Source organism: Phodopus roborovskii, unplaced genomic scaffold (assembly GCF_943737965.1).
Source record: "Phodopus roborovskii unplaced genomic scaffold, PHOROB, whole genome shotgun sequence".
Taxonomy (NCBI): Eukaryota; Metazoa; Chordata; class Mammalia; order Rodentia; family Cricetidae; genus Phodopus; species Phodopus roborovskii.
The window spans coordinates 1,455,405-1,518,420 of NW_026126639.1; the positions used below are offsets into that span (position 1 = coordinate 1,455,405).

The 63,016-nt window shown below is 45.2% G+C and overlaps 3 protein-coding genes across 4 annotated transcripts; 2 read left to right on the top strand and 1 right to left on the bottom strand.

Moving 5' to 3' along the window:
• The first annotated feature begins 1,268 nt into the window (after positions 1-1,268).
• Positions 1,269-20,296, top strand: Pyroxd1 (pyridine nucleotide-disulphide oxidoreductase domain 1). Its single transcript, XM_051173354.1, has 12 exons — positions 1,269-1,345; positions 2,767-2,847; positions 4,057-4,176; positions 7,163-7,291; positions 9,852-9,925; positions 13,288-13,448; positions 14,491-14,591; positions 15,360-15,492; positions 16,526-16,638; positions 17,133-17,255; positions 18,938-19,075; positions 19,836-20,296. The coding sequence occupies exons 1-12, from the start codon at positions 1,271-1,273 to the stop codon at positions 20,082-20,084; spliced, it is 1,497 nt and encodes a 498-aa protein (XP_051029311.1). The 5' UTR covers positions 1,269-1,270; the 3' UTR covers positions 20,085-20,296.
• Positions 20,297-20,671: 375 nt separating this feature from the next.
• Positions 20,672-41,835, bottom strand: Recql (RecQ like helicase). Its single transcript, XM_051173341.1, has 14 exons — positions 41,805-41,835; positions 35,391-35,588; positions 34,017-34,196; positions 32,389-32,495; positions 30,489-30,687; positions 26,967-27,133; positions 26,197-26,278; positions 25,227-25,375; positions 25,021-25,138; positions 24,430-24,568; positions 23,247-23,338; positions 22,136-22,355; positions 21,673-21,802; positions 20,672-20,989 (listed from the first exon to the last, which is right to left on the bottom strand). The coding sequence occupies exons 1-14, from the start codon at positions 41,818-41,820 to the stop codon at positions 20,840-20,842; spliced, it is 1,947 nt and encodes a 648-aa protein (XP_051029298.1). The 5' UTR covers positions 41,821-41,835; the 3' UTR covers positions 20,672-20,839.
• A 2,068-nt stretch (positions 41,836-43,903) lies between these two features.
• On the top strand, positions 43,904-56,163 carry Golt1b (golgi transport 1B). 2 transcript variants are annotated; one of them, XM_051173343.1, is made up of 6 exons: positions 43,904-44,053; positions 48,583-48,674; positions 50,120-50,298; positions 52,687-52,768; positions 54,351-54,383; positions 54,747-56,163. In XM_051173343.1, exons 1-5 carry the CDS (start codon positions 44,029-44,031, stop codon positions 54,357-54,359), a joined length of 387 nt encoding a protein of 128 aa, XP_051029300.1. In that variant the 5' UTR covers positions 43,904-44,028; the 3' UTR covers positions 54,360-54,383; positions 54,747-56,163. The 2 variants fall into 2 exon arrangements, with proteins under 2 accessions (XP_051029300.1, XP_051029299.1); XM_051173342.1 differs by lacking the exon at positions 54,351-54,383.
• The last annotated feature ends 6,853 nt before the right edge of the window (positions 56,164-63,016 follow it).

Sequence of the window (63,016 nt, forward strand, 5' to 3'; positions counted from 1 at the left end):
TACATGCCTAAGAGTGGAATTGCTGAATCTCGTGGTAGACTGATTCCCACTTTCCCAAGGAACCACCATACTGGTTCTAAAGTGGCTGTACAAGTTTGCACTCCCACCAGCAGTGGAAGAGTGTTCCCCTTTCTCCACATCCTCTCCAGCACAAACTGTCTTTGGTGTTTTTGATTTTAGCCATCTGACAGGAGTAAGATGGTATGTCAGAGTTGTTTTGATTTGCATTCCCCTGGTGGCTAAGGATGTTCAGCACTTTCTTAAGTGTCTTGCAGCCATTTTAAATTCCTCTATTGAGAATTCTCTATTCAGTTATGTACCCCACTTTTTAATTGGATTATTTGGTATTTTGGTAACTAGCTTCTTGAGTTCTTTGCATATTTTTAAAATCAGCCCTCTTTCAGATGTGGGGTTGAAGATCTTTTTCCATTCTGTGGGCTACTATTTTGTCTTGTCGACTGTGTCCTTTGCCTTACAGAAACTTCTCAGTTTAAGGAAGTCCCATTTAATTGTCGATCTCCGTGTCTGTGCTACTGGAGTTATGTTCAGAAAGCGGTCTCCTGCACTAATTTGTTCAAGGGTACCACCCACTTTCTCTTCTAAGACGTTCAGTGTGGCTGGATTTATGTTGAGGGCTTTGATCCATTTGGACTTGAGCTTTGTGCATGGCAACAGACATGGATCTATCTGCAGTCTTCTATGTGCCAGCATCCAGTTATGGCATCACCATTTGTTGAAGATGCTTCCCTCCTTCCATTGTATGAGTTTAGCAGTTTTGTCAAAAATCAGGTGTTTATAGGATTAATATCAGGGTTTCCAATTCGATTCCATTGGTCTTCCTGCCTATTTGCACCAATACCAAGCTTCTTACAGAACAATTTGATAGTGTTTGATTGTCATAAAGAAGAAATGTTTCCTCAATGAAAATCTCCCATCTCTAGGTGACCTGCGGTAATTGAGAAGCTTCGTGTTTTTCATCTACAGAATGAGAAGAGAGGGCTACTGTAAGGTGCCTGAAGGCAGCGTCTACCACACAGAGTAAGGTGTGGGTGTGGTAACACAGACATAAAACCCGGGAAAGGCCGAGCCACTTCCAAGCTTGTAAATGCAGGATGAGGAAATACTCAAACGGATTAAGTATGAAGCTTCCGGGCACCCGTAGTTCAGAGTCCATGGACCGAGCGCCGGAAGTGGCTATGCAAGCAGCTTCCCTTCCGGGTGGATAGAGGCTTGCAGGTCACCAGTGTCAGTCAGTCTGTCCGGGGAGAGCATGGCGGCCGTGCGATCGGAGGGGACGTTCGTGGTGGTGGGAGGCGGCATCGCGGGCGTCACGTGTGCGGAGCAGGTTCGTGTGCGCGGGCTCCGCCCCTTCCGGACCCCGTGGGCGGGGGTGGCGAGTTTGGGGGATGCAGCGCTCGGGCTGGCGGAGCATTCTCCGTCCGCAGCCCGCAAGAGGGGCCTTAGCGTTTGCACAGAAAATCCACCCGCTCTTCGTGATTCCTTCACACGTGAAACTTAGTTTCTTGGCAGGTCCCGAGCCCTTAATTAGTACAGTACTTCTGACTCCCAAGATGAGATTGCATCTCCAGCCAAAGTTTGGGGCAAAGGAATACAGATGTAGAATTCCCGGCTATGGTGACCAAGAAAGCGAATCTGACGAGTCCCTATAGGGATGTTGCATACCAACCACTTTAATCCCAAGAAATAGAAGACGTTTGAGTACTTTGAGCGTTTAGTCTTTGCAGGCCATCTTCTGTTTGCCCATCAAGAGTTCTTATTCCAGGCAGCGTTGTAGGGTTTACCCGAGAACGAGAAACTCCACAGTGTAACCTCCAGTGGGGAATAGCATGACACTATTAATTAAGAGACCCAAGCAAGGAAGATTGCCAGAGCTCAGAGCAGATAGGGTTGTATGCCATGCCAAGTGTTTAACGAAAATCTACAAATACGTGGTTTTGACCTGCAGAGTAAAGTGTTCAAATGAAAGCTTTTGACGTGTAATTGGCTACGGTGTTAGGGATAGTGGCCGATGATTGATAGGTGTTTGAGCCTGGGGGCTCGCTTGTGGATCGTTTTCAGGAGTATAAGGTTTTGAGAACTTGATCCAGCAATGGAAATAGGGATGGATTTCATATTATGAAAAATAAACAAAGATGGAGCTAGAGATAGTACTGTCAAATAATTTGAGACAAAGAGCCCTTGCATGTACTAAGGGCATGTTACTGGAAGGAGCTCAGGTTTATGGGCCATGAGGAGAGGCCAGCAGAGAAGCAGCCAGCAGAGAAGCAGAATCCAAGATGAGTTAGTGCTCCCCTGCAAAGTGAGGAAGAAAGGAGGAAATAATGTAACCACAGTAAGGTAAGGCTCCCCATTTTTGTTAAGCTGATGTTAACATGGCTTTGTCTCCCCAGAATACATACCAGTCGGAGAGGAAGCGACAGAGCTTTAGTTTTGTCCTTGGTTGAAGACAAAATGAAAACATAATTTTATGAAACCAGGCAGTTTGTAATAGACTGTTGTAACTTTAAATTAGCATGCAAAATAAGTCAACCAGAGACACCCGGACTTTGCTCACCTTTACTATGAGTGTATTGTTTACTTTAGCACTGAAAGAGTTTAACATTACCAACGCTGTACCATTATGAACAGAACTCAGAATAACAGATTTTACATGCAAAACACTGAAGTTTTATTAGTTGACTGACATCATTTTTTCAGTAATACCTGAAGTAATTTACTAGCCCGTTTTTTCTCTCTAAAATTCAGCTGGCTGTTAACTTTCCTGCAGAAGACATTCTCCTGGTAACAGCCTCTCCCGTTATCAAAGCAGTTACAAACTTCAAGCAGGTAAGAAACTGTGCAACAATGAAATGCATTCAAGATGTAAAACACTGCCTTTTTACCGAATTTGTTGTAATTTGGGAAGTCTGAAGCTGTTTTTCATTAAATGTCTATGTGTTCAACGTATATTAAGTACAGTTATTTTTAATTGAATTGGGAAATTCTGGCGTTTTTCTTGACTTTTATCTCTAATAAGGCAAATAGCACTCTGTGTGATTAACATAGGTCTCTGGGATCCCTGGTAATTCAGAATGTAAAAAGCTTGAATATTACAAGTCCTACAGTCAGATTTTTCACAAAATATTTGCAGAGCTGCCAAGTTCCAACACTGAGCTGTGGTCTGTCACACAGACTAGGGAGTTTGAGCTATACGTGTTTGAGGGTTTGTGGTTGAAGATAGGGCCATGGAGAACTAAAGGGTTTGGACCCAAGATTAAATGCTCACAGGAATCTGAGCTGGAAAGGACAGAGCGAAACCGAGGAGATAGTGATGGTTTTAAAGAAGAGGAAAGAAGGCTCTAAAGATGCAAAACAGTTACCTGGTAAAGAGAGTGGAGAAGCTAGAATACTTTAAGAAAATCATTGTCTGTTCAGTTACATGCCAGTAAAGTCAGTTGTGTTAGCTGACATTTTTAGAGGCAAAGAGGGAAAAAAAAGAAAAAGAAAGAAATCCAAAGCACAGCAGTAGCCGGACCGTTGAGCTTAGCGCAGAAGACACATACATCTACTATATAAAGAATGCATGTATCAATCAGCTCTCTGTCACCCTGACAGAATGCCTGTGAGTATCAGCCTCAGTCAGAAGTTCTATGACTAGGCAGTGTGGCACTTCAGGTCCGTTGGTAGTTATGGGGACCACTGTGACCTGGGTACACACTTGCTCCTACCAGTTGTCACTATCATGGACAAAAGAGGGGTCAGTCCATGATTAGCGTGTGGTAGAACAGTTGCAAACTTCATATAGGCCCCACATAGGGAGGGGGCACCCAGGTTGCGATGCCCTGGGCCTGTCTAGGGGCCTGGCTTCCCTGCAGTGGGCCCCACCTAGAATGACCTCCAGGCCTTTAACTTGTGGGTTTTCAAGGGACATAAGCTCGCGAACCACAGCAGCGCAGTAGGCTAACCTTCCTGTCTGTAAGCATGAACAACACTGTGTAAGTCAAAGGAAATACCTTCTTAAAATGTGCACTTATAAGTCTCTCTGGTCTCGTAAAGGTTTCTAAAGTATTGGAAGAATTTGATGTTGAAGAACAGCCAAGTACTGTGCTGGAAAATCGCTTTCCCAACATTAAGGTCATAGAATCTGGAGTAAAACAGCTGAAGAGTGAAGAACATGTAAGACCTTTTCTTGTTAAATGATATTTTTTTTTTTTAATGTTAAATCCCAGGTTTTACCCCTCTTCTTTTAAGCATGCTTCTGTCATCAACACTCCCTAAGCCCTAAATTGTGTAGGCTAGTGGCATGGATCCCATTATTAGAAAGTTTACCCTCTGGGAAGTCGTGTGAGTAGGTCGTGAGGCACCTTGGGCTCTGTTGGTAGTCATGGAGCACCCACTGTGTCCTGGGCACAGCACAAGGTCCTGGCGTACAACAGGGCTACACACTTGCTCCTACAGTTGTCAGTGTCGTGGGGAGAGTAGACACTGACACTGTGTCATCATTTTATAATGGTGTTCAAGGGGTGAAGTCACAGAATTGCTGTCAAAGCTCGGATGCCGAGCTCTGGTAAGACTCACAGAGGGAATGACGTGCTTGAGCATGGATTTTAGAAGATGGTAAGTTAAGTATTTTACAGGTAGAAAAGGATATTCTAAGAACTGTAACCCCAAGGAAGGAAGGGTTGGGGAGTGGGGGATTGACCAGTCAGTGGGATTAGGGTGTGGGAAAGGAGGCTGATAAGCAAGCTAAGTGAGTAATATTGAGTGATGGCAGGTTTATTTTATAGTTGTATGAAATTGTAGACGTATGGACAATACAGTATTTTAAGTAAGATGTGTCTAACAACAGTGTTGAGGATAAACTGAGGTGGAGCAGGTAGCTCTTGGCCAACAACTAATTACAACATAGTTGCATTGTCCAAAATGATGTAGCGTCTGGTTGACAGGTACAATATAGTTGGAAATGTTTCGGGTTTGAGCTACTCCACAAAGTCTTCTGGACATTGTTCCCCTCACATGTGAAAGCAGATGAGGGGTCTCAGGGATGGTGTATCTTCTGTGAGCTTTAGGAAGGATGCAGATAGGGGTGTGCACTTGTTTCCGTAAGCTCTAAGTTACGAGTACAGTGCAATTCACTAAAAACAAAGGAAAAGTGCCTTGTTTGCTGGAAAAGAACCAGAGTTCCAGATCACAGGGTGGATCCCTTGTTATGGGAGATGTCCCTGTAGTTTCCAGATCACAGGGTGGATCCCTTGTTATGGGAGATGTCCCAGTAGTTTCTCTTGCTGTGAAGAGACAGCATGACCACAGCAACTCTTACAGATAAAATCACTTAATTCAGATGGCTAGCTCATGGTTCAGAGGATGAATCCATCAATTGTCATGGCTGGAAGCATGATGGCATACAGGCAGTCTTGGTGCTGGAGAAGGGGCTGAGGGTTCTACGTCTTCATTCACAGGAAACAGAAACAACTGTGCACCACACTGAGCATGGCTTGAGTAAAGGAGGCCTCAAAGCCCGCCCCCCCACAGTGACACACTTCCTCTAGCAAGGCCACGCCTCCCAATAGTGCTACTCCCTATGAGCTTATGGGGCCAATTGTATTCCAGCTACCTCAGTAGAACAGGGTCCAGGCTCAGTTATTTTACAAATGGAAGCAAGCTCTCAAAGGTGTAGTAAACAGGGCACTCACAAGTCGGAATCTCTCCCAGTGACACCCAAGTGTCCCAAGTGTGATTCTGATCTCATGGCTTGTATGTGTAGGGATGCTGGCTCTGGTCCCTTGTAGCTCAAGCTGCCCTTGGACTGATTATCTACCCGGTCCTAAAACAACAGCCGTGTTACCACCGTAGCGCTGGCTCTTTCTTGGCTGTGTCCAAAAAGTCAGCAATAGCTAATAAAAAGGGTTAGTGTTTTTAGCCGTCTAAATGTGAATCAGTTTAAACCTTGGTCGATCCCTCTGCCTTCTGTCTGTCTGTCTGACCAGATTCGGGCCAGATTCTGAACGGAGACTGGTATCAAGTTTCCGTGGACTACACTGTGTTGGATTATTGGGTTTCATATTTGTGAAAAGTACTGTGGACAAAAAAGCCTCTGTGGAGTAAGTGCTGTGACTGCCAGACTTTACAAATCTCACACACACACACACACACACACACACACACTCACACACACACACACACACACCACGCACACACACACACCACACACACACTCACACACACCACACACACACACACACACCACACACACACGCACACACACACACACACACCACACACACACACACACACACCAAGATGAACGAGTTCATTCTCAGCCCGCGTTTTCACAGTGTCGAGTACTTACCGGTTACTCACTCTCTAACGGACACTAGTTAGACGTAGATTTTCATTCCACATAGAGGAACAAAATAAGCAGATATGCTATGTCATTTTAGATCCACTGGTGTTGATGAAATTAGTGGAAATAATTTTAAAGGTAGGATGTGTCAGTTTTTTATTTGACTCTTTGTGTCCAAGCCTGGTGCACAACTGTGATTTGAGCACTTTGGAAGGGAAGCAGGAAAATCAGGACTACAAGGTCATCCTCAAATACTTAAGAAATTTGAGACCATCTTGGTTTGTATGAGACCCTGTCTCAAAAACACAACAAAAGCTTTTTTTAAAGAAATTCACACATGTAAAATCTTCACTAGTAAATCTGATAAATACTAGCAAAGCTATTGTTACATTTAATAATACAAATACTATTTTAATAATCTAATATTTTATTTTTTAAAAAGACAAGTTACAACTTCAACATGTACTGCTCATTTGAACCCATAGCAAATGTTAAGATTATTAAGGTGTGATATGATTAGAATCAAATGGCCTTTTAGGAGTTTCCTTCAAGATTAAAAAAAAATGTATACATCTTCATTGAAGATTCTCATATCATATTAACTGAAGTCAGCATAACCCTGAGAGTGTGTTAATACAAACCTCTGTGTTTTAGAGAAGGAGAGGTAGTTCCCGCTAGTCTCCACGTGGCTTACGAGGGACGCTCACTACACTAGAGAAGGTGGACTCCCCTTGATTACCCTGTATTGGCTGTTACCGAGCCCCTGTGTTTGTGTTTTGCTTGTCAGCCATTTCTTCCTCTCTTGCCCTGTGTTCACAGTGTATCTTCACAGAAGATGGCCATCAGCATGTGTATAAGAAACTCTGTCTGTGTGCTGGAGCTAAGCCAAAGTTGATCTGTGAGGGAAATCCTTATGTATTAGGAATTCGGGATACCGACAGTGCTCAGGTAATGTCTGAAGGGTGAGTCTGGAAAGCAAAAGTGATTGACAGCCTTTCACTGATCACTAACTCCCACAGTGTCCAAAGAGAGGCAGTCTGACCCGTCATTCAGAGGCCACAGAATCTTTTACCTTCTTTTACCATCGCCAGCTTCACTTTGGCTAATGATTACATGGTTCTAGCTAAAACTGACACCCTGTTCTTCTGGCTGAGACACTTAGCCAAAACATGTATAAAGACAGTGCTGGCATTGCACTTTACTTCAACAGTTAGTCATTCTGTACTGGGAATGTGAGATTTGCAACTAAACAGTGTAACAATCATTTTCCCAAAGTAAAACAAACAGATCTCCAGTAACTTCGCAGCAAATAATATTTGCAGGATGTTTGTGGGTGGGGTCCCAGAGCTTGCTTGGCTTGTTGCTCTGCCCTCTCACAAGCAGAGCCTCCCTCTCCCTGTAAGGCTACACTTCCTTCTATGCAGTGTGGCCCACATTTTTTTTAACTGTGTCAGGACTTACCACCCCATGTTACCAAGAAGCTTTCTGGCTTCATCTCCACACCCCGCGGGGATGCGATTACGTTGCATTGATATGATCCGTGTTCTTTCAAGCGGCTAACGATTTTCTCCAGGCTGCTGTTGCCATAATTCCTCGGGAATTTAGAGGAGACTTTAGCAGAGCTCAGTAGCTTCTCATGAACAATGAGGCTTGTTTTAGCAGAGCACGCTTGTGACTGCTTCGGCTCAGCCTTTACTCCAGGGACTCACTGGCCCCTCGGGACATCCCTTGTGACTCCAGGAAACACTGCCACAGAGGCAGCTGCATGGCTGAAGGGAAGGCGTGCAGTATTAATTGGGGTGCATAAGATGGTGTGCGAATCGGGATTTATGGGGATGTTTACTCTAGGGTAACTCCTGAGTGCTCCCCAGAGAGTATGGTTACTCTAGGGTAACTCCTCAGTGCTCCCCAGAGAGTATGGTTACTCTGGGGTAACTCCTCAGTGCTCCCCAGAGAGTATGGTTACTCTGGGATAACTCCTCAATGCTCCCCAGAGAGTATGGTTACTCTGGGGTAACTCCTCCTCAGTGCTCCCCAGAGAGTATGGTTACTCTAGGGTAACTCCAGTGCTCCCCAGAGAGTATGGTTACTCTAGGGTAGCCCCTCAGTGCTCCCCAGAGAGTATGGTTACTCTGGGATAACTCCAGTGCTCCCCAGAGAGTATGGTTACTCTGGGGTAACTCCTCCTCAGTGCTCCCCAGAGAGTATGGTTACTCTGGGGTAACTCCTCCTCAGTGCTCCCCAGAGAGTATGGTTACTCTGGGGTAACTCCTCCTCAGTGCTCCCCAGAGAGTATGGTTACTCTGGGGTAACTCCTCCTCAGTGCTCCCCAGAGAGTATGGTTACTCTTGGGTAACTCCTTAGTGCTCCCCAGAGAGTATGGTTACTCTTGGGTAACTCCTCAGTGCTCCCCAGAGAGTATGGTTACTCTTGGGTAACTCCTCAGTGCTCCCCAGAGTATGGTTACTCTGGGGTAACTCCTCCTCAGTGCTCCCCAGAGAGTATGGTTACTCTGGGGTAACTCCTCCTCAGTGCTCCCCAGAGAGTATGGTTACTCTGGGGTAACTCCAGTGCTCCCCAGAGAGTATGGTTACTCTGGGGTAACTCCTCCTCAGTGCTCCCCAGAGAGTATGGTTACTCTGGGGTAACTCCAGTGCTCCCCAGAGAGTATGGTTACTCTGGGGTAACTCCTCAGTGCTTTCCATGTGTGGCTGAAATGTGTGATCTTCTCCTCTGAACACCTGCTCCTTGTAGAACTTCCTTAAGGTCTGACCCTTGAATGGCAGCAAATGAAAACTCCAGTGCTTAGCTTATAGTCGGTGATTATGCTTTCAAGTGAACTTAATGGTGGTGGTTACTTAGAAGGGAGGAATGAATTACTTTTCTGAAGTCATCCTAAAGAAGGGACATCTGTACCTGTGCAAGTGCCAGGAGGGCCACAGACTACTCTGAGCTCATCTTAATCATGAGGGAAGGTTGTGCAAGAGGCACTAGTCATCATAAAATGGTAACATTTCTTCAATTAAATGTTACAAATTATTGTGTCCTTGCTACTCAACTTTTGCATATGCGATGTTGCGTACAGGTGCCATCATCCTTACACAAACACGGGCACCATGGGACATAGAAGGTTAAGTAGCTCATCCCAGGTTGTCTTGTTAGAAACTGCTAAGGCCAGGGACTCCTAATTTACGTGCCCTGACTCTCAGTCCAGGGAAGCCAGTGATGGGACCTACCTGCTTACAGCAATGGGTCAGTCAAACACGAGGCACGTGGTGATCCAGACAGCATCTCTTCCTGAGGTTCACGGGGCTTTAAAACACGGTGACACAAAGGCAGGAAGCACATGGGGAGGCCATAATGCTAATTGGGAGGAAGTGTCCTGGCATGGGGGAGCACATTTTATTTTGTTGTCCACCTGTAAACTCTGTAAACCGCCCATGCTTAGAATATTATCAGCGATACTTCTACTCTGTCAAAATGCTGTCTCCTTGTTTCTTCCTGACAGGAGTTTCAGAGACAGCTTACAAAAGCCAAGAGAATAATGATCGTCGGGAACGGCGGCATTGCACTTGAGCTGGTGTAAGTCTCTCATACTAAAAGATACTCTGAGATTATATCATTATTGGCAGATGAGAAAACATCTTAAATGTCGAGAGAATATATATGCCTTCCCGTATGCTTTTTAAGAGAACCCACTTTACTATTTAACCCTTATGGAACCCAACTTGCAGAAATACTGCTAAATATACAGGGTCTGGGGTGTGTTTAACCTGGGCTTGTTAGACTTGCGATGTGTTCTGTAAGCATGCACTGCTTAACAGTCTACATATGCATACCGTTAGCCGTCTCTTGGCGCCGCTTCTACCCAGCATGCCTCACTCGCCCAGCATCTTGTCATGCTGATTAGGACGTGTGTTCTTCCCAGCTCTTGATCTGTGGCTTGGAGAAATGAGAGCACCTAATATGGATGTTTTCATCATAAGACACTTCAAATTCAGTGAGCACTGAGGAACGTTCCTCTGTCAGCTGCATGACCCCGACTCACTTTTCCTCAGGAGTTTTGTCCACTAGCCGTGGCTCACAAGGAAGAGTGGGTGGTTTTCATGCTAGGAAGGCTGGTCCAAACCAACTTGGACTTAAAACAAATCTGAATTAAAACGAGGTCTTCTCAAGTGTTTGCTTACAGCACCCATTCCAACTCCCCGCCTGGTTTACCTGTCCTTTAGAGAACAGCCACGCCACAGGGTACCTGGGTACCAGGGTGGCGGTCCTCAGATGACTGTGACAGCTGTGGCACTGTGCAGGGAAATGCAGGGAAACAAGTCCACTGAGCCTCGGTGTTGATTGGAGGGGTGAGGGGACCACACATGCTCCTCTAGCTGCTTCCAAAGTACCCCGTGGGCTATCAGTGCTATAGTTACATTGAAACCTTTTTCCTGTTTGCTATCTGTTAAGTAAACAGACAGCTTTGCATGCGGCAGGCTCTGTTAGCTGGAGGGAAGTCTCTTAACATGCTGCCCCTGATTCTGTGATCTGAGTCAGCACTCATGGTGAAAAGTGACAGTCAACCCTTCTGTTCTGTGACACTCTGTGCCCCAGTGGCCAGTGCTAGCTATGTCCTCTGCGTTCCTTTATGCTGGTTACTGTCCCTGCTATGCCCCTGCCAATCTCTAAAGGCAGTTTGATACTTTCCCTTCCAAAGACACACAACAAATAATTGTTGTAATTTCACACAGTCACAATACCTGTAATACCTTTCTTTAGAGTGGTTTCTAAAGTGGAGGTATCTCCCAGTGTGATACCAAGCTTTGGTATCTTGCTGAGAACACTGTTAGCATTATGAAGAGTTGACTAAAGGGTGCTCTTGAAGGAGAGCTAACACAGTAGTCTCTCATGATTACATATGTAATGCGGCCTGCTAGTCAGTCATGAGGATGTTATGCCACACTGACTGTTATATGCTGTGACATTACGTCTAGAAGTATGGATGACATACAAATTTCCACATTATAAAAAGAAAAGCATTTCATAACCATGCTTAAATGTATGTGAAGTATGAAATGTGTTCAACCCACATGTATGTTCTCTACTTTCTTCTGGTGAGCAATGTTATATATGTAGCCTGAGCAGCACCAAATCCAGTGTCTTTCCAGTGATCAGAAACTCAGTGACTATGAATGTTCATTGGCCGGGATGGGGCAATAGAGTCTACCACATATCAGAAGGTGTGACTTCCCGGTATTGTGGAGCCACGGGCACTAAACCTTTGTTTATCTCTAGCTATGGATTAGTCTAGGAAAGTCATCCCGCCAGCCTATAAATAAAGATGGCGGTATTTTATACCGTAACAGTGAGAAAATGGCAAGCTATCTCAGCAGGTTAGTTAGTGCACGCTTGACCTCAGTCAGCCCCAGGGCCTGTCCATGTCTATCAAGGTGTGAGAGCTAACTCCAGTGTTGACCTCTGACCTCCACATGCATACCGTGGTCGTGGGAGATGCCTACACACAAGACATAACAATCACACAAATTTTACAAAGAATGGACTTCATAAAGTTATCACAACGTTCATATGCATGCCGTGACACATGTACCCACATACAAGATGCACATACAAGGGTAAAGAAAAATGTTAAAGTGTTAAAAAATATATTAATTACACTCTTACTGTTATAAAATCCAAGTGTCCTACGGAAGGAGGTCTGCACATCCAATTTGATATATACACACACACACACACACACACACACACACACACACACGTTTTACCCTAATAGTTTATTAAATAGCAGAAAGTATCTGCGTCATGATGGCCATCGGCAGGGAATGGAATGCACACAGCATGCTTGTGTCCACATCTAGATAAATGACATGCTGGGAGCTTGGTTAGCTGGTGAATGGCAACAGAGGCCAGTTTGTATTACCAAGGACACAGTTTTCCCCTTTAAGGTCCTCATCTCTCTGAACTGCATCTCTTCTGTTAAAGGGTTTGGGAAGAGAAATTAAAGCAGGTGATAGTTCTTTACAACTGCATGAAGGTGTAGGCTACAAACCTTCCTACCTTCTTACATGAGCATCTAGAAAACAGTTACCACATGAAGCAGTGTTTCCAGTGTTCTTAGGTCATATCACCCATCCATTCATTCATCTGAAATACATACATCTATACATATACACATCTGTACATACATACAGACATCTGTACATACATCTGTATATACAGACATTTGTACACACATCTATACATACATATATACATCTATACATACATGCACACATATGAACATACATACAGACATTTGTACATACATACAGACATCTATACATACACATGTACATCTGTACATACATACACACATCTGTATGTACATACATCTGTACATCTATACACACATACACAACCTTACATACATACACACATCTCAACATACATACAGCCATCTGTACATACATACACACATCTATATATACACATATACATCTATACATACATACACACATCTGTATGTACATACATCTGTATATACATACATCTGTACACACATCTATACATACACATATACATCTATACATACATACACCCATCTGAACATACATACAGACATCTGAACATACATAAACACAGCTATACATACATATATGCATGTATACGTATATCTATACATACATGTGACTGCTTCTGTCACAGCCAGATAGTGCCCCTGGAACACACTGATATAGCTGTGTTGTCCACTGAACACTGGAAGGACAGTCATTGTGAGGCATGTTATGTGGTATTCTGTACATGGCATTACTGGGTTCTTTCTGTAAAGCTGACATACTTGCTGTGAACTGCTCTCCTCTGTAGCCCATGTCCTTTGCTTGTGCTGCACAGGACAGGTGTTACTCGCAGAGATTTTTCTCCCTTGACTTTCCTACAGGAAACTGTAACATTCCTCCTAGGTATGAAATTGAAGGCTGTGAAGTGATTTGGGCCATAAAGGATAAAGCCATTGGGAATACTTTCTTTGACGCAGGCGCAGCAGAATTTTTGACTTCCAAGCTCATGTCTGAAAAGTCAGAGGCTAAAATCGCACATAGACGAACCATATATACAATTGAAGGTAAGTACCTGACTTGTTACATTTGCAGATGAACTATTTTTTAACAATAAGAAAATTCAGTAAAAAGTATTCAGGGGGCAGGAATATGGATATTTACTTCTATGTCTTTATATGCAATTTTCAGATTAGAAAGTACATGGGGGCTGGAGAGATGACTCAGTAGTTAAGAACACCCCTGCTCCTTATGAAGACCCAAGTTTGATTCCCAGTACCCACAAATGAACCCACAACATCTGTAACTCTAGTTCCAAGGGAACCAGCCCAGTACCCACAAATGAACCCACAACATCTGTAACTCTAGTTCCAAGGGAACCAGCACCCCCTTCCAGCCTCCAAGGGGGCCAAGAGCATAAGTAGTGGACAGACAGACATGCAGGTGAAACACCCACACACGTGAAATATATCTGTATTAAAGGGTTGATGGTGTGCACCTTTAATCTCAGCACACAAGAGTCAGTGGCAGGCTCTCTCTCTTCACAGAGCCTAGGCCAGCCAGGGCTACGAAGTAAGACCCAATCTCGAAGCAAAAACAAAATCTGAACAACTATTTTTAACAAGTTAATTTAAAGTAGAAAATACATACTTAATACGCATGGGAATTTTAAATTAAGCAGCCCATTTGCATCTTGGCAAAGAATCGCTACAATTGAGCAATGTCCACTACTACTTTCTACAAAGTCCACTGAGAACCATACTCACTGGTTTACATTTAAGAGCCTTGAAAGAATCTTGGCTCATGAAATTCAAAGTGAATTTTCTAAGTTTTGCCGAGGCTACAGAATTTAGACTCGAATAGCTAACTTTCATACCCTTACTAAATTAGCAAGTATGCGACACTGAGGCACACTGGTGCATACGGTGTGTAGGTGAAGAGGTCACCCATTCTGTCACTGTCATGGAACACTAAGGAAGGAAGCAGCCAGCGAAGGGATCGTGCCACCATGCCGCATGTCTGCATGAGAACCAGGGCACTGCCCAGAGGCTTCAGAGCTAACCGGTTCTCTGCCCAGCCACTCTAAAATCATCTGAGTTCATTTCTTAGGAGCAAAAGACGAAAACAGAAGCAAAGCTAAAGCTGATAATGTGGGCAGTGCCCTTGGACCAGACTGGCATGGAGGCTTGAATCTGAAAGGACCAGAAGAGGTATGTTTCCATAAACTGATGAAACCCAGCCAAACACCAAATCTCTGCATCTCTTGACTGTAAGTCCACCATGCAGGAAGATCTTCAGAGCCCAGTTGCCCAACCAAAATAGTGAATATGAAATTTGTATAAAAGAAATGTTCAGCCTGCTTTCTAACTGCCGAACTGGAGATGTCTGCATGCAGACTACAGGGATAAACCACAGTCCTGTCCTGTGCTGAACATCCCTTTGATGCATGCAGTGCTCTTATGAAAGTTTTTAGGTGGAGTCAGATATTTCATATTTTAATTGAATAAGCAGATAAGTTGCTTTCGTGTAACACTAAAAATTTTTTTTTTTAAGTTAGAAAAAAAAGCTGTCATTCGTGCCTGAATTTGCTTTGAGACTTTTCTGGGCTTTGGTGGGTGAGAGGGGAGCCGCCTCAATGGTATCTAACTGGGGATAGAAATGGCACGGGATCGTTTCCCCCAGGCATTTCCTACAATGGCAGTGTCAACATCCAGGGCTTTAAGATTCCATCAGTGGATGCTGCGGCCTGCTGCCTGCTGCCTCCTTGGTGCATCTGTTACTTCTGTGACTTCACAGGGTCCCCTCTTCCACTCACCCTGTCACACTTGGCATTTCCAGTGCCGGGTGGGTTCTGCTCACTCGTGTAGCAATCTCTGAGGGGCTTGTTTGGGAACACCAGCCTGCTGTATTTAAACTACAGTATCTGTCTCTGCAGGCACTGACTGCATTGTGCTGACCAGCGTTTATTTCCTTTCCAGTTTTCACACAGCATTCACATTGAAACCAGATGTGAAGTAAAGAACATCTACCTTCAAGAGGAATTTAAGATTACAAAGAAAAAGCCCTTGACTTTTCCAAAGCATCAGGATAAGCCAGTTACAGTTGATAAAGGTAAAAGGAAAAATATCACTCCTTAAAAATATATATATATATATATGTATGTATGTATGTATACATATACACACACACATAATACATACATACATATATATATATACACACACAATTTTTTGAGACAGGATTTCTCTGTCACCCTGGCTGTCCTGCAATTCTCTCTTTAGACCAGGCTGGCCTCGAACTCAGAGATCTACCTGCCTCTGCCCACCTAGTACTGGGATTAAAGGTGTGTGCCACTACTGCCTGGTGCTATATTTTATTTTCAACTTCACATTTTCATATAAAATCTGGTTAAAAATAATCAGAAACTTTGGGCTCTCATTTCAGTACTTTTCTCGAGAATTCCATGTTACGAGGCTTTCCATTTTATTTGGGTTCAGTGTTTGAACCATTACAACCCAGCCCAGGAACCCAGTCAGTACTACACAGACTAAAACAAACTAGAAGCTTTCATAAGTAACATGACTACAAGTAACAAAATTTCTAGATCAAATTTAAAAATCTATGTGTTTGGGACTAAGTGCAGATGCCTGGTCTCATTCTACACCACTTGAGAACTACTCCAAACACACAGTCCTGTGAACTATCAGTCAGGCAGCTAATGTTCTGGAATCTTCCATGTTTGTTTGTTTTGGTTTGGTTTGGTTGTTTTCTTGTTTAGAAATAGAATGGTAGAGTTGGGACTGTGGACAGGAACATGAGGAAGGGCTGGGTTAAATGCTGAGTGACGTAAGTATTGATCAGATCGCTTCACAAGTTATTTAGAAAGTGATCATCAGTTTAAATTTACTGTTAACTTCTCTGCACACGTCCAAAGGACAGTGTTTAGTCCCCTTTGGAGTACCCTGCTTTTGAAGCTGCCAAGCACAAAGCAATGTCACTGCGTTCTGTTGTCCCAGCCACAGGGCCTTCTGAAATCAAGAGGCGCTCTAAAGCCGCCTGCCTTTGCTGTTTCTGTTCCGTCCACGACACTGAGGGAACTGCTAGAGAGGACACTTGAGAATTGAATTATTCTTCTTCTTTAAAGAAACGTGGCCCGTGTATGTGGAATTAAGCAATGGGAAAATATACGGCTGCGATTTCATTGTCAGTGCTACAGGAGTCACACCAAACGTACACCCTTTTCTCCATGGAAACAATGTAAGGTGAAGTCTGTCCGCTTCCTAATCTTTATCATTTTAGTAAACTGTAACTGACTTGATTTACAGTATTCTCTTCTACTTAGCATCCCTATGCACGTAACATCCAGCTTAAGTATCACCAGGGACATAATGTCCAATTTATTTATGTCAACATTGGTGGGAGACTGACCTGTATGGATTCTCAAGAGTAAATCTTGCAGACTGTTACACTAGCATCTTAGCATTGGAAGTGTTAAAGAATGCTCTTCTAATTAGGGTTGGAGTAAACACGACTGACTACTGACTATTGGGTGTTTTTGATAGTAAAACTCTTGAGACTTGAGTCTGTTGGGTAGGAACTGAATCCCTGAACGTTCTGGCCAGGTGTCTACACTGGGCAGATGCTTCTGCCTCTCTGATCAGGGCTTGGTTAACACACACGCTTGACTTCCTCGTTAGAGGGAAATGTCACTTTCTGTTTTTGTCACCCTTGTGCTAATGACAACTGCTTAGTTTGATCTGGGGGAAGATGGCGGCCTGAAAGTGGATGAGCAGATGCGCACGTCACTCCCTGACATCTATGCTGCTGGAGACATCTGCACTGCATGCTGGCAACCGAGCCCAGTCTGGCAGCAGGTGAGCCCACGCCTGTGACCATGCGTCTGTCAGATTCCATTTATCTGCACTAAGCAGTTGCTATCAATGGATCCAGTTTTCTGAGCCAGCTTTTCTACTCTAAGGTGGAAGCCATCGCTGCTGATTTGTGGGTGCATAACTAGATTCCCACTGTAAAGTCACTTTACAGTAAGCAGGAATGTTTTTAATTTAGAAAGCATTCTGGGTGTTATCTTTCTCTTCTGCGTAACCCCTTCAGGACAAATTACATCTTTAATTTATGTCAAAACCTGATACACGGGAACAACATCTCAAAAGAGTAGATAACCCTTATTCTAAGGGAATTTCATAGTTCCACATTCTAATTTGCAAGAAAGACACTTAATTAGCTTTTTATCACCCACACTGCAGATGTAAGGGAGTTTCAGGTTCAAACAACTCGGGTACATCCAGGCCACAGCCAACAGGCCTGTTCCCAGGATGGCTCTGGATGTGGCCCTGGCATAAAACTGTAAACGGACTTAAATGTCCGCATGCTGCTCAGTCACCAGTGTGAACCCTAGGGATGGTATCGGGCTGCAGTGTCGGTCGGTGCCTGGGTAGGTAATGCCAGCAGTGTGGCGCTAGGCTGCGTCTGCTGCCAATCTGCTGTTGCTAGGCAGTTTACTCCCCAGCAGACCCTTCCTTCATCAGACCTTCTACAGAGACTGAGTTAAAGTAAAAACTCTCTAGACACTCTGAGGCTCATGCTGCAGCTGTGATTGTACTGAAAGACAGCGGGAGGAGCGCACGCTCAGAGGGGCCGGCCGGCAGGGAAGCCTGTTCTCATAGCCATGGGGCAGCGTCACCGTTTATTTCAGGGGAAGACATGGAAGATCAGAAAAGCTAGATAGGTAAACAAATTAGTATTTTACTCTCCTGTGACTCCCAAGGCTACGATTTTTGTCTTCTATTGGGAGAGTTAAAAAACTTCTGTGGAAATGTAATGAAAGCATATAAAGGTGAGATGTGTTCTGTCTTAAAGAATCTGCAGCATCCTCTGAGAATCTGCCTGAAACCTCATCTGCGTCTGTCTGAGCAGAGTCAGCTCAGAGGCCATCACTGTCTGGTCCTGGGAAGTGAAGGCACTGGAAATACTTTGTTCCCACCTTGTAAAGACGAAAATGGTTCACTATATTTAATAGATATTATATTCAAACATACAGTTGGGTATCAATCCTCTATGTCTGGTGCAGTAATTTAGGATTAGCAAATACCATGTTGACTGGCATTCAGTGGTGACCACTAAAGACAACACTAGCTGGGACAAAGGCATAGAAGTTAGCTTAAGGGAATTTGTAAGATTGAAATTGTAGGGAAGGTGCAGTAGTTGAAGTGGGTATAAAAGCTCTTGCTACACAAACCCTGAAGGCCAGAGTTTGAGTTCGCAGAACCCATGTTAAAGCTGGGGTCATCATAAGCCACCGCATCCCAGCACTCTCCTACTGAGCGTCAGAAGAGCAGCTAACCTGGCATACTCAATCGAAAAAGAGTGGGAAGCAAGACGGACTCAAGGTGCCCACTGACACTCAAACATGCTCCTGGCATGCATACACTCATGTTCATGCTCATGAATATGCCTATACACACCCATATTCATGGGTGAAACTTTTATTCAGATAGTAACTAGAAGTACTGTAAAGTGCCATTTCCCATTATTTCAGATGAGACTGTGGACCCAGGCACGGCAGATGGGGTGGTACGCAGCCAAGTGCATGGCTGCGGCTACTTCCGGACACTCAATCGACATGGATTTCAGCTTTGAACTCTTCGCTCACGTCACAAAATTTTTTAACTATAAGGTAAGATGATAAAGGGAAAAAAATACCCTTTGTGCTTGAAAGTATTACAACTGTGTCTCTTCTCAAATAATTATCTGTGGTTTAAACTGTTATCAAAATGATGTTTTGGGGACTGGAAAGATGGCTCAGTAGTTACTGCTAATCTCGAGAGTTCCCTGCTCCCACATTAGACAGCTCACAGGCACCTATAACTCCAGTTCAAGGGGATCTGACACTCTCTGCTGGGCCCCATGGGAACCTGCATACCCATGATGCAAGCACAGGCATGTATACACACAGGTACACACATGCACATCAATAAAGAACCAGGAGCTCTGGTTCTCTCCATTCTGACACAGGTCTCCACTTCCCTCAACTAGACATAGGGGAAACATGTCTGCAAGTCTGAGGGAAAGTCTGATTCAATCGCATGTTAATTTCCAAGCCATGGTTTCAGGAAAGCGGTTCACTCTGCATGGGGGGGGGGGCACTTTTAACGTTCTTAAAGACTGGATAGTATACCCACATATATTTTCTACTTTTAATATTAAAATATTAATGATGCCAGTTTAACGTGATTGTAGGCTGTGTGGCAGTGTGTTCATGCCATTCAGGTGCTTTCTTTGGGTTCCTCCCACGGCGGAACTGTTTTGATTTTTTTTTTTGTTTTTTTTTTTTTTTTTTTGTCTAAGCTAACATGACCCAGATAAATGGATTTACGTTATTTGTGGGGGAGTTGGAAGGGGCTACTCATAAAAGTGACCTTTTCACCCTCATGCAGGTTGTTCTGCTGGGAAAATACAATGCACAAGGCCTAGGCTCGGATCACGAGTTAATGCTGAGGTGCACCAGGGGACAGGAGTATGTCAAAGTCGTCATGCAGAATGGACGCATGATGGGAGCTGTCTTAATTGGTGAAACTGATTTAGAGGAAACATTTGAAAATTTAATTTTAAACCAGATGGACCTTTCATCATATGGAGAGAACCTCCTAGATCCAAATATCGATATAGAGGATTATTTTGACTGACACTGGAATTTCTTCAGTAACGAAGTTTCAAAATAAGAAGGAAAAATAACAACTGCACCAAGTGAATGACCCCACAAGTCAAGAATGCAGAAGCCAGAGTCCTGGTTCGGAAGAAGTCAAGAAAACTCCTAGGATGAACTCAGTTTAATGATTAATTCACAGATGAACATTCCTATTACAGAGTTGACAATAAACCTTGACTCACCCAAAAACACTCAGTCCAGATCTTTTCTTTGTATGAATATCAAAGTAAGGCCAGGGATTCCAGAGGCTTGCTGTCTTGATTACTTAGACTGTTCAGAATCTTGCTGATACACTTGGTACTGATTACTTACTGTTTTTATCTAAATTATAGCAGTAGCTTTTTCTAATCAGAAATCATCTACATTACTCAGCTTAAAGTGGCGCCATCTTGGAAGTGTGTGTGTGCCCATGTCAGCATAGTGATGGTTTAAACAAGAGTCACACAGAAAACAGCCGGTCATGGCCAGGCAGACGAGTTTGTAACAGTCATGTGGACTTGACCTTAGATACACTACAGTTAGACGACTGCATACAAGATGCATTTTTCACTATTGTATATTGTAAATTTTCAAATGCTCCTGAATACTCCCATCTTCAGATAAGCTCCGAGAATAAAGCTTTATATGTATAAAATATAAAACTGTTTCAAAAATTAAACACTTGATTAACTATAAAAGTGAACCAGACATGAACATATATAAACAGTTATTTTGTGCAAGACTAGGTATCACTCAGGCATCATCAAGTTTTCTTTTCTTAGCTCCTGTGTTCTTAGAACCAGATGGCTGGAGCCTTTTTGTAGACTTCTGGAAGTTACCTGAACTTCTTTCTTCCCCTTTCGCATCTGCATGTTCCAGCTGACGAGCTTCAGACGATGCAGCCTGTGACAGACAAAGCAGCAACCTGTCAGTGAAGGCTCAACTCCTCCACTGTCTCGTGAGTCACCATCTCAGCACACACCCTGTGTACCGGTTCTTTCCAGGGTCTGCTCCCTGTCTACAGATTTCTGTTCAAATATGGGCAACTGTCTTAGCTAAAACCGGGGTACTGTAAGAGACACCCTGAAGAGGACATGCAGTCCCCAGAGGCTGCCACAGCACAGACTTAACTGTGGCTTATAACCTCTGGGGAACACAGGACTTCATTTTTTTACATTTACTATTTATTTATTGTGTACATATGCACACCATGCATACAGCATACAGGAGTAGAGCATCTCTTCCATTAGATGACAGCTCACAGGGATCAGGTCCAGGGATGGAGCTTAGACTGTCCAAGGACGGCAGAAAGGACTTCTACCACTAAGCCATCTTGCTAATCCCACCAGAGATTTCTTAACCAGAGGATCCCACCCAGTATTATGAGGGAAGCATCTCACAGGATTAGACTTTAAATGGGAGCCCTCACATTCCAAGTAGTTGCAGCCCCCACTCTATACTGGGCCAGTCTATCCAAATTCAAAACCCAGGAATAAAACTGACATCGTTTGTGTGCAACCCAACCTAGTAGAGAACTTCATAAAAGCACCCCAGAGGCTTTAAGCACATTGAGAATCAACAATTACCAAGATGCTGCTCTGTGTGGGCCTCGCCACTTGCAAAGTGACAGCATGGGCTTCGTTGCTCAGAAGACTAGCTCTGGATCCGACTTTCAGATACGAGATGGTAGCGTACGCTGTGAAACTGTAGTCTTCTCTGTAAAAGAAAGGAATCAATCAGAAAGCTGAAGGAATCACAGAAAACACTTTTAGAACAGTATAATTGTATAAAACACTAGAACAACACAAATATAACCTTCAAGGGAAATAGGTTGGGTTTTGATTTTTCTTTTTTCCTTTGGGTGGTAGTTTTTTGTTTTGTTTTGTTTTGTTTTTTTTAACTTTTCTGACTTCATGATCAAGGCCTAAGACTACTAACTAGGTAACCTGTTTTCTATAGTGCCTAACAGTCCACATCAAATAACTGCAAAACTGTTGCCTGTGCACCAGTCACAGGGCTTGAAGACATGAAGACAAACAGGCCGTGTACTTGAGATACTGCTGCAGGAGAGCGTGTGCAATGATCTTCTCCAGGTCTTCTCGGGGAAGCAGGGGAGCAACAATACCAGCCACTCTCAACTTGGCTGCTCCCTTCCCCATCCAGGCATCTATGAGCTTCAGCGGGGTGAGCTTTTCGTTCAGTGCCTCTGCCTGCTTCAGGATCCTGACCAGGTCTCTGCAGTGCTGCGTTACATTCTTCTTCTCAAACACTGCAACGACAGAGGATGATGGGCGGCTGGGATCGAGAAGTCAGGGCGAGAAGCCAGCTCTGGTTAACGGCTTGATTAGTACTGTGGCCGTCTACACATACTTCTTTTAATGTGCTCAGAATTAAGACCAGAGCGCTCACTCCTCGGGCTTTATCACCAGACTAAATTCTCCTCCTAAAGCACATGTAGGGATTACGGTGATGTAAAGGCAGAACCTGGCTACCAAAGGCTGTACCGTGCTCCAGGAACGAGTGACATCAGTGCGAGGTGCGCATTCCAGGAGAAAACCTGCTCTTCCCACCTTCTTATCTGATGCTGCTAATCACAAGGTACTCTGAAAGCCAGTCTGCGCTCTGAGGGAGCGCTCTGACAGATACTAGACTAGCACCCTGACTTACACGTAGGACTCATGAGCCTCGTGTCTATAAAACAGCCTCGTGAACTAGCTATCAAATTAGTGTCTGTAGCTGTCTGTCAAGTAAAAAGCACAGAGAACTCTACCCACTGAAACATCAGAACACAGCACAGACCAGAAGTAAAAGCTGCATTGAGATGCACGGTCCTATATTGTATCAAGAACAGAGACTATAAGGTATAGATACTGTCTTACATTAGCCTTTTCTTAGGGTAGAGTATTTCTATTCAGGGGAATTCTGACTTTTCCTTAGTTCTTAAAAACTTTGATGTCCTCAGTATAGCAATATGACATGTGTGCATACATATTTGATTTACTTTGTTTCAAAAATTTGTATCACTTTTGAATCTGAAACATTCTAATCAGTTTGCCTTTTAATTCTATTTGGTTTTAATTCTACTTAACTCACTTCCCACATGCAGCCCTTGCTTCATTGACCCCCCCCCCCCAAGCGTCTAATAAAGCAACAAGCTTACAAATGTCTTTGCAGCAGTTGTCACACATTTTGTCACAGGCGTCTGCATTCCACACTTCATCAAAATGTTGTGCTATTAACACACGACGACACCTGCAGACACACGAGAGGCGTCACTCATCCAGTCAAGCTTTAGGCTCTGCTTCAGGTTAACACCTGTGCTGGCTTTCTACTGCGTCAAGGGAGCCCACAGATGCGGAGACCAGGACGACACCAGTGTGTCATCTTCCCCTTGTCTAAGGAATCTCACAGGGTCAAAGTCAAGGTAATGGTAGGCTGGACGTCTCTGGAAGCCGTAATCTCTGTGACTTAACACTGTCTAGAGTGTTAACCCCCTGGTTCCTGGCCCCCTCTGCCTTCAGAGCCATCAACTGTGGGCTGAGGCTACTCTCATCACAACAAACTGACCTCTTTACTCCCTCTGCCACATAAGGACCCCTGTGACTACAATGAAGCCACCCGCGGAGTCTCTGGTGACTCCTGTTTTACCAGCAGTGTGTTGACAACCATCATTTCCGAAGCTATCTGTCTCACTTTGAGGAGAATGCTCTTGATGATGGGGTCCTTATATTTTACACTAAACCTGAAAATAGTCTTCCCAGGAATCTCCTTTCTTTTGACGACTCTAGCATAAGTTGGAAAGCAAATGCAGTTTTTAATCATTGGCAGGTGACCTCTTACTTGAGCTCTTTTGTGACAAGTATTAAGACAGGATGGTGGAGGCCCTGGGGCCCCAAGGGAGCTGAGTGCTATAAGCAGAGACTGCATGTATTTCCTAAGGAGGGACTTGACCCCGCCCTGGATCACTCAGAGACTGACATGCATTTCCTAATGAAAGACTTGACCCAGCCCTGGGTCACTCAGGCTCATCACCAGGAGCATGCCTGAACTTGCCTCCCCAGTGCCTAGCTTCCCATACAACTTTCCAGTCACTGTAGGCAGTTACACACTGCAGCCAAAGGAAAACGGCTTGCTACATAATCTTCAACAGACTGGCCTCGAGGAGCACCTCAGAGACAGACAGAGACCCTTTTATCAGAGCCAGGCACTCAGGGGTCCAGGTCTCTCCACTATAGGCATCTACCTTCACAGTGCTCTGTGCTAACAGCAGTGTATTCAGTAGGTACCCAACCACCACACAACACACACATGACATGCTACATACAGGAAAGCAGATGGCTCACTTGCTTATATTCTGGCAGTATGACACCATCTCATACAACTTCTGCTGTCCTACATTCTCCATGACCACCATCGAGCTGATCCTGAATATGTCTCCAAAGCCATAATACAGAATACAGTCTGCTCTCGAGTCATCGCGACCTGTGCTTTGAGGAATCTTGAGTTTGCATCACTACTTTCAAAAATCCGTAACATGCAAAAGTGTATGTCAATTGGCTGACAGCTTCACAATAAATACGAAGTTCATGTGTGAGAGCTACCTTGAGGTTTTAATGACTACAAAGAGGCTCATCAAAAATCAGCTTATTAATATAGAGAAAAGAATGTCCATGAATGGTCCAGTTATTGAGCTTGTATAGGTGGACCTACTAATTAAAATTCCAAGGGGTAGACATGAACATCATAATAGCTTACAACATGTAAGAAACAATTTTTAACATCCCAACAGAATGCGTGCAAATAAGTATAAATCTGGTTTTTAAAAATATTTGTTCTAAAAGTTACTACCAAAAGCAAGCATTGAACGCAGGCGATTCTTAAGATGTCCTCTGCAAAGCCTCCAGAGATTACTTCTGCACTGGAGTCCTACATACCTGCACGCCCACTCTCCTGGTAGTAATTCTCCATGGATTTGCTCATTGAATGATGGATGACAAACCTCACATCTGGCTTATCAATTCCCATGCCAAATGCAACTGTAGCCACTACCACCTACAATGTGTTAATACTTGGTTAATTAAGTCATTTAAATATTTTAAAAGGTTAATTTAGGCTTTCATAGAAAATACATATACTTCACCTGAAGCTCATTGGCTGACCACAGTGTATGAACCTTGGTCTTATCTTCTGGTTCCATATTGGCATGGTAAGTGCCTGCACGAATTCCCAGTTTTTGTAAACTAATGGTAACTTGTTCAGAGTCTTTCTGAGAAAAACAGTATATTATCCCTGCAGTAAGTAAAACATGACCACTGAGTAAGTATGTATGCATGGCACAGACCTGGAAGGTAATCTGCACCATGCTCAAGACCCTGATCTGTTACAAGGCGGAAGGGGGATGAGCTGTGAAAGCCCAAGGCCCTGAACACACACTGACTGTTAGGTATAATCCAAGGTTGATGCCCAGCTTAGCCCAAGCAGAAATGAGCCTGTGCGTTCCCCATGACCAAAAGAGGGTCTCTCTGCAACTTCATCCCCGCTACACAGCATTTCTTAAACTGATATAAACTCTGAGATGCTTTGAAGAGTGAGTTTGAAGAATCTGCTGAGATTCAGTTAAAGTGGCCTTTTCAAGTGTGTTTGGAGGGGGGCAGGGTGATAGCCCCTAGCGTGCAGGTACAAACTCCAGGACGGACAAAACACCTACAGCCTCTCTCGGACTTGACTCAGGAACTCCTTTTCCCAGATACCACTACTCTCTGCTAACCACGCAGAGGACGGTTCTAGGCACTGGTGTAGTTCCTAGCTCAGGGACCCAGGGATAGATGTCCCCAACTTCACCTTGCTTCACAGGTTTGCACAGGACCCTTCTTCAGAATATCGCTGCTCACACAGCAAGGTACACGACAGATACTAGCTAACGTGTCAACCATACTGTCACCGGACCTACTCCACAGCAGGCAAAGCATGCACGCAGCTTTGACTCCAACTGTGCAGGGATGCCACACATAGCCCCTGAGACCAAATGAATAGATTTGATCTCGTTTCCAGGTATAAGTCATGTACCACTGGAGGGATTTATGCCCCCAAGCTGACTTGTTTTATATTACCTGATTGCCCTTTGTATCGTCTACTAATGAGCTTTACAATGTCCTCAATAAAGTCTTCGGCATTCGGGGGCTTTTGCCGAACCTACAAAAAACGGTGTCATTAAAAAGTAGATTCACCAGTGACACCCAAGTTGTGCCTGCCACACAACCTCTGAGGTGTGAGTCCACATGGGAAGTGACCCTTCCTGTCAGTCTTGCTGGCCTTGCAGGACTCACACGTGACTCATTCCTGCCTCTGCCCAGCCTCTCTCCTTGATTTTCAGTCCCTAATCTGCCACAGTGAGGAGGCATAGAATAGCTTGTGAAGATGGATGCTTTTCTATTGTCTGATGCTTTAATAAAAACATGAAGCACAGGATGAAGCAATAAAAATGCAGAGATTAACCCTGTCCCGAACACAGCTTGAAAGAAATCAGAAAGCCACTGGGATAGTTTACCTCCAAGCATGTGTATCAGATAAAATCCACATGGGAAATACTGGCAAACTCATTAGTGTGTTCATATGTTTCTATTACTTGGTTACACAGATGTCAGTGGGGCTCTTGATTTTACCCCTCCTTGCTCTCAATCCTTGTGCAAAAAAAGAGTCTAACAAATATACCCCACTTGCTCAAATTGTATATAAAAGACAGAATCACTTAACACAACTAATTGGATTACGCTGCACAAGACACAGATAAAGTAAAGCACTAATGAATGTCCTAATAATTACTTCATGACATTAAAATGCTTATATTTTCTGTCATTATAAATAAGTAACCACTGTATACCTCATAATAAAGATTTGGTCGGTTGAAAGATGCTGTAAAAGTCAAACACTTTTCCACACACAAGATTTTCTGTGCATCCTTCAAAACAGGGTTAGTTGCTGTTGCGGTCAGCCCAATCAGTGAGGTGTTGGGAAACTGGCGCTTCAAGATGCCAAGTGCCTTATAATCTGAAAAAGATGACACAGTCTGTCTCTCTGTGAGCCCTCAGAGAATGAGGGTAAATCAGATGATTAACACCACACAGAGGAGCAATGGCTCCCAGTTTTACTTGCAGAGTTAACTATGTCTGAAGGGCCTGCCACTCTTGAATTTAGAGGTTTTACTGCACTTTTCTTCAGAAATAATGTTCTTGACAGAGGTCTGTTAAGAGCAGGTGTTGTGCAGATAGTTCCTCTGGACTGAAACATTTGTGGGAGGCCATTCGGGCTCAAGAAACTCACATGGCTGCAAAGGTCTCTCCCTGAGGTTATGTAAGTAAACAATTGCTGGGAGGAGGGAGGCTCTCCAGTAGTGTACTGCCAGTAAACCTACCCAGGACGCCTGTGCTGCATCATTCGTGAGTCGTCACCCACGCTGGCCTGAGCTTCCCAGTGACAGCTCTAAATCAGTCATGTTCCTGTATTGCTTCACCAAGCTGGGCTTGTGTGGGACTGTCTCTTTGATGTGTCATGACTTTCTCTATCTGGGTTGAATAGCAGTGATAGTCCTAGAAAAGGTCATGCAGTAAGGGGCACACGGCATGCTGTCAAGCGGTGCACTGTGGTATACTTGTTAAACAATAGCTCAAGAGTCGGTGGGAAAATCAGAACACTTCATCTATCACAACCAGCAAGCTAGATGAAGCCATCAGTCATTTGTGTGATCATCACAGATCTACTACCTGGTCACCCCAGAGTAGCAGTTCAGAGCAGAAGACAAGGTAAGGCCTCTGCTTTTGGAAGAACCTGTTGTAGAGACACCATTCAGGCTGATACCTGTCACACATGCAATCATAACAAGAGCGGTCCTTTATTCCCCTTCAGTACTGGAAGAAACTGACAAAGAAATGGGGTAAAAAGTGAGCACTGGAGAAGATGACTGCCTAGGAAGCTGAAGACTTCAGACATAGCGTTTGTGTCAGGTCTGGAAGAAGACACAGGGCCAAACAGGAAGATAGCATAGTGCTAATTACTGTGGGAATTACCCAGCAAGCAATTCAGGGGCCAGATCACAGGGTATAATCTGGATGAACCCACTGTCCAATACATTCAGGGACTTCTATGTCCCAGAATTTCGTCCACATACAGTACCAAGAGCAGCTTGTCTTTGAACATGTTCCTGGCAAGTTCTAGTCAACCTAACTCTCCATTCTTCCTTGGACTCCTCTTCCAAGGGTAAGCTTTGACATCCAACAGTGGTAGAATCTTACAGCAGGTTCCACAGATGCTACTTAGAGGACAAGACCTCAGAGGGCTCTCCATCAGCTTCCCACTGAGGCCCCCTGGACACTCAGCCCTGATTCGACCTCCCTCACAATGCTCAGGAAAGTACTCTAGGGTTACCTGCTGGTCCTCCAGCTTCCCTCTTCCTACCAGCCTGTGCTCAGTTCTTCCTACAGCTGTGCAAGGTCTATGTCCCATCTACATAAATCCTGTCACATTCACAATGCCTCTGATTTCTGCCTGCACTCTGTCTGAAACATTCATGTAAAAATCAGGCTTTTGTGAGGCTAAGAACAACACAGCCAGTTTGTTCTAAGAAGCCAGGACTCTATGTGATAGGGCATGAGGGGTCATCATATAACTTTCAAGTCAGACAAAGAACATAACAGACTTACATTTCAGAAATAAATATTGAATAGCACTGCAAAGATCATGCTAGAACAAGCAAATACTGGACAAAGAGAAAAGCCTGTTTTAAGGCCCATACCAGATGTCTTCAGTGCTGAGCTATGGCAACATGGTTGAGATAATGGACTCTGGGGCTAAAGAGATGCTTTAGCAGTTGAAATCACTAGCTGCTCAACAGGGTTCAATTCCTGGGACCCACAGGGTAGCTCAGTCCAGTCCAGAGGATCTAAGACTCTCTTCTCTGCCTTCTGAGGCATCAGGAACACACAAGGTGAACATAACACACAAAGGCAAAACACTGATATATATGATGAATAAATCTTAAAAGAAAAAAATTTTTTTTAAAGGTAATGGAGTTCTGGGGTTGAAATTTAAGAAAAAAAAATTACAAACTAGAAAATTAGTCTTCGGGCCATAAGAGCACTGTCACAGAAGAAATTTAAAGAAAGGTAACGATAGAACAGAACTCTAGAAAACACTGATATCTAAGGAAAAAAATGAAAGAGACAAAAAAATTAGCACGAAATCCAACAGTGTTTGTTACATGACAGTAAACAGGGGAGAAGGTGGTGGGTGTGACCAGTGTCAACCACTCAAATGCTGAGAGGTGGAACTTGCTGGAAGGACTGTAGACAGCTAACAGGATAACTGACTGCCCGATGGAAAGCTGAGCTGTGGTGGAAAATGGTGCTGTAACATCGACATCAGGAATGGGAAAGCAGCCCCTTATCTGACACAGGCTGGTGGGATGACCACAGTCCAGGGCAAATGCAGCAGAGGCCGGGGACAGACAGGCAGGCTGACCCAGGTCCTTTAGAGTGAAAATCCCCAGAAGGAAAAGTGGCCAAAGCCAGGGAATAAGAATTCTTAATTTAAAGTTGTGGCCAGATATGATTGCACATGCCTTTAATTCCAGCAAAGGGGAGGGGGGGATTCAGGCAGAAACAGCAGATCTCTGTGATCTCAAGGCCACAGTGGTCTACATAAGTGAGTCCCAGGACCACACAGAGATAGCCTATCTCAAAAACCAGAACAAAACGAATATAAAACTGCATGCATGTATGCACGCATGCATGTATGATGTATGTGTGAACACATCCATGCAGAGGTCACTGACTGCCTTAGGTGTTGGTTCTTCACCTTCTAGCATTTGAGGCAATGTCTTTTAGGTTGTTGCTACTGTGCTGTCTACACCTGGCAAGCTGGCCCACGAGCTCCCAAGAATTCTCCTGTCTCCCCCTCCCATCTTGACAAAGGAGCGCCAAGCTACTGGAGTCAGCTTTTCATGGGTCCTGGGGATTCAAACACACCTGGAAAGTGAACACTGAACTAGGTCCTTAACTTTCTCTAGGATGACTATAGGATTAAGTTGGCAGCTGAAGTATTACTACGATGTCAGCTGAAGTATTACTAAAACATCTCATCAAACTTCAGCTGTTCAAGTTGGATGGGATACTGAAAATCCCAGGAAGATGAAACAGCTTTAAAGTCTTGCAAATTCCTCAATAAATAAGAAACAGTCAGGAAGGGGCTGGAGATGCCAGCGATGAACACGGGCTAGAAGGCAGGTATCTCACAGGCTAGCATGAGTATGTGAGATGCTGCAATGAGAAGCCAGGGGGGACAAGGGCAAGCACTTTCACCACCACGTCGAGCTGAGCAAGAACCCCGTCCCCAACAGAGACATACATACCAGGCCTGAAATCATGTCCCCACTGGCTGCAGCAATGCACTTCATCCACTGCTATCCGGGTCAGCCTCCCAGCTTCATATGCTTTCTCCAGCCTTGACATGAACATCTTGCTTTTTGCGATTTTCTCTGGAGTCACATAAATCAGCTTTAACTGGGAGTTTCTATTCAGCATCTCAGCGTGAACCCATTTCACATGTTCCTATTAAAGCAGAGCAGAAGCAAGCATTGTAGAGTCAAGCTGGTGGACCAGGGTACTAAGTGAGAAAAGGGTGTTCATTACTGAAAAGCAACAGCCTGGGGCTCTTCCTGAAGCAGATGTTGGCTCATTAAAACCGAAGCCACATCAATCTGGAAGCTTCATGGCAGCCGCGCAGACAGTATTCTAGTTACTCACTTACTCCAGATGGCTGAAGATAAAATCAGTTACTTGGCAAAAAAAAAAAAAAAGAGGGAGAAACATGAATGTGACAAAATTCTCCAATAATGTGTATAATTTAAATTGTTAATAGAACCCAAAATGTGTAATACAGTAGCTGTGGCCATAATGGTAGGTTTTACAAGTGCGTTCATTACATTTATAATTATAAACCAATCAATAAAAATATTTTTAAATTACAGCTAATTTAATAATGTTATCAACCTATTTAAATACATAAATACATAGGCTCTTGGGTACACTCACCGTATACATTCTATCGTATCATACTTTAGACAGGATGCGTTCAGTGTTGTACTGAGCTTTCTCTTTTCTCTTCATTAGAGGTCTGCACACAGGCCAGCAAGATATCTCAGCAGGCAAAGGAGTCTGCTGCCAAACCTGAGAACCTGTGTTTGATCCTCAGGAAACACAGTATGGAAGGAGAGAGTGACCCCTGCAAGCTGCCTTCTGACCTGCATATATGTAAGCACCGTGGTGTGTTCATGCCCTACTCCACTGACACAAATGAGTGAAACAAGATAAAACTCTGAAAAACTTCCAATCAGAACCCAAGGCCTTGGATTTGTTTTATTAATAAATCAAGGGGTTAAGAGTACAGATGAAAAATGGCAACTATATGGCAACTTCTTTTTCCTTTTTTTATTATTGACACTAATTTGTGTATTTTAAAGAGTTGGAGAATGGAATTTGCAACGAACATCTTGGAAGTGGTCTGTCCTTACAGATAAGGATAAGATGATCCACCCCCACACGTGTTCTTAGTAACTCATTTTCTATATTAAACTAGACTAAAGGTTCTTCTTTGCTATTTGTAAATGTGTGTTGTACACATGTGGAGATGTTTACAAGGAGCCAACATCAGAAGTCAGAGTAGTTTCCTCTTCTACACTCTCCACTTTGATATGAGGCTGCCTCTCGCTAAGCCTTGAGCTCATCCATCAGGCTAGGCTAGGCCAGCAAGCTCCAGAGCCTCCCGTCTCCGCTCCCCAGCTCTAGGACTACGTGTCCTGGAATTACTCAGCCTGCCCTTGTGCTGCAAGCACTGTGCACTGAGCCATCTCCACAGGCCCGCCCTGCTCTTTACAGCAGATGCACCCTCCCAAGTGCTAGGCATGGGGAAGGCTGGCATGTGGACAGTGTGCTCACCACCGCCTCTCAACTCTGCAGGATGAAGCAGTGCCTAAGAAAATAAGCTTGCCGGTTCCAAGTTTACTCCCGGACACTGAACCCAAAATCTCCATGACTTTACATCATAAAACACTGCTGCTTTTCACTGCTGTTTGGCTGCTTTTCTTTTCCCCATCTTCATGAGTATAAAGGGCATTTCTTAATGAGTGGGGTATACAAAAACAGACAGTGTCCAGAACTAGCCTGTGAGCATAAGATTGTGACTGTCGGACACAGCTGAGACCCAAATCAGGCAAGAGTTTATAACTGAAAACCCAAGCCGTACTCACATACCTTAGAGCTAGAGGCATTCAACGCCGTAGCTGAAATTCCCAACTGCTTTAAAACCATCAGCTGATCTTCCATGAGAGAGATGAGTGGGCAAATCACAAGTGTAAAACCTAAAAGAGAAAAAAACAAACCCTACTTTCAACTTCACACTCGCACCATGATGGGCGCGGCAATACTCATCCTGTAGCCTGTGGGACCCACCCACTATTCAGGCAGTTGTTGATGCAGATTTATCAGCCTAACTATTTCTTAGCCTCATAAATAAGGGAGATGGGCAAAATAAATGACCAAACAAGATGAATGTAAGCCAAATAAAATATAAAATATTGGGCTGGAGTGATGGCTCAGCAGTTCAGAGCTGAGACTCACACAGCACCAGGATTCAGTTCCCAGACGTGGTGGTTCACAACCATCTGTAACTCTAACTGCAGGAGATCCAACACCTCTTCTGAGCTCACAGGACTCCCGCATGCATGTGGACACAGACGACACTCACACACACACACACACACACACTCACACACACATGCATGTGGACAGATACACACTCACATACAGGCACACATGCATGTGGAAAGACACTCATACCCACACACACACGAATGTGGACACAGGCACACACTCACACACACATACTCACATACACACATGCATGTGGACAGACACACACACAGGCACACATGCATGTGGACACAGACACACTCATACACACACACACACACACGAATGTGGACACAGACATACACTCACAAACACATTTTTAAGACAATAGAAACCTCTACCTTTCTTAAATCCCATAGAAAGGCAGATTTCACTGTTTTGAATTTGTTACCCTCTTTAACAACCAATACAGACAATCTCAATGAAGTAGCACACACCAGGCCTAGCACTAAAGCACTTTAGCAGAGAAAAATTACCCCAACCCTGCCCAGAGGAGCAGTCTATGCTGCTGCAAATGCCAGGCACACGTGGACTTCTCTTTGCACAGCAGACAGTCAGCCCGAGTGCATGCCCGTGAGCAGCAGTGGCTGAACACACTTCAATCTGTAAGTCACGTTACGCTGTGAAAATGACACAACTTTGCATTTCTGCTGTTTGCTCCTCACGGTAACGTGGCGGAGAAGAGCCTGACTTAGACACATCTGTCCACTGCCAGTAGGACCTGAAGAGGCTCCTGCCTTTCAGCCACTCTCTCCCACACTGTCACCTGCTTCCTCGCTAGGCACACACACTCGTTACACTTAAACATAGCCGTGTGTCCGTCATCTTTCAGAAACCCTCGACACCTGCAGTGGCCTCAGCACCACTGTCCCCCGAAAGCCTTGGAACTGAATACTTGAAGCCCTGCTCTCTCCTCAAGCCACTTGGGAGGACACAGTTCACTCCAGCGGCCCCAGACACATACTACGTCAGCCTAGCTCATGGCCCAGCGCGACCCCACGCCAGGCCTCCTCCCACCCCGGCCAACCTGCAGGCCTCTAAGCACTGTGAAGGCCACACACCCAACAACTTCAGCGTTTGCCTCCCTAGCCTCAAACAAGTCCCTTCTCCAGTGCTCACAGGCCAACGAAGACAGTCTAATGCGACAGTATTTCCAGTGGCTTAGACGTCAGCCCTCCTATTGTACATACCATCTGAGCACAGCGCTGGCAGCTGGTAGCACAGGCTCTTCCCACCTCCTGTGGGCATGACCAGAAAGATGTCCTTTTTAGCCATGGTGACATTGACGGTTTCCAGCTGCAGGGGTCTGAACTTCTGCAGTTTAAAAACATTTTGCAGCACATCTTGAACCTTCCCAGACCATGGGAAATCTGGAAAGAGAAAAAATAGGCTTAACAGATTAGAATGATCAGGACTGTAAATGAGAAATGCATATAAATGTTCAGTTTTCATAAAGCCACCAGACCATATGCAAATCACACATATATAAAACATTTAACATCTATGAACCACCAAATGTTTATAATAATATTGTGACTAATTGTGATTAATACAAATAAGTAGTCAAAACAAAAGCATATTGACAACTATATGGTTATTACAACAGAAACCAATTAAACACTAGCCAGTAACTGAAATTAGCGCACATGAAGGGGGTCGTGCTCAGTCAGGCAGGCTCGTGGAAGACAGTCTTAACGGTGACTAGAGAGTTAGTTATAGTACCCTATAACCTCAGGCATGAATGAACTCAACGAAACTCAAATTTGGATGTAAATATTTTGCATTTACAGACCAGTACCAGAAAATAATCTACATAAGCACAAACACACAAATATAATTTCTAGAAATATCCCATTAAAGTTAGTAATAAATGTTTTGTACAGCATTTTAATTGTTTTCATTAGATGTATGGGTATTTGCCTGCATATGAGTCTGTGTACCATGTGAGTGCGTGATGCCTAGAAACATCTGGACACCCTGGGAATGGAGATACAGATGTTTGTGAGCCACCATGTAGGCATTGGGAACCAAACCCAGCAATCAGTGATCTTAACCACCAAGCCATCTCTCTAGCCCGTCACCCACTATTGTAAATTAAGAATGGTTTGTTTTGGGCTGGGTGTGGTGGCACATGCTTTTAATCCCAGCACTTAGAAGGCAGAGGCAGTCAGACCTCTGTGAGTTCAAGACCAGTCTGTTCTACACAATGAGTTCCAGGACAGCTATGTCTACGTAGAGACTCTGTCTCAAAAAAAAAAAAAAAGGGGGGGGGGTCACTATGGCAAGGTTTTGGCTAACTTTTTCTCTTTGTTTTAGTTAATACTTAAACATTTAGCTGATATTCTATTCACTTTTTAGACACTGGGGACTGCTACTAAAACCATATGCAGAGAAAACCCCAATTTTCAAGTCTACATATAAAATACCATGGACCTGGATAAAGAATGTTCTACCTGCAAGGTCCCCATGCCCCACAAGAGCCACCTTTATCCCCAGGGACAGACTGGTCCCCATGGAGTGATGGGACTACATTAAAGCCACCAGAAGGCACGAGACTGGCAAACCTTCTCTGTTCCACTGGGCCGGTGAAGAGTCACAGTCACTGCCCTCCTCGGCGTCTGAGCCCTCCAAGCACTGCTTGATTTTTTTCGTCAGGACTGACTTTTTCTGAAGGAGCTCTTGCTGCCTCTCTGTAAGTTCTTGAAGTTGGATGTCAATTGCATGGAGCTCATTGGTTACAGATTCCAATTCCTCTGTTAGCGCTGCAGCGGGTAGACAAGGGCGGGGGGGGGGGGGGGGAGGTCAGATAGAACGAACGGACAGTACGAGATTCCCTATTGGTTTTGGAAATTCCTGTCTAAATTACAAGCCTAAAAGAGCAGAGGGCTAAGAGCGTTCTAAAGTCACAGATACAGGGTTAATCAGTCCCCCTCCCTGCTAAACCCTCGCCACAAACACCTCAATCTTCCCTTCCACTGAATGCCCAGAATGTCCAATTAAGAACAAAGTACAGATAGGAAAAGCTGAAAGGGACGACACACGGGACGTTCTCCTCAGGGACCTTGGCAGAAGCTAAGCATGTACTAATGACACCGTTCCTGTATGTCACTCAGAACTGCTGTCACAGGCTCCTGGGCCTCTCCCCAGCAAGCCACCTGATGACTGAGCCATTACTTCACAGAAGCCTCCACGCTGCAGCTGAGCAGTGGCATGATAACAGCCTGCCAATCACAAACAATTCAATGGGATACATGATGAAAACCAGTGCTGTGGTAACCCGCTCCATAACATCACCGTGAAAAACCTATGAAGCCTCTGTGTGAAGATCCACCATTAAAGTCAGGTGTCAACGCAAGTATTGAAATCACAGTGAAACCGTGCCACGCCAATGGCAGCAAGGGAAAATTTAAAGCTATCGCATCTGCCCATGCATCAGTCTAGTCTAGTGCCTCTTCCTGGGATGAAGTCTTGTGGTCATGATCTGAAAGGAAGGAGAGCAGCAGCTGTCAGGTCCACACTGGGGTGGCAGGCATGGGGTCAGGTACCTGCTGGTGCCCTTGTTGCCATGGGTCAGAAGCCGTGGACAGCAAGTGGCCTGCGACTTCTCTGTGTTCTGGAAATTTGGAGCAGGTTTGTTTGCACATCTGTGTGGCTGAGGTCTTCAGCAGGACATAGCATCCTGGACATGCTGGCATGGGATCCAAGTCCCAATGAGCACCAGGTGAGTCCCATGCTGTCCTCCTAAGTTCCAGCTTATCGTACAGGATGCAGCCCACCCGTGCAGGTTTGAATGCACCCTTACCTTCCCATGCTTCATACCAGCGCCCTTCCTCACTGCTGGCACAGCTAACCGGGCGCCGGGACCTACCTGACTTGCACAGTTACCCATACTATCTTACTGTTGTTATTGCTACTTCATCACACGGTGCTGCACCTAAGACCTCGGGTGAGCCACACATGCAGTTCAGCCTGACCGACAGCCCAAATCCTCTCTGTACTGAGACAGGCTCTCACTGACTTACCTAGGCTGGCCTTGAACTTACAACGCTCCACAAGAACAGGGGTACAAGCTTATCTTGCCCCTCATGAACCTCATGAGCCTATGGCGACCTCTCAGGGAGTTCCTGACACTAGATTCTGACTACTGGACTGAGGAAGAAAATCAACACAGGTTCAACTCGTAGAAGAATCTGTGTGACACACTGGTATTGCGGTAAATAAGGATCAGGATAAACAAATAGGCCGAATAGATGTTTATTCAGGGAGAAATAACTTACAACCTAGACAGATGAACACCAGGAAATTCAACCCGATCCTCTCCTGTCCGAGTCACGCCAGAAAGAAAGAGCGCCTTCCTGGCCCCCTCTGACCTTCTTCCTCAGGTCACCTCCGCCCATCGCTCCACCCCCCAATGGGCGTGGTCAGTGCTACAGAAGGACTACCTCACTACACACTGGCACAGTCCAAACAGGAGCAGGGATATTTCAAGGGTCCCTGAAGAACAAGGAGAGAGTTGTAGTTTACAGGCCCTCAGGCGGTGCTCACATGGCTCCTCACACAGGCTCCGGTATAGATCTGCACTGTACAGTTCCAGCGTCCGCCTGGCAAGATGGTCAGGGCTGGGGAAGAGGGACCCTAGAAAAGTGGCACAGAGCCTGGGGAGGACTGTACAGGAACTCCACAGGGGCGTAACTGAGAAGATGCGCATGCCCACGAACAATAACAAAGAAGACGCTAACCCATCAGATGGACAAAAGCATCCGGACATCGGTCAAGGCCACTCTTGTACAAGGCCAAGCACAAACTGTTGGGAATTCCGTCACTGCTCCGCTGGCCAACAGCCGTTTGGCCCAGAAGGAGGGGTTGCATCGAAGCGTGTACCACCAGAATAAAAGGCAAGGGCTGCCCTGGGTCGCACACTCTTGGGAGGTGGATGGACGGACAGTGAGCCACGGGAGCAGCCGCACTTAGTGGCTTGGTTCGGGGTCTCCACCCCTTGGGAACGAGGAAACGGTGGCAGCAGCGGAGTGGGACCCACCGGGGACAGCGGAGCAGCCACTGACTTGGCCCAGAGTCCTCGTCCTGTCTTCTGATTACTGTGCAGATTCTGACATTAATAAAGGGTAACGCAACCCCTAAGCCCCTTCTTTAACAAGCCGCCTGTGTTACAGCACCGACATCCACTCGCCTGGTTCCACACAGGTCACTCACTATCCGGCCCACAGACAGCACACACTCCCTGGGTCTCCTCTGTGGCACCATTCTTAAGAGGACCAGCTGCCTGGCAGCAGGCAGACACAACACTGGAACCTTCTACAACAGTTCTACAACAGAAGAGCCTCACTCATGCACACTTGTAAAAAAAAAAAAAAAATCCGCTCTAGTGCCGGCTAACGATACTTTAAAGGCTGGAGTAGTTTCTGTTTCTGGCTCACTCTCTCTCTGTCTCTCTCTCTCTCTCTCTCTCTCACACACACACACACACACACACACACACACACACACACACGCACGCACGCACACTCGCGCACACACAGGCATGGTCTGCTCCATGACAGAGAATACTGACACCTGTGCTGTGGCCTTAGGAAGCAGTGGCCCCTCCTGCTCTGACCTTGAGTGAGCCACTAAATTGCCAGTCTTCCTCAAACCCTGGATGCTGCTGGCCTCGAGGCTCTAGGTACTGAAACTGAAGGCCTGCACTTGCAGATAGAAAGGCAACAGACAAGACAGGCTGAGCTGGACAGGGAAAGTGACCCCTGAGTACTCAGGGGAGGGTGAGCCACTATCACCCTATAGAAATAAAGTGTGTCAAAACCAGGGCTCCAGGGGCACCCCACATTCCCACATTCCCGTGATACAGCTATTGCAAAAGAAGCACACCAATAAGAGAAGTCCTAGCCTAGAAACAAACCACAAGCAGCTCAAGGGCAAAGCTGGGGAGGGCAACCCTAAAACACCAACCCTGACCACCGACCACCAGGAACAAGGCACGCACACCACGCCTTTCTCCTTCACTTTGTGGCCTGCCTACTGGCTGCACCTGTGGCTCTCTGGTTTTGATTTCCCGGTTCCTCTCCTATTTCCCAAACACCTAACAAACGACTGAAGAAGTTAACCTCCTACATCAGGCTGAGAGCCAGTCTCAAGGGAACCAAGAGGATGTAGCTGGGATGATAAAGGCGAATCGGTGCTCTCTCTGGCAGGCTCCACAAGGCAGAGTTTCTCCATGGCAGAAGCATGATTGCACCACTGCCTTTGTGAGTCCAATTAAGGCAGAGACCAAGTGGTGGAAGCTGTGCTGTGTTGCCTTAGCCGGGGTAGAACTACACTGCCCAGCATCCCCTTCGCCGTCAAGTCCTAGAGAACCCTCCTTTCCACATCTACAACTCTAGATGAGTGTCAGATCAGGGCTAGTTGTCTTCCTGGCATGGAAGATAACTTCAGGAAAGCAGCAGGGCCTGCAGAGCACATCCTCCTCCGCTCTCTGAACCTTCAGCCAGGCTGTGGGCAAAAGCACAGCAGCTCTGCCACAGTCTCCCCTCTCCCCAACTGTGTGAGAGCCATGGGACGAGCCGTGTAAGAACTAACAGCCCATCTTCACAGACAGTGGTCTGCCTTCCCTTCCCCCGCTCTAGGCCTCTTCTCATTCTGTTTGCCTTCCAGATACCTCAGGCCTGGTGTCAGTCACACCGCTAACACAGAGGGCTTAACTACTTCCACAGTCATGTAGGGGTTAATCACTGCAGTGAATCCCATTCAACAGACACGGCACTTCTGCTTCCCTGACCAAATTCTGCCTCATCCAGGTATTACCGAAACGAAGTCAGCCCTGGCAACCCTTACGCAAAGTCCTGATGGACCAGATAAGAAAATCTGGGTGTTGAGACACACTCAAAACGATACTATTTCTATAGCTAGCCTATACGATGCAGGTTGCAGGTGCGAGTAATACTCAAGCGAATGACTTCGGCAAGCCACAAGGGCGAACAAGGATAAGTGCAGGGTGCATACTGCTGCTACTTTTTTTTTATCTCAAGAGCATGTTCATGAGAGTGGGTCACACCCCAGAGTCCCTGAGATTGTGTGTGGTCCCTGTGTGGGTGTTCTAGCAATGTCCCAAGCGGAAACTAACAAGTGGTTCCCTCCCAACGCATATTAAACAACAAACCAAAGGCCATTTCAAAGGGTGTTTCAAATACAGATCAACAGATGGATAGAACAGCAGAGGAAGTAGACTAACTTCTTAGAGTGCATCTGCTCCATTATTTGGCATCGGGAGAGCTTAAGTCTGGATAAGTGAGGTAAGATGTGGAATCCAGACAGGACAAAAGTAAGTCTCTGTCCAACAGCACCTGTTAGTCTCATCTTTTCCATGAAGACCACTTGGGTAAGGACTAAACAAACTGCTACCACTGATCACTAACCTGCAAGGCTGTGAGAATGGGTCCTGAAATGAAGCCAAAACATGGGTGGATGTATGTCCACACTTACACTTAGGCAAATTGTAACGTTGTATGCCAGTTTGTGTGGCAGGGTGTGCTGGATACAGACGAAAACCATGCTCAGTGTTTTCCTAAAGAGAACTGAGTCTTGTTTCCCAGCTGGTAGGGTAGTGTGCAGCAAGGGCCATAACCACTACACCACAGAAAAGGCTGGAGAACCACCCTCCTTTAAGCTCCCTGCCCCTGCCAGTGGGTCACCCGCCAATCAAACCAAGCACAAGATCTCACTATCACAGCACAGTCTGACCATGTGAAACCCGCAATAAAGGGAAATACATCAACGCGCTGGCAGCTGATCTGGGGGAGGTGCATAATGTAGGGACTGCTTCTGGAACTTAAGGTAGTACTCAGACAGCCACAGGAAGCTTTAGATTCCAATATGTTCAATGTGGCGCTACTCATATTGTTCAAATGGATAGAGTTCAAATAAGTAAGGTCAGTTTTTAAAAAGCCACACATTCTAGGCATTAAAAATAGAATAATTAAGCTACATAATGTAGACATCTGTAGTCTGTATGTTTTTATTTTTCATATCACACTCCAAAACTGTACAAATTGTTAAAAATTTGGTTGAAAAATCATAAAACTGTTGTCAGCATTCATATTAACTGGAGCACTGGGGTTATGAGTGATTTATATTTCCTTCTTTATCTGTTCTCAGTCTCCTAGACATCAATGCAGTCACTGTGCAAAACAACACCAGCTCCTCAAAACATTAAACATGAAATTATCATTTGACTCAGTAGGTCCAATTCTAGGTACACACTCAAAACAACTGGAGAGATGGCCAGTGAGATGGCTCAACGGGTAGTGCTTACTGTGACACTGCCTAATGGCCTGAGTTCTATCCCTTGAATCCACAGTGGTAAGAGAACTGATTCCAGAATATTTCACTCTGACCTCTCCACGGATGCTGTGACACACACACACACACACACACACACACACACACACACACACACTTAAAAGCCCATGTAAAGAGGTATTTAAGACATTTCTATACCGAAAGTCATATCAGAATTATTCTAGTTGCCATCAGCAGAAGAATGGGCAAAAGCACATACAGTCAATGGAACAGCGTGGGCCTTAAAGGGGAAAAATACTTGGACACACATTCCCTTGAAGGCATAATGCCATGCGAGGTTTAACAGACACCCCTGTGTGTGAGGCCCCTAAAAGGTCAAGTTTAGAGAGAGAAAGGAGAACAGTAAGTCTCCAGGCTGGAGGAAAAGAAGTGTAAGGAGCTTAGTAGACCAACATTCAATCTGGGGTGGTAAGAAGGTTCTGGAGATAGACAACCATCAGTGACCTATTTGTTCACTAATACTGAAATGGGAAATCCTGTTGTGCACATAAATAAAACAGCTTTAAAAAAATCATTTCTAAAATCATAACTGTTCAAACTTTTTTTTAATCAAAGAGCAAATCAAAGTAGGACAAAATAACATACAAAGCATAATTTCATTCACTAACCTGAGACAGATGCCATTCTAAAACGGAACTGGAGATCCAAACGTCCTTCTAAAAGTGAAGAACAAATATGGCAACATTTTCTAACAGCAATACTGTGGAGGCTGGCACAGGTCCTGTTCAGCATGCACAAGCATTAGTCAGTAGGCAAGGCAGGCATTGGGGGGTAGGGCAGATTCCTCTGCAGCACACTTCCAAAGTCTTATTTCCTATCAGCTAAATCTGTTCTGCTGCACCCTGGATATGTGCAGGAATGTATCCCAATTCTCCTGCCCCATGAATACGAACAGGCCTCCCTAACCAATTCCTTACCTTCACTTTGTTCCTGGAGAACATCATTTTCAAAATAATTCCCCTGTTCTCCCTGCCTCCTGGTGGCAATAAATCCTTCTGCACTCTTTCATGTCTTAGCTGTGCTTGCTAACATGTGAACCTGTGGTGTTCAGCTACACAGTTTAATCTCCAGCACCACAAAACAAAATGCAAACCAAACCAAACCAATACAACGAATAATTCTCAGTCAATGACAACCTGTCACTATTATGTGCAAAAAGAGTTAGAAAGCAAATATCTGTTTGGTGCCAAGCAGAAAGTCAACACCACTCAACAAATGTCCTAAAGTTGCAGATATAGCAAAAAAAAAAAAAAAAAAACAGGTCATATATTAAATAGACCTGCGACCAGGTCCATTGGACCTTAGCAACACGACACGCTGTTCCTCTAACCCTTTCCCCCTGCCTTTAAAGCTTGGATGGCAGGACTCATGGCCTCAACCCACAGAGGACTAAAGGTGTGTACAGCCATGTCTGGCAGGACTTATCTCACAAATAAGCAGGCTAGATTCAAATATCACAGATTAAGCAAAAACATAAATAGATCAACCACTTAGCATTTTACTGAACACTTGCTTTAGAGAGTTACAGTTAAATTCACCCTTAAGAGAAGCTAGTGTTCCAAGCAGGTGATTTTCAGGACCCTCTCTGCTGCAGGGATCTTACTCTACTTCTCTGTAAACTTTGCTTACTTAGAGAGAGAGGGTGGAGGCAGAGACCATCTAATACCATATTGGTTTAAAAGAATCTGGAATAGTTAAAAATGGGAGAAAGCATAACTGATACTAAATTTTAATCGTTAAAACTTAAACCTGAATGTGCATTTCCCCAAACTGTTATGAACACCATTACATTAAAAAAAGAAGAATAGAAAGCATGTTATATTTAGCTTAGTTTTAGTTTGCTAAAACTAAGCGCGCCCTCCAAAGACAGATGTCTGTTCTCACTTGGACCTCTCGCTTTATCAAATCACACCCTTCCTGTTAAGGCTGTTAAGGCAGTTTGAGCCTTGATTAAAACGGTATGGAGGCCACACATCGCTACCGGCATTTAAGGATGAGTCTAAGTGAAGACTCCTTCCTCGTGTACACCGGCATGTCCTTACCACTTCCTAGCGTGATAATATTCCGTCCGTGGGCTGTGAGGTCGGAGCATAGATTGCCTCTATTCACTTTTGTAATCAAACAGCCTAGCAAAATGCCCTTTCCAGGACCTGAAATCGTCAGGCGCTCTCCCTTCGCTCAGGAGAGATAACGATGGATCTACGTCCATTTCCTCCCATTATTAAAAATAAAAAATAAAAAAAAAATAAAAAAAAAAAGGATTTTGTTGCCAAAAACCTGCCCCTTCCCCCAAACCTCGTAACTTTGCAGTAAAAGATAGCTCGGCGCACAATACATCCGAGAAAAGGCCTGTCAGTCAAATGCCTGAACGGTCGCGGATGCGGGAGGAAAACGCAAGCTAAGCCGGCGCGCGTCCCTCCACGCCGCTGCCTCCACAAGGGGGGTGGAAGCACTTGGCGGCGGCGGCGAGGCCCGGCTCCCACGCACCTGACAGCCGCTCCGCCGTGGAAAAAAATAAAATAAATAAAATAAAAACCCTTCCCGCCACCGGCCCGCAGCGCCCACCCTTCCGGGACGGCCCCGTGCACCAATCACAGGCCAGAGCCTCTCTGATTGGCGGCGCGGCGCGGCCATCCCAACAAGAACGCGCCCCATTGGCCAGGCTGCAGCCAATGGGGCGCGGCCTTGCGGCCGGGCGGCGGCGGCGGCTGCGTGTTTCCGGAAGACGTGGCGGCTCGGGCCGGGCGGCGTCCCCGCGGCTCTTCTCCGGACTCGGCTTCGCAGCGTGGGCCCCGAGGCACCGCGGCCGCCGCCGCCAACGCCGCCGCCGCCATGATCTCCCTCACCGACACGCAGAGTAAGCGCTGCCGGGGCCCCGCGTCGGCCGCGCTCCCGCCGCAGCCTCTGCTCCGCGCCCGCAATGAATGGGGCGAGCGCGGCGTGGGGCGGCGGCCGGAGGGACGGAGGGACGGAGGGAGGGACGGGCGGCCTGCGCCCGCTCGGGTGGAGCCGCCGCCGGAGGACGAAGTTCCCGGGCCGTCCCGCCTGCACTCGGGCCGGGCCCCTGCGGGGCTGGGGTGCGGGGCCCGCGGAGAGCGCTGGCTGCGCTTGCTCGATCGCTTTCAGACGCTGCCGCTGCTTCCAGCCCGCCCCACGCCCCCTCGCAAGGACCCCGGGCTCCAGCCCGCCCCACGCCCCCTCGCAAGGACCCCGGGCTCCAGCCCGCCCCACGCCCCCTCGCAAGGACCTCGGTTGTTGCCCGCCCCTTTCAGTTTCTACCGAGTTTGCCGATTTTAATGTAAGGCCGCTCGGCGCTCAGTTGGAGTCGGAGCACCCCGAGGTGTCGGGAGTGGCGTCTCGGTTGTCTGTGCTGGGGGTCTGGGAGTGTGTAAACGAGGCTGGCCTTTGGTTTTGGTTTTGGTTCTTTGTGTGCGGTCTGGCCTCCAACTTGCAATCCTTCTGCCCCGGCCTCTAAAGTTCTGACTGTCACAAGCATGAGCAACCCTGCCTGTCTCTCCAGGTAAAGGATTACGTTATTAGTGTCGCTGTGTACTGTGTGCGCGTCCCGTCTCTGCCTATCTCAGCATTCCGGTCCTCTTGCCTTTTTTTTTTTTTTTTTTTTTTTTTTTTTTGTGGTCTCAGAGATCAGAGTACACTGAAGTGTTCTCCGGACCTGGCTCCATCGCTTTAAAAACTCATTTGTACTTACGTACCTACCAAAACTGTTTACTTTTTAAAGGTTTTTTTTTAACTCTTTAAAAAAAGCATGACAACTTTTTGCTTCACCTTCCTCATTGCCATGACCTTTGCTTCTTCAAACTCTAGCCGCCTTAGATTTTTCAGAGTTCTAACATCCCATTGAACAGAAAACGAAAACCTTCCTTGAAGTTATTCTCAAGTACAGTCTGAAGGTTCAAATTCAAGTCACGGCACACCGGAATACCAGATTTTCTATGGTTTCCTATACACCTTCGCAGCCCGATCATGCCCACTGGGTGTTTGATTTGAACTAGCCAGGAATCATTGCCTGTTGGTCCATCCATTTCATTTGGTTTTGATCGGAAGTAAAAGTGGCCCTTTCCCCCCCTACTATTATTAGTAACAGTTTATAAAAGTGTGTTCTTCCATTTTAGTGTTAGATGTAAATATGTAGATAACGGTGGGCTTAGTTTTCCTTTAATGTGCCTGTGTGGGGGTGTTGACGTATGCATGTGGGTGTCAGAGGAGGCCAGAGCCATGGGTTCTCTTGGAGCTGGAGTTAGAAACAGTTGTTAGCTGCCTGATGTGGGTGCTGGGAGCCAAACTTGATTCAGTAAAGCAGACATGGGCCATTTATAAATTGGAGCATGTAGGATATTCAGTTGCACACACGCACGCCAGAAAAGGCCATGGTCCCAAGACCGCTGGCTCACAAGCATTGTTTTTTCACTGTACTACTGGCTTCTGAGGAGACTCCGTGTAAATTTCACATCTGGGGATGGTGCAAGTCTGAATTTAAATTACCCTGTGCATAAGGCAGTGAGGAATTGGACTCTGAGGAAAAAGTCGATTTCCTGCCCCTCTTTATCGAATTCCTGTGTGAAATTCTGCCATGTTTACTTGCGATGCCCGAGGTGAGATGTTGAGTTAGAAGAGATGCTTAGGGAACCAGAGGTTTTTTGGTTTTTTTTTTGTTTTGTTTTTTTTTTAAATCCAATTGTGTCTGTGTTTGCTGCTGGATTGGACAGTGTCATTCCAGAGAGGTGCCAACACGATTCAGGCTTTCAGTTCTGAGAAGGGTGGATGACTGAAGACACTATGGTACCACTTCCCCATTCCTGCAGTGCCTAAAGGAAGGGCAAGGGTTTCCATGGGGACAGCATCCTGTTACGTCTGGATTGTCACATTAAGTAAAATGCTGCTGTGGTATTTGTTTGACCTTCTGAGATTCATAACTGGTTGAACTTACCTGTTTCTTAAAGGACATGATGGGGGAGGAGGGCCTGCTCTCAGTCTCTGTAAAGTGTCACTGTCGATAAAATGCCAGCCATGATTGACATTGAGTTAAACTGGTCATTTTTTTTTTTATAAAGTTTCTTAAGTAGGTTTTTTTGTTATTCAAATTAACCTCTCGGTTTGCTTATATCAAAATTTACTTTTTATGGGCAGAAAAAAAATGGAGACAGGATATTACGTATTCCCAGGTATGATCATGGCAGGAAGATCATTGTGCCATACAGTTCTTTTGACTTCAGAGAACTTGTGGGTGGATACGGAGAGGGACAAAGGGAACTCTGGAGACGAGAAAGGGTGTGGTGAGGTTTTGACCCATTTCAGTAGGGTATTTCTGACAGCACTGTGCTAATGTTATTGTGGTAAAGGTCCCACAGGTGGCTGTCCCCTTCTGACCGACCTTCTGCACTTGAAGAGGTCGTGGGAATGTTTGGGTTCTGAGCTGTAGGATAGTGGCGTGAGAAGACTAGATGTCTACCTGCGGCAGGGCCTTGGCTGCTGTCCACGCTGATACTTTGCTCACTGGAAGCTTAAGCCATTGCTGCCTGCCACCTGCTGCCTGAGAACCTTGTTGAAGGGATCACCAGGCATGCGTGTGGACACTGCACTGTGATGAGCCGCATGGGACGCTCTCCCACTGCAGCTAACTCTCAGTAGTTCTGGTGCCTACTGGGTTGTTCTACACTGAGATTTAAACTTTATGTCAGTTACATCATTCTGGGCAGCCCAGTACCCTCTGGTTTAGTAAATGTATTTTTAAACTGTGGGTAAAAATATTTTTGTGGTTAAAATAGACTTGGTTCAGTTACTTAACGATAGTTTGATTTGGGGCAGCTAATATCCCCCTCTTACCCATCATCTTCCTCCAATCCCAAAGTGATGTGATTCTGCCTACATCCCAGCGATACTGGGAGGGTTGCATTTCATATGCTCTGAGAAACACCTCACAGTGCCTGGCAAGTTCTCAATGCATATTACTGTATCTCCATTTAATTTTCTCCTTTATTTATAAACTTGGGGAATGCTTTTACTTTTTATGTGCGCAGTTGTGGCCAGATTTACATTCAATCAGTCATTCTCAGAGAAGGGAGGGGGGTGAATATGAATGACAGGCTCTCTACTGAACTTGGAGCTCACTGATTTAACTGGACTGCCTGGCCAGAGCACTTCAGAATTCTCCTGTCTCTGCTCCCAAGCCATGGGATCGCAGGCATGAACCATGTCTGGCTTTGTAGGTGGGTGCTGGGATCCAAACTCAGATCATCCTGCTTGCACAGCGGGCACGTTACCAGCTTGACTTCCTTTTCCATAAACAAACATCTTGGATTCTGTGTAATTATTAAGATAATCTGTGAACATAGAAGTCACACTCGGATAACTTGGCTGTTATGAATTGCTCCTAACTCCTAGTTGCTTAATAAAGTGTTTTGCCCTTCTAGTTGTTTTAGTAAATTCTCCTGAAACATTTGAGCAAGGAAGTATTAGCCTGGAATTACGATATTTGCGCCTGAAATACATTTAAACTAGAATGATGGTAGACAGGCTTGTAGATTCTTTCAGACTAACTTTAGAAACAAAATAGAAGATGGTATAAAAAACAGGCCATGGAGCTGTAGACAGAGGTAAAGTTTATAAAGTATTGGCTTGTCAGAACCTTGATGTGGTTCAGTCTTAGTTTTGTTGATTTGTAATGTGTATGGGGGCAGGGGAAGGGAGACAGGCTGGCCTGGATTTTAGCACTCTAGAGCTGAAGGGAAAATAATAAGCAACGGGCCAGAAATCACTAATACAAACAGCAGTTCTGGGGAGAAGAATAAAGGTTGCCAGTTAGCCTCTAACAGCTAAAGCAGGGTGACCAAGAAGTAAGTGGCCGATTTTTCTTTGTGGCAATAGCAAGAGTGTCTGTGGCCTCAAACGAAAGATAGGACCTAGAAAATGTAAGGTCAGCAAAGCATTTATGTGCAGGTCGGCCTCAGTAGTACTGTGTCCACCACTGCACTTAGCACCACAACAAACACCCCTGGGTCTCCAGGAGTTGATTGACAGAGTCTTCGTCTCTAAATGAACACGTACAAATGTGGGCTAGGTTGTTATTTCAGGTTCTAGTCCTAAGCATGTAACAGTTGTGCTGTAAAGTTTATAGGAGACAAAACAGTTAAAACCTGTACATTTTTGCCTACAATCAAAGAGAGAGAGAGTTTAGAATCTAGGCCTACCTTTTCCTGTCTCCTGGCACTTGGCCACAGAACTAGCTGATGCTGCCTCACTTTGGTAGAGAACTTGATGCCATGAAGAAGCTGACCTCCAGGGTGGAGGAGACCTGTGGTTTTTGCTGGGTTTGTGGGATTGTCAGGGACTTGGTTCTCTGCCTTAACCATGTGCTTTGTGTTGCAGAAATCGGCATGGGCTTAACAGGGTTTGGAGTGTTTTTCCTGTTCTTTGGAATGATCCTCTTTTTTGACAAAGCACTGCTGGCTATTGGAAATGTAAGTTTTGGACATGTGCATTTTAAATTCATCAGACTTATCTATTGGTGACTTGCTTGCTCATAATCATAGGTAAATGAATCTCAGGTTCACAGTTTGCAGCGGCAGTGAACCCCATCAGCTCTGTGTGAACAGAAGATAAACTTAAGGCTCCCACCTGATCAGCTACCCTGTGGTGTGATTTGCAATTGAGTAAATGAGTGTTAGACCTGAATAGTGGTTGGAGGCAGAAGACCTAGCCAGGCATGGTGGCTCAAACCTATAAGCTCAACACGTAGAAAAACAAGGCAGGAGGATTGCCACCAGTTCAAAGCTAGCCTGGGCTACGTAGCAAGGTACTATCTCAGACAATAAAGAAAAGAAGGATGACTTGCTAGCCCCTTAGTAAATTTATCAAACTATTTGAATGGAAATATCTGGGACTGTGCATGTGATTAAATTACATAAACAAATTTTTAATAACCAGAAGCTTTTAAAAAGTACATCTTTTGTCATGAGATGGCTCAGTTGGCAAAGGGGCTTGTCACTAACCAATCTCTGGGAGCTCCATGATAGAAGAAGAGAACCAGCTAACTCCTCTAAAATACCCTCTAACCTCCATGCACATGCCTGTGGACCAGCACATGAGTGAATAGATCAATGTAGTTTTCTGTTTTTGAATACTTGGGTGCTGTGTTCCTGACATCACTGGAAAGGAAGTGCTTTGGTTGCTTGCTTGTGTACTACCCTGTCCACCTGTCTGGTCAGACAGGAGTTCCAGGAGGAAATAACCCCCTTGTGGGGAGATGGAAAAGTCACTGAATGATTTTAAGATGTGTTTGGAGTCTGTGGCTTACTTTAATTAAAAGAAAGGAAAACAAAGTTAGTGATTTCTGAGAATGTGGTACTTAGCTGGTGGGCGTGGTATGTGTGGTAAGAAGTAACTTGCCCTGAGGAAAACTATGGGGATGGGGGGGGGGCATTTCATTCACAGTGCAGGGAAAGGATTTCTTACTCTGCTGCTGGGCTCTCCTCCTTGGCTTTACACTGATCCTCTGCCATCTGTGTAGTCACCACTGAAATCACCCACCCGTAGAAACCGCTACACCCCACAGTGACTGTCACACAGTCAGGAACGACGTTTGGTGGGAAATTAAAGCGAGCTGGCCATCCAGGCCTCACCAGCTGTCTGTTGAACTAAGCCGTTTCCCTTCCATCCAGGCCAGCTGGGGAAACTGCCGATGTGGGTCTTGGAGTCCCTTTCCACCATCTTTCCCCCATTGAATGGGGTTAGACACAAGATGAGGCCAGTGGAGACAGCCAGGACTTCCAGCGTGCATGCCCCGTGAGCTGGCTCTGCGCAGGGTGCACAGCAGACGCCAAGCGAACTGCTTCACTGCTGACTCGTCTCCTTGCTCTTCACTTGATGAGGGGTTAACCTTGTCTGTGTTGTCTTTCTCTCCTAGGTTCTGTTTGTGGCTGGCTTGGCTTTTGTAATTGGTCTAGAAAGAACATTCAGATTCTTCTTCCAGAAACACAAAGTGAAAGCCACGGGATTCTTCCTGGGTGGTGTGTTTGTGGTCCTCATTGGTTGGCCATTGATAGGCATGATCTTCGAAATTTATGGATTCTTTCTCTTGTTCAGGTAGGCCATTATCTCCTACTTTCAGTGAGCCAGTGTATCAGATAACTGTTCAGAGCCCTGGGCAGGCGACCTCACATGGGAGTGTCGCTTCCTGAATGACCACTGTTTAGACTAAGTCTTTCAATTTTAGGTCAGTCAACTATAAGAAAGTTTCCTAGGTGTAAGTGACTGCCTGAGGGAAGTAAGGAAGTGTTTGTTAAGCATCTGCAGTGCTTCGTCCCTGACGACTCTAGCATGTGTCAGATTCCCACACAACCACCCAGTACAACTGACCCCTGCTCAGCTTGACCCACAAACGCATCACTGTTAAGCCACAACCCTTCTTCCCCAAGATCTTAAATAACTTGCAAAGTCCCATAATCTTTACAATTCCCTTAAAATAGTCAATATCTTTAAAAATACAAAGTCTTTTAAAATTCAAGTCTCTCAACTAGGGGCTCCAATAAAATACTTTTACATCAAGAGGGGAAAAAAATCAGGACACAGTCACAACCAAATCAGCGCAAAACAAAATTCCAGCCATCCAATGTCTGGGCCCCACTTGTCTTCCGGACTCTTCCAGAGGTCTTGACTACGTCTCCAGCTCCGCCCTCTGCAACACACACAGCTGTCTTCTAGGCGCCAGCTGGCTGCACTCCACCACTGCTACAGTTATTGCTGGTCTTCCCGTGGTCCTGGCATCTCCAGTGTGCCGGTCCCTGCCTGCAGCTGGCTGCACTTTCACCAGTGGACCCTCGTAGGGTCTCCTCGTGGTGCCAAGCCTCGACTTCTCCGCGTGACCCCTTCAGTCCTGGGCCTTCAACTGCCACTGAGGCTGCATCTTCACCGGTGGCCTCTCCTGCCTCTCACAGTGCCAAGCCTCAGCTGCTCCCCATGATCCCTTCATGCCTGCAACACCAATACTACCTGGGTGATGCTTACACGTTACCAAGTGTGGCTTCACCTCAACGATGCTGGTCTCTTCTTTATGATTTCTTAACTCAGCCCACCCACATCAAGTATTCCAGCAAAGTAAAATTTGCCTCAGTAGTTCTGCTATCTTGTTATCCACAGTGGATTCTCCAGCCCCTGCCAAGCGATCCTAATTCAAAATAACAGCCCTGATAAGAGTCTTCAAACTTCCCTCCGAAACTTTACAAGTCAAGCCTCCATCCTCTGTACTTAACATTCTTATATTCCGTTCCTAAAGAACGCCCCACTAAGCTCTTAACACTCAATGGTTCTTGTAGACCAAAGTTCCACAGTCCCCCCCAAAAACATGGTAAGGTCTGTCACAGCAATACTACACTCTCCTAACAATTTGTCCTAGTTAGGGTTTCTATGGCTGTGACAAAACATGATTGCCAAAGAGCGAGTTGGGGACGAAAGGGTTTATTAAGCTTATCTTCAGCACTGCTGTTCATCACTAAAGGAAGTCAGGACAGGAACTCAAAATGGCAAGATCCCAGAAGCAGGAGCTGCTGTAGAGCTGTGGAAGGTGCTGCTTACTGCCTTGCTCAGACCACCTTATAGAACCCAGGGCCAGCAACCGGGGATGGCACCACCCACCATAGCCTGGGCCTTCCCGAATTAGTCATTAAGTGAGAAAATGCCTTACAGCTGGATCTCAGGGAGCCGTTTTTTGTTTTTTTTCCAGCTGAGGCTCCTTTCTCTGATGGCTCTAGCTTGTGTCAAGTTGACATTACACCAAACAGCAGGGTTTGCTGTTTCTTTAGTGGGGTATATAAGTGGATAGACAGGTCATTTTCTTATGTAAATATGTTGCTTTATAGTAGCTGCTTCTTGAGCACAGCATGCTTCGTGCATGTGCATTGCATGGCGAGAGGCCCAGTGAAGAACACGGGGGATTGTTGAGCACTGCTGTCTTACGGGAACCAGTTAGGCAGTAAAGCAGAGTGTGCATGAGAAGATACGTTCAGAAACACTGCTTGTATTTATACTTTAGAGTGCCAGGCACCATGTCACCTAAACCATGAAAATGAATTAAGGCAAATCTGTCTTAGGAAAGCTAGCATTTCTGATGTGGAAGACAAAGTGTAACTAATTGGCGGCTGGGTCACTTGTGTGGGCATGTGTCCCACCAAAAACTGACAAGATGTGAGGCTGCCTTCCACTGGCTGTTCTGTCTGTGTGTGTTTTCATGGTCTCACACGAAGCCTCAGCAGCTCGGTTCTTCTGGTGGCCCCTCCCGTCTTCAGCAGTGGGACAGACAGAAAAGCCCATGGTCTGGTGACAGCACAGCTCTGCCCATTGTACTCCGGGCACCGTTTTGCCAGCGATCAAACCGTTAACTGTTGTAACTAGCGACTCTGAAGTCTCAGTTTCCCTGGGTTAGTGGCCCCTCCTGGTAGAAAGCATTGATTTGACAGCCTGTCTTTCTCCTCCCAGGGGCTTCTTTCCTGTGGTTGTTGGCTTTATCAGAAGAGTGCCTGTCCTTGGATCCCTCCTAAATCTGCCTGGAATCAGATCAGTAAGTAGTCATATATGCAGTAATACATTTTTTAAACCATCCAAATGAATGTGATGCCCACTGGGAGCGTGAATCGTCAATGTGATTGAGGCATTATGATATAAATGATTGTGCCACGTGGATCCTGGTTACCCTGAAAATCAGAAACTAATAGTTTGTAGATATGCAAAACCTGACATTTTGTTTGGACATGCCATTTTCGGTATTGTTTTCTATTTTGGTGTTACTCTGGTTGATAATGCTAAGCTACTTTTGTGAATTGTTAAGTGAAACCCATCCTGCTTTCAGGGTGTGTTCTGTGGATGTGTTAATACTGACCTGCCATGGGGCATGGGGGCTCCATCGGTTTGGGGTCTCGGGAAGCCTCTCAGGCTTTACTTGCCTTCCCAACTCCCTGTGGCAGATTCAGGATGGCTTTGCCTGTCTTCCTTGTATACGCCTCTATTGTAACATTTTCCTGTTTTAATTATCGAGAAGAGAGCTCCAGAGCCGTGATCATAGTCGCTCGTAGCAGAGTAGGCAGATGGCTATTAGCCGTTCTTCTCCAGAGCCCAGCGTAACACCTGCCACTCACAGTAGAAATGCCAAACATTTTTCCCAAGTCAGTGAATGACCTCACAGAGCCAGTCAACCTCATGACAACTCTGACTTCTCTCTAGCCATCTTCCTTAGTCTGAAAACTAAGTGAGATCCTAAAATACGCAGAGAATGCTGTAGATGGAGCCCGGGTGGAGGGAGACAGTTCTTTAGGCTCTAGAGCCAACCCGTAGCAGAAGTCACCTGGGAAGAACCTTTGTTCCACAGGTCCATGCTCATTCTGAACAACCAGGTTGAAGTACAGAAGGTGGTTAGGCCCATCTGTCTGTCTAGAGATTGCAGGGACAGCCACAGTGTCACCTGAGTCCTTGGCTAACAGACTTCCAGGAAAATGGGCACCACTGTAAGCCCAGTCTTTTCCCTGGGGATCAGTCTTAGAGGCAAAGCACCCTGATAACAGCCTGATCATTTGTCTGTGGAGAGCAAATACGGTGTTTTAAGGCTCTAGTGAACCCACAGGCATCCTCTATCAGTCACCTGCTGAGGATCATTGCAAAGGTTGGTGCCTCAGCTTGGGGTGGGTGGACCCTGGCTCCATTCATTTTATTACCAGACTCAGCTTAGGTATCGTTTATATGTAAAATGACGTTTGAATTTGCTAAGACTGCAGTTACAAGTCTGTAATGAGTGTGTAAATGAGTGTGTACAGTAGGGGTCTGCGGTCAGTGCCTACGTAACAGGTGTGAAGCATGGGTGCAATCTCAGCAATGCCCGCCCTGCAGCACTGCCCTGATGATGTAACTGTTGCAAGCTGCACATCATCACCATCTGGGATGCCCACGTAAGACAGCAGAGTAGCCCATCAGTGACCATTTACCTTAGTGTCCGTTGAAGTTCATACGTTTACATTGGCCACACTGACTGTCTCAGTGTCTTTGCCCCCTAAGTATGATGTCCAGAATGCCCATGTAACATGTTTTCAGTTGATAGCTGATAGCTGTTGTTTATTACTGAACTTAATTGAGTTAAATCTGTTTGTCCAAAGACCACATAGGCCCAGAAGAGATCCACAGGAATGGTCAGTGGAAATATCTTTTTGGGTTCATTAATGCATGAGTGGCCGGCATTTCAGTCTTTTCTTTTTTTGTTGAGCTAGCAGTGTCAGTGTCATTTTATACGTTATTTTATTCATTGTGTTGCATTTTTCATGTTTCACCCTTAAATTCATGTGTATGACATGTCATGCAAAAGCAGCTTCTAGAAAAGTAAATTTTATACACACCTGAGAAGGTGGTGTTGGACACCATCCAGCTAACCACTATGTCATGCCTTGAATTCCCGCAAACCTTATAAAATTGGATGTTTGAAACCAGCATGTAAAGTGTTGGTTCAATGCTATACAAGGCCTGAGCTCCCTTTAATTATGTTTTTCTTCTTACAGTTTGTAGATAAAGTTGGAGAAAGCAACAATATGGTATAACAGCAAGGGAACTGAAGACTTTAAATATTATATTATTTATGAACCCTTTGAAGACTATTCAGCACAAAGTTCAGTTTCTCAAACTAGCTTGTAAAGCCCTTCAGAAGTTTAAAGCGCACACCCTCCAGAGCACCAACAGTTATGGAAGAAGCACTGACAGCAGCCTTGTGGCCAGACCATCTGAGCACAGCGGCTGGAGAGGATGGATCCTTGTTACCAAGTTTAGTGACTTGAGAAGGCTGATTCTTAGTCTTGCTGCAACCCGTGAAACAGCCGTTAATAGAGAACCATGGTGTCTGTTACTTTTTTTTTTTTTTTTTTTTTTTTTTTTAGAAGATTCAGGAACACCAGTAGCCATTTGGGGTTTTTTTTTTTTTTTCTGTGTTTTTGTTTTGTTTTGTGTTTTGTTTTAATGATGGCCCAGGTATTTCTAGGTGTGCTGGGTCTCTGATAATGATGCCTGAATTGGATTAGATTATGTCGTCTCCATGTATCAGCCCAAGGAAAGCCCAGTTTCATGTGTCAATCACTTTTTTTGTAAACATGAAAATAAAACTTTGTGGTCCTTTTGAATCTTAATATTTTGGAGCCAGATAAAAATCTGAACTAGACATTCTTTTTCAGAATACGCAGAGGTCATTTTGAGCTGTTACTTTTCAAGCATAGCTGACCAAGTGCTTTCTGGACTCTACGACACTGTGGATGCGCAGATCTCTTGAGCATGGCCTGGGTGTGTTCATACAATCTGCTGCACGCAGACGCCAAGCAGAGAGCACTCTGACCATGGAGTAGTCTGCCGCAGAGGGCATTGGAATCAGTTACTGAGATACTAAATGATGCACATCAGATGGTTTCCCCATGTTATGATGTAGTTTTTTCTTCTTGTGTTCTTATGAAATTTGGCCACAGTTTCCTACCTTGGTTTCACAACTTGTGGTGACATTGAAGGTGTGTAACATGTTAAAAGCATGATTCTGTGACTGAGAAGGGCTGTTATTTCATCTTAACTTTCCTCCTGTTTGCAGCCTTATTGTAACATCCAGAAGGCAGCAAGCACCATACCTGCCCCCCACTGATCTCCATCTTGACTTAGGAGAAAAGATGCCCCGGTGACATGCAAAAACTATTACATTATAACTAAACTTGTGGGGTTCCTCGGGAGCTTAGTGCTGGGGCAATCTTGTCATTCCCTTCTGTTGCTACTCTACCAGCAGCAACAATGGTGTCCTTCCTTACCTGGTCATGGGAGCACCCTCAGATGTGACACTGTTTATCTTACCACTAATGATTGAACTATTTATTTTTAACAGTTTCAGAGCTTTTTAATGCAGAAAATCATAATTAAAATTGTATTTATTTACAAACCATTTCTACAAGACGTTACAATGTTTGATGTTTTTAGTTAAATTTCTTGGTGCCAGGAGAATCTCCAGCCTTGCTGGTCTGCAGAAGGAAGGACTGGTGTGTAGTGGGATGGTTCATTCTTGTGGATTTCTGTCCTGTTTGGTACTTGCTTCTGACTTTATGGTGTAACCTGTGAATTGGAGAACCCTACCTCAGTAGCTCATGGGATAATAAAAGACCTGGCAATGTGTCTGACCTTCTCAAAGTCACACCTTCCCTGGAATGTCAGTGCTATGCTTTGGGAACGGACGTGTGTGAGATGCCCTGTACGCTTCCCATAGGCTCTGGCCCATGTGGTTTGACAGTGGCTAGGTGTCACTCTGTTAGAGCGGGAGTCTGCCATTTAAATTCGTCCTCGACATGACCCATCACAGTGTTCTTTGCACTACAGCAAAATGCCCTTTCAGCAGTCCGATTTCAGAACACACTGGATCTGATTCGAGAAGCTCTGCGTCCTTTGCAAGGCAGGGGCTGGGCTCACTTTGTTTCGGGGGCCTGAGACTGACTGCTCATCAGCACTGCACTTCTGTCAGAACCTTGGGAGGCTTGTCTTTAAACAAACCAGCCTTTTGACTTCTGGAAGCCCTGCCCACTTCTAAAAATCAGCCTTCTGTCTTTGTGACAAAAAACAACAAAAACCTTTATTCCCCCAAATGGAGGAAAAGTTCTAGTACTCAGCCTTAAGTGTTTCTGTCATGTTCAAATGTACCTTCTGTAACAGAAACATGCCTGCAATGTTGTCCCTTACACTTCTCTGGAATTCAGCTGCTTTAGAAGTCTCATGGTCAAATTATATACTCTTAACAATGGCGTATTGTAAATACACTTGTCTTACCTCAATAAAAGGGTACTTTTCTATTCATTGGTGGTCAAGTGTATCTTTGAAGTTTTAACGCTTAAATTACACTATAATTATCTTCTTTTTAAAATTGGGACATTTAAAAATGTGCAGTTTTTCAAGTGACCTTGAAAATTTTAATTTCAAAATTTCTTAAGTACAGTCATACAACAACGAAATTAGGAAAACACATTTGAAAACTAGTAAAATGTATAAAAGAATATTGGGTGGAGGGAGAGATGGCCCAGAGGTTTGTAGCTCTTTAAGAGTATACAGATTGGGTTCCTGGCAACCATGTGGCATCTCGCATGTTTCAGTTATGCCAGCTCAAGAGAATCTGCTGCCCTCTTTGGGTCTCGGGGACCAGGCATACATGTGATACACGAACAGGCAGGCAAACGCTCATACATATAAATGTTAATGAATATTCATTGTCTTGGGCCACATTCTGTTTTTTAAAAAAATGGTAAACTCTGGGCATATTGGTGCAGCCTTTAATCCTGGCATTCAGGATGCATTGTAAGCCCTGTGAGACGCAGGCAGCCAGGCCTACTTAGGTATGTTCTCAAAAAAGCAAAAGAACATCGAACAGAAGTCTGCTAAGCATCTGGTCATTCAACAGACATTTTCTGAGTGTCTCTTGGGAGCTTAAAGCCCATGACCAAATGCTAGCGATTAGAATACTAATCCCTGTCCACCAGGAATTGTTAACTTCTCCAAACGTACTCTGGAGTTGCACTGAATTAGTTCTTGAGGCTAGATGCCTGACACCCAATCGGTGCTGGGGACATGGGGGACCCCTGGAGAGCTGTAATTCTTCAGTCCCATATTGGAAGAGCAAAGGATCTGAGTTCTGATAGCAGCAAAGGCCTGAAGCAGCAGAGCAGCTGCTCCTCCTTCAGACCATCTGGCCCCCTGCCAGAAGGTTCTGTTATTCTACAAGTGTGTTCCCTGTTTGCCTCAAACCTTCCAGGAGATTCCCTCACAAGCCTGCCCACAGGTGTCTCCTAATTGATCCCAGTGACATGATCGCATCTTTGGAAGACAAAGACAAAAAAAAAAAAAAAAAAAAAAAAAAAAAAGCTATCAGCATTAATTCATGGAGTTTTCTCTCAAAACATGATTTCTTTGCTATTCTAGAAATGTATTTATTGTAGGGTAAGGGGATGAGTGTTGGAAGACAAACCTTTTGTTTCTTTTTGTTGTAAATCCCAAGATTCAGAACTGTCACTGCTACTCACTGTAACAGGCTTGCTGTGGATTTTCTGTCACTACATGTAGCTGTTGTGGTTGCTGCCATTAATTGCAGAATTTAAAATTAGCAGTGAATTTTAGAATAGGTAGGATTAATTTTTAAGTTCAAAGGGCTTACAAGGTTTTTTCCTAGAAAAGGAATTTATTATACTTGAATACTCGTGATGCCCTGGGTGAAGTGAGTCTTCATCAATAGTGTTATCATTATAAAAACCATGGGCAAATGCACCACTAGTCTGGTAAGTATTTACTAAATCCTATATTAAAACTTGATTCCAGTTCATTGTCAATGGGAACTGAACATCCTGAGTCAGTTAATTATCTATCCTACCACCTGAGAGGCTGAAACAGGAGGATTGCCAGGACTTCATGACCAGCCTGAACTAAATAATGAAACATCTTGTCTGGTAGATAGTTGATGATGGATGGATGGGTTGGTGGGTGGATGAGTAGATGGATGGATGGGTTGGTGGGTGGGTGGGTGGATGGATGGGTTGGTGGGTGGGTGGGTGGATGGAAGGATGGATGGGTGGGTGGGTGGATGAGTAGATGGATGGATGGGTTGGTGGGTGGGTGGGTGGATGGATGGGTGGATGGATGGAAGGATGGATGATCTAGCACAGTTCCCAAACCTTATCCAGGAGCCACGAGTTTTAACTTGAGTCCTGTTGTTGACAGAACTAAGATGTGAAAGTTCCTGACTGGCTGAATTACTTTCCTGTGGTATACTCACTTTTGAAGACTGCACTGGACGCCACTAGCGTTTTCTCCCCTTACCTATTTGCTGGGCCAACACAGCTGGATCTTCTGGGTCCTTTCCACTTCCTGACTTTACACTGATTTGGTAGCAAATGATTCTTAAGGCTCCAGTCTCTTAAGATGTATGTCCATCCCTGGGCTTCATAGGTACCAGGAAATGCTGAACCAATCAAATGCAGTTATCCAGCTTTGCTGCTGTCCTCTCCACCCCCTAGTGTGTTGAAGTCAGTTTTGTGGAAGCAGAGGTCTCTGCCAGCCACAGTGACTGAGATGAACCCTGCAGAAGTCTCTACCTTACATCCCGACCTTTCACAAGGTAACTTGTTACTGGAGAGGATGGATCATCAAGGGCAGGCTGTCTTCCCTAGGAAAGGGAAATGCCAGGACAATGGAAGTCACTCTTGATGTCTCCAAGTGAGCGTGAATCATTGGTCACCCTCCTTCCCATTGTTAAATAAAGGGGTGGGGGAGGACTTTGTAATTAGAGTTGACATTATAAAGAACTTTCCTAAGTGGAAGAAATGAAATAAACTTCCTCCCTAAGTGAATGTATCTGAAAACAGCATGCTTCGTGTGAAACTACTTGTGATAAGCAATGGAATTCTTGGGCCTTGAGTCTTCTGATGTGGTGCTGTGACTGGAGTTTCAATTCAAAAGCCCAGCTGTGGCAGCCCCAGCAGATTGGGCTGGCAGCTGTCGTCAGTACCCAACTGAAGGATAATTATGGAAATCAGAGGAAGGAGATGTTTCTTTATGTGCATTGGAAAGGGGACTAAAGGGGCTCAGTGATCCCCAGCTAAACTATGGGTAGACTAATATGAGTTCTATGTTTCAGCAGAGGTAGAATTGAGGCAGGGGTGTGCAACCCTGACTACAGAGCGGCCCAGTAGTGCTTTGCCTTAGCTCTGATTCTACAGGTCTAAAGAAGTCACAGGAATGCCAGCACATACCTGTAAATCCGGAATTTAGGAGAGGCAGAAGGATCAGGCTGTAATCCTGTTGCACGTAGTCCTGAGTGAGGAGCCTTCTCCCATGAAAATGAACTTCTAAGAGCCTCTTCTTGTGCTTGTGATCTTGTGAGGCAGCTCCGGGTTCAGAGATTGTGTAAGCATTGGTACTGACACTACCCTTGGCTGAGCAGCCAACCAATTCAAATATATGTCACTTGAGGAGATGACACTTTAAGCAGTGACAGGTGATTGCTGTTCAAATGGAACCTGAGCATGCTAGAGCCAAGTTTCAAAATCCAAATTGTCTTAGTGATGAAGGCATAATGATGTCTAATGAATATACCGTTAAGGACGGCATGAGGAATGAATATACTGTTAAGGACCGCATGAGAGCCTTTTTGATTGGCAACCTGCTGTGCATACTGTCAGCAGAAAAAGTTCAGTGTTTTGACCTGTCATGTATTGAACCAAACAACAGGGCTCTCTCTCTATGTTGGTTTGGAAGGGCATCTGTTTTTTAAAGCCTGTGTCTTAACAGCAGTATCTACCTGGAGGTGGTGCTGTCCATGGTGGAACCATGCTATCGATAACTGTCAGGCTATTCCCTTCATCTGCTCCACGAAATGGAAAATGGCAGCTTTGACGTAAAACACCCACTTACAGATTCACCAGATAAACTGGAAGTTTTGGTGATTCATTTTCCATGGCTTGGTTTTTTTTTTTTTTTATTTGTTTTTGCTACATTTCTTTGTGTGTGTGTGTGTGTGTGTGTGTCTGAGAGAGAGAGAGAGAGAGAGAGAGAGAGAGAGAGAGAGAGAGAGAGCTATAGGTCAGGAGACAGCTTTTCACATTATGGGACCTGCTGATCAGGCTCAGGCCCTCAGGTTTGCCAGGCATTTGGGTCTCACTATTCCAGCTCCCTGGCCCCTGGCACTTGGTTTAATCTGTCTCCTTCGACAGTGGGCACAAGCCACCACTTCAGCAGCTCTGGCTGCTCTGATGGAAAGAACAGTCTACAAATCTTTAAATATGAACTCCTCTGTAATTCCCATTCTCATACACTAGCTGTGATGGAGGGTCAGCTGTCAACTTGATGAGATCCAGAGCCTTTGGCATGGTACCATTCCTTGGGCTCAGATACTGGACTGTGTATAAATGAGCTGAGAAGAAGCATTCCTTACTCTCAGTTTCTCTGGATGCAATGGGACCAGCTGCTCTCATCCCTGTGGACGTCACATGACCAGCTGCCCCCAGCTGCCATCCCCTTGCCTTCCCCACCATGATGAGCTGTATGTTTGAACTTCGAGCCACAACAAACACTTTCCCTTTTTAATGGCTTTTCCTGTGGCATTTCAGCATCAGGAACAGTACCTATGACACTAGTTAAAACCTCAATTTTCCTGTCCATGTCCAAGGGCCAGCCTGAACATCAAGAATCTAAACCTCAATCTCATCTCCAAGAATTAGCAAATAATATTCACCCTTTAAATGTCAATCCCCACATTCTACATCCAGGCAAAACCTCATAAACACACACACACACACACACACACACACACACACACACACACTCACACACACATAATGGGATCAATGGGACAAATGTCCTTATAATAGAGATCCCAGGAATTTGTTTTCCTCTTCCAGCATATGAGGACACGGCAGAGAAGGCCCTTACCAGAACCCAACCATGCTGACTCTTGACCCTATAGAGCTGAGTCATGAATTTCTGTCACCTACAAGATATTTGTGGTAGGTAGTCAGCTCTCTGCCACTGTAATGAATAATGAAGATGATACGGTTTATGGAGCGGAAAGGTTTATGTTTGGCCCACATTTTGAAGGTTCCACTCCACAAAGTAATAGACAGGGTTGTGGTTTGAAAGAAAATCCGCCCCCCCCCCACTGTAGGTGTGGTCTTGTTGGGAGAAGTGTGTCACTGTGGAGGTGGGCTTTGAGGACTCATATATGCTCAATCACCACCCAGTATCTCAGCCTTCTTCCTGTGGCCTTTGGATCAAGAGGTAGAACCCTCAGCTCTTTGCCTGTACACCGCCAGCCATATTGCTCCCCGCCATGATGATAAAGAATTAAACCTCTGAAACTATCAGCTACCACCTCACATAAATGTTCTCCTTTATAAGAGTTGCTGGGATCACGGTGTCTCTTTACAGGAGTAGAAACCCTATCTTAGACACAGAGCCACGGGCCTCTGTCAGCTCGTTAGAGCAGCGCAGGATTGTTCATCGCAAGGCAGAGAAGGAAAAGAAGAGGGAGAGGTTGTGATTCTGACTATCCATGCCAGGAGTGTGCTGGAAAGACCTGAAGCCTCCCCTCACCCCCACCCCAGGCCGTCTGAAAGTCTGCCATCTTTAAGTCGCACCCTGTGGAACAAACTTTGAACTCAAAGGTCTTCGAGGGACAATTGAGATCCAAACCAGGACATCAGTTCACTGTATTGTTATGTAGCCCCTGTGAACTGACAGAAGCCGTTTCTCACACTCATCTTTCATGTGTGTGAGAGTGTATGGGGCGGGGCTCAAGTCTTCATCCAATTATCTGTTGCTATGCAGAGCTGTTTCAACTGAATGCTAGCACAGTTGATACCTTGTCCCTCTTGGCAAGCTCTCCTTTCTTTGCAACACATTTGTAAAGATTTATACTATTAATACTTACTTTTATTTGATGCGTGAGCCCGGATGTCTATGTATGCAACGCATCTGTGGAGGTGCCCATGGACACGATAAGAGGGCACTGGACCCCTGGAAATGGAGTTACAGTATGTTGTACATTGCCCATTGTTGGTGATGGAAACCAAATCTGTCAAATCTGTATCTTCTGCAAGGACAGCATGTGCTCTTAACCACCGAGCCATCTCCCCAGCCATTTGTAGCAAGCTTTCTTGTAGAACTATCCTTGGATCTCCACCCCCCCCAAATCTCCACATAGAGATTTATTATTAATTATGAAAGTTAGGCCCTTAGCTTCAGCTTGTCCCCAATAGTTCTTATAACTATAAATTAATCT

Excerpts from the sequence above, each read along its gene's own strand:
- Pyroxd1 (XM_051173354.1), top strand. The coding sequence starts at position 1,271 with ATGGCGGCCGTGCGATCGGAGGGGACGTTCGTGGTGGTGGGAGGCGGC. Across the intron at positions 1,346-2,766 it reads GCGTCACGTGTGCGGAGCAG|CTGGCTGTTAACTTTCCTGC; the intron begins GTTCGTGTGCGC and ends TCTAAAATTCAG. Across the intron at positions 9,926-13,287 it reads GGCATTGCACTTGAGCTGGT|GTATGAAATTGAAGGCTGTG; the intron begins GTAAGTCTCTCA and ends CATTCCTCCTAG.
- Recql (XM_051173341.1), bottom strand. Across the intron at positions 27,134-30,488 it reads GGGACATGATTTCAGGCCTG|ATTATAAGGCACTTGGCATC; the intron begins GTATGTATGTCT and ends CATCTTTTTCAG. Across the intron at positions 25,139-25,226 it reads GGTCAGCCAATGAGCTTCAG|GTGGTAGTGGCTACAGTTGC; the intron begins GTGAAGTATATG and ends AACACATTGTAG.
- Golt1b (XM_051173342.1), top strand. The coding sequence starts at position 44,029 with ATGATCTCCCTCACCGACACGCAGA. Across the intron at positions 48,675-50,119 it reads CACTGCTGGCTATTGGAAAT|GTTCTGTTTGTGGCTGGCTT; the intron begins GTAAGTTTTGGA and ends TTTCTCTCCTAG. Across the intron at positions 50,299-52,686 it reads GGATTCTTTCTCTTGTTCAG|GGGCTTCTTTCCTGTGGTTG; the intron begins GTAGGCCATTAT and ends TTCTCCTCCCAG.